This window comes from Hyperoodon ampullatus (genome assembly GCF_949752795.1).
Source record: "Hyperoodon ampullatus genome assembly, chromosome: 13".
NCBI lineage: Eukaryota > Metazoa > Chordata > Mammalia > Artiodactyla > Ziphiidae > Hyperoodon > Hyperoodon ampullatus.
In genome coordinates, this window is record NC_136926.1 from 24,765,897 (window position 1) to 24,835,767 (window position 69,871).

Consider the following 69,871-nt stretch of genomic DNA (forward strand, 5'->3'; position numbering starts at 1 on the left):
TCGCAGCCGCCTTGAAGCCCAGTGTCTCAGCTGGTTCCGAGGAGTTGGTTTGCTGGGCTCTCCGCCAGGTTTCCAACTTGTGAAATGTGCAGGAGATTAGTACCTCCCCTGCCATCTTATCCCGTCCATCACTGCCAGTCCAAGGATCCCTGCAGTTGCCTCTGGCAGCTGCAGCCTCTGAATCCTGTGCCAGCTGCTCTGGTACCTAGAAGAGCAGCTTTCCACCCAGAACCAGTATCCAGGGGCAGGAGTTGGAAGTACAGCCTCCATTGTGACCTCCCGCCTCCCAGTTCTGGGGGGTTTGGAGCCCTTTGAAGTTGGCCCTGAGGAGCCACACGCTTGGGTCTGATCGGCCAGCGGCTTCTCATGTCTGGTGGTTTCGCATCCTTCATGGTTCCTCCTGCGGTCTGGATTTATGGGGGTCAAGTGGACTCCACTTTGGAGGGGCCTCCACTTCAGGTCAGCACTGGGGGAGGCGGCCGCACCTCTTCCAGGGGGAGGCAGTTTTATGGCACTGAGAGGTCCTTACACTAGTTCCCCACACACCCACCCACCCACTGAGTCCTTTGTGAGGGGAGTAGGGGGGATGGAGAGCGCCTGCAGCCTCCTGCTCGCATTCCTAGACACCGACTCACTGCACCCGCCGCCGCTGGAACAGCAGAGCTGTGTGAAATGTCAAGAGGAGTTATGCTCATGGGCTCCCTGGCCCCGTCTCTTTGTGGCTTGCATTTTCTTCCATCTGCACTCTGTTCATCAGATGGAAATCAGAGGGTGCAATTAGAAGATAATTTGCTAGTTCCAGACTTAATTTGGGGCCCCCTTCTTGCCTGATCGAATTACAGGGGAACATAATAGATTTTTGGTGAGAAATAGTTGGCTCTGTTGCTGGAAGAAAGAGAGCTCCCAGCTCTCAGCTGGGCCGGCCTTTCGGTATACTGTGTGTTGTTCCCCCCACCCTTCCACTCTGCCCCACCTCCTCTGTGGCTCTTGTGTGGCCCCCAGGCAAGGATCCTGATCCCCTCAGGGCCAGCTCAAGAGGTTTAAACTCAACTTGAGACCCAAGGAAAACAAGGAGCCCTCTGCAACCTCATAGGGCTGAAAAACATTGAAGCTGGCAGCTATTTAGAGACCTCACCAAGGCCGAGACAGAGGCAGCGACTTGCTGAAGGCCACATAGCTAGCCCATAGTGGTAGTAACAATAGTCTTAATGATATTAGCAGCTAACATTTATCAACCCTTAATGTGTTCCAGACTCTGTGCCAAGGGCTTATGTGCAGTGCCTTGTCGTATTCAAACCCAGACAGTCTGGCTTCGGGCCCAGGCTGGGCTCCAGCATAGCAATGGTAGAGCTCAGGTTCGACAGCCTGGGTTCAGATCCTGGCTTCACCTCTCACGTGTACAACTGGGTGACCTCAGGCAAGGGATTTAAACTCTCTATACCTCTGTTCCTTCCTCTGTAAAAAGGGGGAGATCACAGGACTGCCAGCTGGTGTGGGTTAAAATTCACTTATGCTTGTAATTGCTGCATGTAGGGCTTGGGACAGGGTGAGTGAGGGTGAGCACTCATCCAGTGCTCACCGCCTGCTGGCTGCCTCTGGGGCTGGAGTGTGCGGCTGTGTGGCAGGAGATAGACGTGGCTGAGTTCTGCAATAATGCCAAAGGCTGGTCTTCATGATTAGAGGCCGGAAACGGTGTGGTTGAGTGTGCTGCCTGTGGAGCAGTGGTCAGCAGACTAGCCCACCGCCTGTTTTTGTATGGCCTGTGATTTTTACATTTTTAAGTGGTTGAGGGGGGAAAGCAAAAGAATATTTTGTGGCACGTGAAAGTAACATGAAATTCAAATTTCAGTGTCCATAAATAAAGTTTTATTGGAACAGAGCCACATCCGTTTGTTTACATTTTATATATGGCCACTTTCATGCTGCAGTGACAGAGTCTGTATTCGTGTAGGCCTGCAAAGCCTAAAATGTTTGCTGTCTGGCCCTTTACAGAAAAAGTGTCCCAACCCCGGCTCTTACTGGATTTGAAACCCAGGTCCCCCACTTACCAGCTGTTTGTCTTCAGGCTAGTGACACAACCATTCAAAACCTCAGTTCCATCATCTGTTAAATGGGGGTGATAACATCTACCCTGTAGATTGGCCATTTAAGTATGATAGATAACAGATGCAGAGCATTTAACACAGGGCCTGGAATGTCCTAAGTGCTTGATAAATGCTAGCTTATAACAGGGTGCAAACACCCTCTCATATCACACTATCCCTGTTCCCAGTCAGTAGAGGAATGGGAAAAGGCTCCCTTGACACCCAGCCACCACCTTCGCCACAGGCTTTCCTGTCACAGTGACAGGGTGACTTCAGTGGAGAGGAGTGTGTGCCTGGTGGGAAAGAGCTGGTGTCGCTCCCTCAAGTCCGGCAATGAGGTCTGGACGTGCCTACGTCTTCTGAGGGCTCTCCCAGTGGTGGACCCTCGTTTGGTCAGTCCTGCAGCTGGGGCTCTTCAGGCAGGCCCCACTTCAGATCCCTGAACAATCATCCCCACAGACACCGTGGGCCTTGTCCTCCATCGTGCCCTGTTTTTCAGTTTGAGAAGCCTGGTTACCATGGACACCGTGGAAGAAGCACCACTGCCTGCTGAGGCCGATGGCTGGCATTCTAGGAATTAATGAATGAAAGAAGGAAAGAAAGAGAGAGAGAGAGAGAGAGAGGGGACAGGTGACCTGGGATACAGGCTCTGTGCTCCTCCTACTTGCAGGAGGGCTTTGAAAGAGATCTTTCCCCTTGAAGAGGCAGAATGAAGCTCAGGGCTGAGACCTTCAGCTCTAGAGTCACATGAGTCTGCATTTAAATCCCAGCCCTGCCACTGACTAGTTTTTTGGCCTCGGGTAAGTTACCTAATCTCTCTGTACCTCACTTTCTTTGTGTATACTGTTGAGATAACTCCCATGTCAGAGAAATAAGAGAGTGTCATACGGTGGAGAAACAGCAGGCGTCAGTTAACACCCTGGGCCTTGTTTCCTCATCTGCAGTGCAGCTCTGCCCAGAAGTGGAGTGGCAGTCTCCAGGCCAGGCAGAGGGAAGGAATGAATGGGGACCCTAGTGCCAGCACCAAGTAGATGCCAGCCCAGAGCAGACAGCCCAGAGGGCAGCTCTCTGGACCTGGGTCTCTGGACCAACCTCTCCTGCCAGAGGGGCCCCCCTTTAGGAGGTGTGGCTTGGCCTGGAGCTGGTCTCCTGTGCTTTTCTTCACCTCTGAGCAGAGTTACCGCCCTTTGGGCAGCTCTTCAGGTTGGGGACACTTGGGGCAGATATGCTCACCCCATCTCCTGCCCTGCCCTTCCCCGAGCTCAGGGACGGACACCCAGCCAGTCCTGGTTATTGTCTGCGGCGCCAGCCTGCAGTCTCCCTCCAGCTCAGCTCCACCCCTTGCCTGCAAGGTCTGTTTCCTAATAGCTGCTCCAACCACACACCTCGTTCCGCGCGGAGCCCCTCCCCTTCCTCCCTCCTTCCCCCGGCAGGGGTGGGGCTGGAGAAGAAGGCTAACTTGACAGCAGCGCCTCTTTCCTGGCTAGTCACCGGCCCCTGCCCAAGAATCCTTGTGTGTGTGTAGCCTCCGCAGAGAGGTGCTTCTCCCGAGTCCTGAGGGGCCATCCAGCCTCCAAGAACTGGGGGGCTGCATCCCAGCCATGAGCCCCTGCGGGTCTCTGCTGGGGGGCAAGGGGCCCGGAGCGCTCACACCTCTCCGGCCCCTCCAGAGGGAGAGGTGAGCCGGGCAGCCAGCCCACAGCCAGCGGTGCCGGAGCCCCGGGCCTGTCATGGTGGCCGACTGCCGGCTAGAGGCCCTGCCAGACAGGTTTGCAGCTGAGCTTGTGTATCTGATGTGGGAAGAAGATGGGGAGTTACTTGTCCGTCCAGGCTTACTTCACCTCCAGAGACCCCTTCCGGTGAGTTGGGCCCCGAGTCCCCTTCCCATCTCCTCTTTGGGCCCCTTGTCCTGAGGGGAGGGCAGATGCCTCCCTGAATCTGCTTCTCAGATTTCACTTGTCCTTTGACCGTGTGTCAGGCAGAAGCCAGTGGAAGCTGCTTCCAAGCAGAACCAGGCTGGCGAAGGCTTCCCCCATGTGCTGGGAATGGGAGGTGAGGGGTGGGCCCCGAAGGCAGCTCCTGGGGAGCTCAGCCTCTCCTTCCTTCCCAGACACACCTGGAAGAGCCTCTGAAAGGTGCCGCCGACCCGGCCTGCTCTTGGTGTTACTGCTTCCAGGGGAAGAGCACAGCTAGGGTGCTGTTCTTCCAGCTCTCACACGTCTTACCTGCAGGCTGTGCCGCCTGCCCAGGAATTTGTCCCAACAAGCAGGATGGGCAGGTTTTGCCAAACAGCATGGAAGCTGGCGAGGCCTGGGTGTGGGCAGCCCAGTCCACGGTAGGCACTCTCATTATACACATTTGTTCTCTTAATGGCAGGCACTTTTGCCTCTGGCCTTTAAGGGCTCCTGTGCTCCCTATGAGTGCGGTTGCTGGGGAAAGGCCTGGGCAAGTGAGACTGGGGCAGCTGGCTTTGGAGTATCCTGAGCTGTGGGGCTGGCCCCCATGCCTGCCAGGTCCCCAGGCCTGAGCTGCTGTGGGGCTTTTCAGAGGGAGATGTGGAAACTTCCTCTCTACCTCTGACCTGCCTTTCTCTGCTCTCTGCCCTACCCGCCCTCAACAGAAACTCCCCAGGGGGGTTCTGGCCCTCTGGGTCCCTCCAGAATGGAGCCATTCCTGGCTGGGGTGGGGCTTGTTTTCATTCTTTGGGAGCAGCCTGTTGTTCCAAGGTCTGCCTCCCCCTCGCCCGTGGTCCTGGTCGACTTCTCCGTCTGGCTTCCCCAACCCAGTCCCTTGCCCCTAACTCGCTGCTGGGATACGTAGTCAGGTGGCTGTGCCCTGGGCAGAAAAGCAGAACACCATGCGGTTTCTGGGAATTACTGGACCCTGGTAGAGTGGTGGGAAACCCCTGGATTTGAGGGAGGGGGGAGGGAACTGGTCCTCAGGGCTGACTCTTCCAGGCATCCTGCTATGCACTTTATCCTTTGATCTCTCAACAGCCTCAAGACGTTTTGTATCCCCATTTTACAGATGTGGCAACTGGTTTCAACATAGTTAACTTGTGGGGTCTCTCTGGCCTGCCTCATCTGTCTTCCTGAGTTTCTTCTCTCATCCTCAGGAGGCTGCACCTCCCCCTGCACGTATCCCCCACAGGATCGTTCTCAGGTTTGCTTTCCTCTTGAAGCAGAGAGAGAGCAGAAAAAGGGTCCCCGTAGTGTGCCTGGCATATGAAGGGATGGCAGAGATTCTCCTCTGCAGAGCCAGTGGGAATTGATCTTGAGTTGTACCATGTGGAATCAAGATGCCAAGTGTTTGAAGTAGCCACTGGGTTAAGCCAGGGCCTCATTAATCCCTCTTACTCTTAATCCCGGATAGGCAGCTTGGGGGAGGGGTTGTTCCCTTAGAAGCAGGAACATGTGCCCCTTTTAATCTCCAGGGACAAGACACAACTTCTGAGGAGCTAGAGCAGATAATGAACTCTCATCCTGGACCTCTGAGGGCCAGGCCACTGAAACCACCCAGGTCTGCCTGTCCTTTATCTTTTTCTGCCCCAGCCCCTCTGGGCAACCTGACAGCCCTCCCCCCAACTCTGTTTGGCCAGCTGGAGTGGTGGTGGGGGGGCGACTGACTGACTGGCCATAGACCCTCTCTGCTGCCCCCTCCCCCAAATGGGAGGCCACACTCCTGAAGCCACTTCTGAAGAGCTAGCCACACACGGGGCTCTGTGCCCCACAGGAGGGACCACCCAGACCCTCCACTCTCCCAGGTAGCAGTCTCATCAATCACCACTGTCCCTGCCTGGTCAGAAAGATGCTTCTGCCATCAGCCCTCTCCTTTACTACAGGATGCCCTCATGGCAGCCCTCTGACGCCTCCCTGGGCCTCAGTTTCCTCCTCTGCAGAGCATAGGGACTGGACTTCCTGGGGTCCTGAACACGACCCTTGCCAGATTCATGGAACAAATTAAGTCCTTGACCCCAGGCCTTGAACACACAGGAGTTCTGGGGCTCTGGTTGCAAGGAGAGTGACGCAACCAGATTCCACGGGGACATGATCTGGTATGACAGTGCGCAGGGGAGGGAAGAGGGAGCTGGGGATGAAAGATGTGATTTCTGTGCCCCCAGCACCCCTGCCTGGCAGGTCGCACTCAGCAGAGGGCACTGTCTTCCGCTGCCGGTGCCACCAGCTTGGGGGGTGAGATGCAGTTACAAGTGGCCTCCCAAGTAAGAAAACACCTCAAATTGGAATTTACAAAAGAGGTAAATTAAGGAGTGACTTTTGTCTGACATCTTTAAAGGTTTTTTCTTTTTATAGCTTTTCCGTTTAATGCCCAACATTGATTTAATGGGTTTGGTTTACACATTGTCTCTTAAAGAAAACAAGTGCATCTTTGTATTCTAAAGCAACCCATGTTTAAAGGGAGAAACTATTCTTAACCCAGCCCAGCTTAGCAGTAACATTTGGCAGCCACCTTGGGACTCTTTTTCTCCTCATCTGAAAAATGAAGGACTTGGATGAGGTGAATGGTTCCCAGCTCTGCAACCTATGTACCTCCTCAGAGACACACAAGCTCTTTTCCATTATTTCCAAATACCGGAGGCTCTACCCTTAACTGCAGCACGACGGCACAAATTGCTTGAAACTATTACAGCCTTCCTGGCTTTTGGTTGGAACTGAATCAATGCACTCTGGCAGCACTTATTTCTTGCTGATCAGAGGCTCATTATGTGTTTGGTTAATTTTTTCAAACAGGATATCAACATATCCATAATAATTACAGCTTAATTGACAGCCTGTTTCAGTCTACAGGGTCTGCAGGAAGGAGGAGTAATAAAGGGGTCTGTGGTGGTAGAACGCTGGGCTCTGATGGACCGGAGTCTCTAGGCCCCTGTTCTCTCCACAGCCCCTGGGCCTGGGGGAGGCGTAGCATCCCCAGTGGTGACTTTCAGGCAGGGGCAGAGACCTGCCCGCTCTCCCATCCACTCCAGTCACAGCTCAGAGGCAGGGGCTGGAAGAAGCTTCTTCCCAACAGTTTCCTGCTCATTCAGAGGCTAAGGATGAGCGTCCAACCAGGCCCTCAACCAGGACATGGGAGGGCTTGTTCTTTAACCTGTGTAAATCCACTGTAATTGTGGCTGTGTGTGCTGCTTTTACCACATAAGGTTGAAATTTTACCTGTAAACATTTGGTCTGGAGAATTTGCATGTGACTGAGAGCCAGGCCTCTGTCTTATCTCACTTGGCTTCTCCCAGCACCTTGCCTATTTGGTCTTGCACACCCTAGATGCACAGTAACTATTTCCTAATTGTTAGGAATTGATTATAATCAATTGATTTCTAATGGGCTAGATGAATAATTCATTTTGGGACCGTCTCTATTTCCAGAAATCTGTTTGGTTCTGGGCCAAGAAACAGGTCCGTATTGCTTGGGCATGCCAGGGCAAGGGGTCTGTCTCCTTTTGCCCTTGGTGTTGTCAAATTAAAGACGGAGGTGGGAAAGTGAACTCTTCGTGGGCACCAGCTGTGGGCCAGGCTCGTGCTAGGCATTTGTTTCTCATCATCTCTAGGCATTTAATTCTCATCATCACTGGTGTGCAAATGAGGACACTGAGGCTCAAGAGTCATGAAGTAACTGGCTTTATGTGACACAGATAGTAAATGGCAAAGGAATATGGACCCAGATCTTGAAAAAAGTTATTTGTGAGACTCTTAAATATTATTTTTTTTAACCGGTGTGTTCCCTGCTGACTCAGAAGGCCTCAGCTTGGATCTGAGCTGCCCACTGAACTGACCATCAGGGTTTGGTCCACTTTGTACCCACCCAGGCTCTCCGTAGTGCTCGGGAAAAGTTCTGGAGGTTGTCAAGGCGTGTGGACTGGAAGGTTTCAGCTCCACTCACTGACTGGGAGAGTGTGGTGGCTGATGCCTCCACCCCAGGTCTGGGCTCCACCATCAACTCCACCACCTCTGAGATGGATGCCCTCTGGCCTGCAGCCAGGACAGATGTTAACTTTCACTTGAAACTTTAAAAAATTGAAAGCTGGGAAAAAGCCTTGGCTTTGGGGAGAGCATATTGTGGCCGTAGCCCCTGAGAACCTGAGGTGGGATTCTTTTGAGTCGCACCTTACTTTCCCAGAGTGTGTTTTGGATTCTTTTCTTAAAAGGCAGAGTCTGCTGGGGACCAGCCTGCTGGGGACTCAGCGGAGGAGGAGAGTCGCTGTGCCATTTAACTGTTGGGTCCTTTTGGCTTAAGGAGGAGTGTCAGCAGGTGTTAACACTAGAAGGAACGCGAGCTCTCAGGGCTCCAGCCTCCGTGTTTTCAAAGATGCAAACCCCGAGGCCCAGCTTAGTGGACGTGCTGCATCGTCAGGTGCAAGTGCACATTGGTTCAGATCCCAGCTCCGTCATGTGTGTACTGGGCAACTTTGCAGAAGTGACTTGACCCTGCTTTTCAGTCTCCTAGTCCGTGAAACAGGGATAATCCTATCACCTTGCAGGGTGTGGTCAGGGTTAGAGATCATGTAAGGCACCTCATAACAGCACCCAGAGTATGGTTAGCATTCCTGTAACAGGTCACCATAGCTGCTGTTAATGTCTAAGCTAGGACTCTAAGTCTACCCTGGCAACTTCCCCGGTGGCCTGGAACCACTTGTGTTCTGTAACAAAGCAGCATGGGGACCCACAACCAGTCCTCCTATCAGCTGTTCACCTTCCTGTTCTTCAGAGACACCTGTGGTGACTGACTTTGGCCATGCAGCTGGCTGTGCCCGTCAAAGGCATTCCTTGACACAGATGTGTGCATCGATGGTGTTGCTCTCTGGCCAGGTGTTCTTCCCAGGAGGCTGGCGTGGCTGTCTCCTGCGTGCCTGCACTCGCTTCTCTCCCTGCCTCCTCTCCTGGGCCTGGCCAGGGCTACTTGCAGCAAACAAAAGCAGGATATTGGCAATGGAGAGAAGGACGTGTTTGGTGCTCCTGTGCCCCGCGGCACACATACCATTGCGAGGGTGTGACAGGGCCCAGGCCTGCAGTTGGGTGCAAATTCGTCTGCACCAGCTTTTCTCCCCTGCATACAGGAGAGGGGTAGGGCCTGGTGACCGTGAGCCTTGGAACTCTTGTGCTCCCACCTGGACTGCTGGTTCTTGCCACTCCCCCCGTTTTCACTTTGGAAACATTTGCTAAGGGCTTACTCTGCCAGCCCTTTGCAAGGTGCTGAGCCTACCGGGAGTAAGTGGGACACTGTTCCTATCCAGTGAAGGAGGAAAGCAGATACCCAGAAACTTTACATCAGCAGGTGGCAGCAGGAAGGAAACCCCTGCTTCTGGTGCTGGCCCCGTGTGAGGCACCTCACAGCCGTCCAGAACCTAGTTTAATCCTCACTGTTACCCCGAAAGTAGGTGGTGATGTTGCCATTTCACAAATGAGGAGTAAAGCAGCTGGCCTAGGTCACTTAGGGGGAAAGTGGTGCTGAGACTTGAACCTTCGATCATCTAGGGAAAAGTCTAATCCCCTCATTTTACAGGTGGGGAAACTGAGCCCAGAGAGGGAAAGGGGCTTGTCCAAGGGCATGTAGTCTCTCCTCCCAATTCAGAGCTTATCCAGTGTGCATTTTTTTTTTTTTTTTTTTTTTTTTTTTGGCTGCGTTGGTTCTCCGTTGCTGCGCATGGGCTTTCTCTAGTTGTGGCGAGCGGGGGGGCTACTTGTTGCAGTGCGCGGGCTTCAGTAGTTGCGGCACGCGGGCTCTAGAGCGCAGGCTCAGTAGTTGTGGCGCACGGGCTTAGTTGCTCCGCGGCATGTGGGATCTTTCCGGGCCAGGGATCAAATCCGTGTCCCCGGCATTGGCAGGTGGATTCTTAACCACTGCGCCACCAGGGAAGTCCCCCAGCATGCCTTTTATGTTGAGAGGAGTTGGAGCTGCAAGCCCAGGACAGGGTCTTCTCCTCTACCTCCTATAATTTGTGGTCCTCACTGAGCCCTTCTGGGCACTTCATATTCTTACTCTTCACACCAGACCCAGCTCTCAGGACCCTGAAGTTCAGCATCCAAAGGACAAGTAGGAAATGCTAAAGGTGGGAATGGCTGGTGGCAGAAGCCCCCATCGTGGCCTCTCACCCTGCATTGTTAATCAAGTTTTGATTAGAATTTCTCTTCCCCAACTCATTATAAAGCTCTTGGAAAGCGGAGTAGGGAACCTTGTATATCTATCTTTTCTATCTACAGTGCTTGCCAATTTACTCCCAAGTTACTATAATAATACATTTGCCTTGCCCTTCACAGTTTGCAAAAGGCTTTCCTCTTGCATTAACTTATTTAGTCTTCATAGTGGGTCTTTGTAATAGATGCTGTGAGTCACGTTTTGTCAATGAGGAAAAGCTACTGAGAGAAGTTGTCCAAAAGCCACCCAGCTGATGGCAGTAAGGGGCCGATAATGTGAGCTTCCATTATCATCATCATCTTTAACAGCAGTGAACACTTACTGAGTTCCTACTGCACTAGACCTTTTATAGAAACTGTGTATACTTTATTTATTTATTTAATTAATTTTATTTTTGGCCCCGCCGCACAGCTTGCGGGATCCTAGTTCCCCACCGGGGATTGAACCCATGCCCCCTGCAGTGGAAGCACGGAGCCCCAACCACTGAACCTCCAGGGAAGTCCCAAACTGTTTACACTTCAATACAGATTATTTTATTTTCGCAGCAGTCTATTTTACAGATAAGGAAGCTGGGTCAGAGAAGTGAAGTCACTTGCCCAAGATGACATAACTAGTAAGCAGCAGGGTCAGGATTCAAACCAAGAGGCAGCTCCATCCTGCCTCTCAGAAAGCAAGGATGTGGCCAGTGTGGGTGGTGTGAAGCCTTGACGACAAGAACAGAGAGTCTGTTAACTAGGAAGAAAGAGGTGGGATGGGCTTGTCAGGCCGAGGGGCTCTTAGCACTGGGCGCCAGGATCAGACGTGAGGATGAGCATGTCTGTACAGACATGGCCCAAGAACACCCCCCCCAGCCTGACCGAAGGTGGAGCGTCACGGTGACTGGAGCAAAAAGGAGGCCTGGGGCTAACATGCATGTATTACACAGTGCCAATGGGGTTTTGGTTTTTTCCCCCAATATTTTATTTTGAAAATTCTCAAATATATAGAAAAGTTGAAAGAATAGTTCAAAGAACACTCATGTATCCATCACCTAGATTCATCATTTGCTAACTTTAAGCCACTTTGTACACACACACACACACACAGACACACACACACGTTTTATTTACTTATTTTTTACTTAATATTTAAAAGTCAGTTGAAGCTTCCCCTTAATTATTACTTTACTATTTTTTCTTCTACAAATTCTTCTATATAGCCAAAGTATCATTATCACATCTAAGAAAATTGACAGTAATTTTACAATATAATCTAATGTATAGTCCAAATTCAGATTTCCTCTATTGTTCCAAAAATGTCACTCTCGTCTGTTTTCTTTTTCCATCCAGATTGAAATACAAGGTTTAGGTATCGCATTTGGTTTCTATGTCTCTAGGCTTTTTTAATCCCTGGGCCTTAACTTTTTGGAAGAGTAAAGAGCAGTTGCCTTATAGAATGACCTCCCCTTTCTGGATTTGCCTGACTGTTTCTTTATGCTTAACATATTTTTCTCAAGCATGCTACATCATAAACTGTTATATATAGGATGGATAAACAACAAGGTCCTACTGCATAGCACAGGCAACTATATTCAATATCCCGTGACAAACCATCATGGAAAAGAATGTTTTTTTTTAAAATGTCTATATGTGTATAACTGAGTCACTTTGCTATACTGCAGAGATTGGCACAACATTGTAAATCAATTATACGTCAATTAAAAAAATTTTTTTAATTAAAAAAAGAATGCTACATCAGTGATGCTGTTGGTAATGGGTGGGTTTTTGAGCTTCTTTGATTCGTCGAGATAGCTGTCTAGACCAGAGGTTCTTAACAGGGGCCGTGAGTAGGCTTCAACCCTTGATACACATGTACCCCATACCTAAATTCTATGCACATTTTCCTCCTATGCGCATTTTTCCAGGAGAGGCTTCTTGGCTCTTATCAGATTCTCCAAGGGCTTCAAGACCCAGAAAGGTTGAGGTCCCCCAGCGGAGGCAGGTCATACAGAGCTGGTTTCTGGGGTCCTGTTCACTCAGACTGGCTTCCATTGGGAAGATACCAGCAAACTGTAACATTCCCTTGTCCTGGCTCTGGATCAAAGAGGTCCCTCCATTTTGTTCTTACACCTGGGAGCCAGGGGCGGCCCGTGTAGCGTAGTTCCAAGGATCCGGGAGAGTTTCTGTTCTCATCTTGCCTTTCAGATGTTCTGAATGCCAGGATTCCCTCACCAACTGGTACTACGAGAAGGATGGGAAGCTTTACTGCCACAAGGACTACTGGGGGAAGTTTGGGGAGTTCTGCCATGGATGCTCTCTGCTGATGACGGGGCCTGTCATGGTGCGTGAATTCCTCCATCTCTGCCCCTCTTGGTCATCAGAGTCCATTGTCAGTACCTCCAGTTCCCCGTGGCCATTCATCTTCTGGTCTTCCCATCAGCTGAGGCCTCTACCTTTATTTATTCAGTCATTTAACAGATTTTTTTTTAGTACCCATTAAGTGCCAGGTAAGGTCCTTCCCTCAAAGACTTAACAGTCCAGTGTTGGGGTGGGTGGGAAGGCAGGCAGGGAGGAGACACAGTACGATGGCATGAGGGCCTTAAAGGAGAGCATGAGCCTTTCTAGTGGGGATGATTACTTCTGGGAACCTGTTCTCATGGCTGAGACCGAAAGAGTTTTTTGCAATCTCAGAAATGACAGGGAGGCACCCATCTGACCCTTTCTCTGGAAGCGTGAGGGAGGGGAGTGCCAAGGTAGATTATGACTGGGGTCTGTAGATCCTTGATGGGAGGTCCTTCACCCACCCCTACCTTCACTCCAACAGCAGTGACAACTCACTTCCTCCCCATGTGTGTCTACCCTTTTCCCCACCTACTCACAGGTAGCCGGGGAGTTCAAGTACCACCCAGAGTGCTTTGCCTGTATGAGCTGCAAGGTGATCATTGAGGATGGGGATGCATACGCCCTGGTGCAGCACGCCACCCTCTACTGGTAAGATGATGGCCCCGTGTCCATCCTTCCCTACAAGAGTGGCCAAGAGAGAGGGACAAGTGGCACTGTGAGTTGGGCAGAAAGATTACAGGGGTATCAGCATGCTGGATTCCTATCACAACAATGCTCTTAAGCAGGTCTGAAAGCTGTGAGCAAGATGAGTAACGTCTCTGCCCTCTGTCCTTACCTACTGGGAGAATAACCACACTGCCCTGCAATCCTCCCAGAGGAAGAGAGTGCCTGGGAGGGCGCTCTCGGAGAAGGATCCCAGAACATTAAAGGCAAAGACCCCTTAGAACTCACACAGTCCAACTGCCTCTGTTGATAAAAAAAGTCAGCCTGAGGCCCAGTTCTTAACTTGAGGCAGAGGCAGAGTGAAGAGAGCCCAGGCCATCTCTCCCCCAGTCCCAGCCCACCCCAGAGAACCCAGGCTGCTTATTCTTGCCAGCTGGAATCAGGCAAGGGCAGTGAACATGGGGCTATGGATACTGTTACTTGAAGCCACGTGGGGGCTTCCAGGTGGGGCTGCAGGTTCTCAGCCCCCTTTCTGCTCCTCCCGCAGTGGGAAGTGCCACAACGAGGTGGTGCTGGCACCCATGTTTGAGAGGCTCTCCACAGAGTCTGTCCAGGACCAGCTGCCCTATTCCGTCACACACATCTCCATGCCGGCCACCACCGAGGGCAGGCGGGGCTTCTCTGTGTCCGTGGAGAGTGCCTGCTCCAACTACGCCACCACCGTGCAAGTAAAAGAGTGAGTGTCTGGGGCAGGGGTTCTTGAGCAGAGCCCACAGATGGGCCTTGAGGGGATCGGAACCCCAGAGTCTTAGCAGAGCTCCCCACATCTTCATCTCGTCTCTTCCTCCTGGGCTCACTGTGCTGTCACCGTGCCTGGGCCTTGGCACTGACTGTTCTCCCTGCCTAGGCTCCTCCCCACCGGATACTTAACGCCAGAATCGCTCACCTTTCACGTGTCAAGTTTCAGATCATGTTTGCTCTTTGAAATTATCTGGCTTGGTTATGTTTGTTTATCATGTGTCCTCCTCACGAGTTCCTTCTGGAACTTAGTCTTGTTCAATGCTGCGTGTCCAGGGCCTGGAACAGTGCCTGGCACATAGTGGGTGTGCATGGATTATTGTTTCGTTGGTTGAGTGAGTGAATGGAGGAAGGAGGAGAAAGAGGTTAAGACTCCATCCTAGGTCCAGGCCAGCGACCAGATGGGGGAAGAGCCTGTCTGCCTAATAACAGTAATGAGGCACTGTGGCTGCCAACCCTGCAGACGGTGACTGTGCACTTACTGTGTGCTGGGCACTGGGTGCTCACAGCAGAGGGGGGAGGTCCTGGGGTTGGGGGAGTGAGGTGAAGTCTGCTCTAAGCCTAGAACTGTGTTCAGGGCTGAGGTGGGAGTCTGTGGCTGTGTCTGGGGTAGATTGGGTGGTTGGGAGTAGCCAGAGGGGGTCTGTTAAGTCATGGAGGGCCTGGATTATGAAGACTTCAGCAGGTCTATTGAGGGATTTAAACAACTAGGTGACACAACCAGGTGACCATTTTAGAAGGATGGCTGCCGTGGAAGTGGGACGGGAGAGCAGCAGGCCTAGAGGTGCAGAGACCAGTTAGGAGGCTGATGCAAGATCCAGGCAAGGGATGTTGGTCACTGTGGTGATGGAGGATTTTTCAGGATGGTGAGGGTTGGGGGGCAGTGAGGGAACCCCACATGGGGAGGGTGCTGTCCAAGTTTCTGGCTTAGGCCTCTGGGTGAGTGGGGGTGCCCTTTACCGAGACAGGGCACCCTGTGAAAGGTGTGGCCTTTCCCTGTGAGTGGCCTGGGCCTTGGGGGCCAGTAGGGGCCTGGAGCCTGATGAGCCCTCCCTGCACAAGAGAAATTGGTCAGACACTTTTTAAAGCTGCCTTCACCCCGCCTCAACTCTTGTCTGGCCCAGGGTCAACCGGATGCACATCAGTCCCAACAACCGCAATGCCATCCACCCTGGGGACCGCATCCTGGAGATCAATGGGACCCCCGTCCGCACACTCCGAGTGGAAGAGGTACAGTGTGTCCTATGGGGATGGGACACGGAAAAGACCCTCCAGGAGATCAGGCCATGGCCTTTACCTTTTCCCACCCCCAGTCTATCTCTTTGTCTTGCCAGTGAGCCTGTGACCACTAGTGACCTCCTCTGTCAGCCTGGCACGTTACCAGGGCAGCAGGGATGGCCTGCCAGACTGTCAGAGGGCACTGTGTGGCTAGTGGCAGCTGGAGGCCACACTGGGTTTGGGTCATCTGGACTGATGGTGGGTGGCCTGCAATGGGACAGCCTGTGGAGCCAGCCTTACACTGCTCTTGGCCACAGGTAGAAGATGCAATTAGCCAGACGAGCCAGACGCTTCAGCTCTTGATTGAACATGACCCCGTCTCCCAGCGCCTGGACCAGCTGCGGCTGGATGCACGGCTCTCTCCCCACATGAAGAATGCCAGACACTCGGACACCCTCAGCCCCCTGGACACCAAGGAGAATCTGGAAGGGACACTGAGGAGACGCTCCCTGAGGTGCCACTTCCCGCCCCGGCTCTGCGCTGTCCCATGCCCGGCCCTCGGACGAGGTGGAGCCGGCTCTCAGAGGCCAGCAGAGTTAGGAAGGGAACCAGCTGGCCAGGGACGGGCTATGAGGATTGTGCTGACCCAGTTCCCCCGCCCCAGGGATCACAGTTCATAGCCGGGACCCAGCTGTCTGCCAGGTTTCCCTAGAAACCAGAGGGTCAGGCTCTGTCCACTGAACTGAGCTGGACAGGAGGCAGCAGTGCTGGACCCCGAAGGATAGCATGGCCTGTGGGGGAAGCGTGGGGCTCAGAGGCTGGAGAAGGGGCACAGATAGGGTTAATAAGTGTAAAGACGTTGAAAACTAGAAAGCAAGAGGTGAATTAAAGTTGTTTTAGGGGGCTTCCCTGGTGGCGCAGTGGTTGAGAATCTGCCTGCTAATGCAGGGGACACGGGTTCGAGCCCTGGTCTGGGAAGATCCCACATGCCGCGGAGCAACTAGTCCCGTGAACCACAATTACTGAGCCTGCGCATCTGGAGCCTGTGCTCTGCAACGAGAGGCCGTGATAGTGAGAGGCCCGCGCACCGCGATGAGGAGTGGCCCCCACTTGCCGCAACTAGGGAAAGCCCTCTCATAGAAACGAAGAGCCAACACAGCCATAAATAAATAAATAAATAAATAAAATTTAAAAATAAAAAAAAAATAAAGTTGTTTTAGGTTTTCAAGTAGGGACAGGGAATTTCCTGGCGGTCCAGCGGTTAGGACTCCGAGCTTTCACTGCTGAGGGCCCGGGTTCAATCCCTCATTGGTGAACTAAGATCCCACAAGCTGCGAGGCGTGGCCAAAAAAAAAAAAATGTCATAAACATAGTGGCTTTATTGCTCTAAAAATCACACACACTTATTATTTTAAAATTCGGGAAATGCAGACAGGTACTACAAAGATGTGCAAAATATCCGAAATCCCATTTGCTTGTTTGGGGTGGTACTAGGCTGTCGCTCTAAGCCAGTCAGGGCTTGAATCAGGCAGGCACAGAAGGTGGATTTCCATCAACAGTGCTGTCAGCTAGTAGAGTCTAGTCCATCGTTCCAGGTGAGAGATACTCAGGGTTCCCACTTTGAATGTGATTTTACCATGCTTAAATGGGCTGCAGATGTCTGCAGCCCCTAGATGACACATCTGTCTGATGTTAGAGTCCCCTCCCCCATCACAGCACCCTAACTACAGACATTGGAACAGACAGGGCGGACCTGAGGTTCCTGCTTCTAGGCTTTCCTGGCGGGTCTCTGAGGACTGCCCTGTCCCTACCCTCATCCTTCCTCATCATCAGGCGCAGTAACAGCATCTCCAAGTCCCCTGGCCCCAGCTCCCCAAAGGAGCCCCTTCTGCTCAGCCGTGACATCAGCCGCTCAGAATCCCTCCGCTGTTCCAGCAGCTACTCGCAGCAGATCTTCCGGCCGTGTGACCTGATCCACGGGGAGGTCCTGGGAAAGGGCTTCTTTGGGCAGGCAATCAAGGTGAGCACTGGTGGCAGCTGTACCACCTCTCTGCCCCCCAGCCCTCTCACCTTCTTTTGGGGATTTCTCATCACATGGCCTCCCTGATGCCCTGCAGGATACCAGACCTCACTCCTGGCTGCAGGTGATGGTGTGAGGGCCGCACCCCTGCCCTCCCAGGCCACCAAAGGGCAGCATTGCTGCTGAAGTGAGCTTGGTGGACCTGGAGCCCTGGGTGGGGACGAGCTCTCCCGTGGCCCTCCCGCCTCCAGTCAGTGGGTGTCTTTAGGTGCCCAGAGGCCTCGGTGCTGGGAGTGGCTCCTGCCTCCCTGCTGAACAGTCTTGGGGACTAACCTCTCTTTCTCTCCTCCTCCTCTGCTGAGAGCTGGGAGGGGGGGTCAGGTAAGCCATGTGTCTCAGCCTTCGGGGCAGTGGGGCTGGAGAGCTCACTCCCGACCCACCCAGCTCCCTGGTGCATGTCTGTGGCACTGACCCTCCTGCCCCCAGACTCCTTTTCCCCTAGGGGACACGCTTCTGTGTCAGGTGACCAGAGACCCTGCTTGGCTTGGCAGCAGCCCACCCCCACCGCCTCCTCCCTCATGTCCCTTTTCTGGATTCTTGCTTCTCCTCTGTGCATGCCCAGCTCTCCAGGGAGGAGGGTGTGCTCCCCTCTTAGTCCCCCGGGGCCCGTGCTGTGTGTTCTACACATGAGCTCTGTCAGTTTGATCCGGTTACTTCAGTGTGTCCTCCAGGGGATGGGAGGGCCAGTTACATCGATTTTCACACAGTTCCCCAGAACCACCTCTGGTCTCTGTACCAGTAACAGTCACCCTCCTTTTAGGTGACACACAAAGCCACTGGCAAAGTGATGGTCATGAAGGAGTTGATTCGGTGTGACGAGGAGACACAGAAGACTTTCCTGACTGAGGTAAGACGGGGAGTGTGAGGGTTAGGAGTTTGATGTCAGTGTTGGAAGACGGAAGTTGTTACTAAATAATGATTTCAATCCCGGCTTTTGGCACCAAAAAAAAAAAAAAAAAAAAAGATTTCAAGAGGAAACAGTTTAGAGTCACTTTCTTAAGGCAGAAAAAATCATTTAGAGGAACGTCCCTGCCCCCTCTAAATTACAGCATAATTATTTGTGCAACAAACACTAAAGACAGCATGAGCTGGGTACAGCGAGATGTGGTTCAGAGGAGCTCGTGGAGTGTGGGGTGATGGACATGAACACAGACCAGTTCAGTGCAGCTCGATGCTGTGACCCCACCTGAACGCCGTGCCGGGGGAGCCTGGCACCTTGAGTGTTGACACGGTTCTCCCACCTCTCTCCATTGCTCCACTGGGTGCTGCCCTCCAGGCCTTGGGTTCTCCTACTCCAGTTCCCCTGATGCAGCTCCTAGAAAGGAAGGGTCCCAGGGGTGAGGCCTGGGAGGCCATCCCCATCCACCTGGGGCCTTCTTCCACAGCACATGAGATAGGAGGTGGGAGATGCGGGTCACATTTGTCAAGCTGACTCCCTGGAGGGAAGGGGTGAGAAAGAAACCACCCCCCCTCCTTGGCCTCCCCTCCTGCAGGTGAAGGTGATGCGCAGCCTGGACCACCCCAACGTGCTCAAGTTCATCGGCGTGCTGTACAAGGACAAGAAGCTGAACCTGCTGACGGAGTACATCGAGGGGGGCACGCTGAAGGACTTTCTGCGCAGCGTGGTGAGCGTACCACCCCCAAAGTTCCCGAGAGCCTTGGTGGGTTGTCTGTGGGACACCTCTGTCACCACTACTCTGGAACCGTGATGGCCAGAGAGGCCCACTGCTTTGCCTACAAAGGGCTGTGCTGGGTGGGACTGGACACAGGCAGGGAGGGTTTGCTAGCAGATCATGTTGACCCATGGGGCCCGGACCACAAGTGGGACAGGGCCCAGAAGCCTCTGATGGGCATTCCTCCATCCTGTAGGACCCGTTCCCCTGGCAGCAGAAGGTCAGCTTTGCCAAAGGCATCGCCTCTGGAATGGTGAGTCCTGCCAACAGCCCTGCCAGCGGAGCAGGGGTATTGGGATTGGGGGGTCAGGAGAGGTGCAGGAATGGCGAGCAGGCACTGAAAGGCAGAGACCCTGTCCTGGGCAGCCTGCATGGACTGGGTCCTTCACCTGTTTATCAAGCTTCTCTCTGTGCCAGTGAAAATTGCCCACAGCTGGCTGTTCTCAGCTTACAACTCTACTCTCAAAGAATTCCCAGTCTTCAAGAGCAAACAGGGTATGGGCAAGGCGAACTGGAGAAGCAAACTAGCACGAGGCGGCCTGGCCCTGCTGTCACAGGGGCGTCCAGGTGCTGAGGGCCCTTAGAGAAAGCAGAGAACCTCACTGCCCAGGAATTCAGAGAAGCGGGAATTGTGTTCTAGTTGAGCCCTGAAGGACGGGTCAGAATTGCATGAAAGTTCCACTTGGCAGAGAGGCCCCGAGGTTGGGGTGATGAGAGCAGCAAAGAGCTGGGAGGAGAGAGGAGGAAATAGTCTGTTTCACTGGGAAAGAATGGTGCCAGTCACAGCGATGGGGACAGTGACAACTGCCGAGTGCTTTCTCCAAGCTGGGCACTGAGCTGAGGGACTAGCACCCCTCATGACAGCCCTGGTTCCAGATGAGAAGCTGAGCTACACAGGGATGGAACTAGGAGCTTGGGTCAGTTGGTCTGACCCCCCAAACCCGAGATTTTAATGGCTGCTGTTCCATGTGGGGTCCATGAAGACGGTATTAGACAGGGGGGACATTAAAATCCCTGCGTTTAAGCTAAGGAGTCCGGACTTTATTTAGGAAGCCAAAAAGACACACATACAAGATTTTTAAGCAAGAACATTTCGTGACCAGAGCTGTGCTGTTTTGAAGGTGACTCTGGTGTGGTCAAGTAGGTTGGCAGGGAGTTGGGAGAACTCAGGGCAGGGAGACCTGGGTCGGGAGTCATGAAACCTTTCAGGTTTCTGAATTACAGTGGGGCTGTGGGACCAGGAGACTGGGAGGCAGGGTGGAGTCAGAATGGAGACTGGTTGGTAGTGAGGGAGCAGGGGTGGGGGGAGGTGGGCCCGGGGCACCTTGAGGTGCCTAGAAGAACAGTGGTGTCCTTTACCAGACTGCCGGGGGCGGGGCGGGGGGCGGGAGTCATGGTCGGGAAACAGGTTTGGGAAGAGCTAGGATAGGCTAGGCATCTGCTGAGGCTGATGTGCTGGTGGTTCGTGGGGGTGAGCAGTGAAGAGAAGGTAGCTTTTGACATTGAGGAGGCCGGAAGGAATAGGCAGGCCTCTCAGGAGAGGCATGGGCAGCCTTGGAGGAGGGGTGGCAGGCAGGTCAGGAAGAGCTCCCTGGGCGTGTGAGCAGCTCCAGGAGCCCAGGGGCTGGAAGCAGTGCTGTGGGGGCTGCAGGGGGCTGGGGGGTGGCTCCTTCCACTCTTGCTGGAGAAGGGAAGGAAAAGGAAGTGGCTCCAGGGTGACAAGAGCCAGAGGCGGAGGCCTGGAGGGGGGAAATAGCAAGTAGAGACCAGCTTGGAAACGTTTGGATAGGAAGAGGGAGAGGTCAAAGTGAGAGCACCGAATCCTCACCACTAGACCACAGGGAGCGGGGAGGGTGCTGAGTCTCAGGGGAGGGGGATGTCGGGAGCACAGAGCCAGCTGGACCAGGAGGAGGCCACTTGCCCTTTCACAGTGGGAAGGATCCAGAGTGGCTGAAGCCAGAGACTGGGGTGAGGGTGGGGGTGTGAGGGGGCAGGAGCAATGCACCCAGGTGGGGCATCTAAGTAAAGTGGGTAGAGGGGATAGAGTCTTGCAAGGGCCAGGGCCCAGGGGAGTCGGAGACTTGAGGAGAGAGCATCCACTGGGTTGGGTCAGTGAACAGAGGATGGGCAGGAGATGGTGTCAGGGAGAGGGGAAGCCCCGGCGGCCTTTGGCTTTCTGTTGGCGTTGGGACAAGGGAGTGACAGCAGGAGGGCTCTGGAGTCCGGGTTGGTTCTGAAGCTGGGTGGGGATGACCTGGGAGAAGAGCAGGTTCTGTGGCCCCCAGTTTCAGAGTCACCATCTGGTTGATTAACTGCCCATTGGCCTCAGCTCATACTTCTGTTCCAGGCCTATTTGCATTCCATGTGTATCATCCACCGGGATCTGAACTCGCACAACTGCCTCATCAAGCTGGTATGTCCCACCACTCTGGGCCTCCCCATGGCAGTCCTCCTGGCCTCCTTGTCACCAGGGAGACTGTCTCCTATTGCTTTAGACCAGAGGTATCACCTAGGGCTCCTATCTTGCCCCTCCTGCTGTCTCCAATGCCCTCCTCTGTCTTCCACGGGCTTCCTAACACATGCAGACGAATCCCACCTCCTCCCAGTGGCAGCTTTGAAATCCTTTGGTTAGAAGGGACTTGAGAAGTTCCTTAACTGTACAGAGAGCCCTGTCGCTTTTCCTGGTTTTGCCCTGTGATGGTGAAAGCAATTCACTGATGACCCTGTTTTACAGCCTTGGCACCTAAAGCCTCAGCCCGAGGCCACAGAGCTAGTAAATTCACAGTGACTGGTTTGGGGCCAGCCTCCGTCCCCCTTGCTGGTCAGCTTTGGCTGTTACAATGTTACTACTCCTGTTGACTTCCAGTGTGGCTTCCTGGGTGTCCACTTACTGGCCCTGGCTGTGCCCTCTGGACTTACACCAAACAGTCTTAATCCCTTTTCCACATGACTGCCTTGTAGCTGTTTGAAGAGCTTATCTCGCCTACGTCCCCCCACTGAATGCCTCCACCTTGTCTTTTTCTGTCTTATCCTGATTCTAGCCAGGGCCTTAAATCTTTCTGGGAACAAGGCAGGATGAGAAAAACACAAAACAAAAGAAATCCTCTGTCCTGCCTCTGAGTTCCACTCTCTGGGTCCCAGAACCTTACCCCTCCAGGCTCCAGCGCCTCTGCTGAGAACACGGCCAGGCCTGGGGAGCCTGCTCTGTGCAGAGAGCAGACAGTGAAAAAACAAACGCCAAGCCCCGTTCGCTAAGACACCCCTTTGCTACACTCCTTTTCTCCCCTTCCCAGTGGCTGCTTTTGAGAATGTCCCCACCAAGTGCTAACCTGGCCCTTGTCCTCCCAGGACAAGACCGTGGTGGTGGCCGACTTTGGGCTGTCACGGCTCATAGTCGAGGAGAGGAAGAAGCCCCCAGTGGAGAAGGCCACCACCAAGAAGCGTACCTTGCGCAAGAGTGACCGCAAGAAACGCTACACGGTGGTGGGAAACCCCTACTGGATGGCCCCTGAGATGCTGAATGGTGAGTCCTGAGGCCCCAGAGGGGAGGCGGGGCCGCATCTCTCCTGGGGGCTTCAGGGGAGGCCTGTGAAGTGTAAGGCCAGGTACCCAGAGCTGAGGGCTAGATGGTTTTTATCCCCTGCCAGGCTGGACCTCATAAACTCCTCCCTCCCTGAGCTCAGGCCTGCGAGCTGGCCAGTGGCGCATCCTGGGCCCACGCTGAGGTCTGACTGTGGCTTTTGTGCCCCAAGGGTAGCTGAGAGCTCAGGCTGTTTATTGCCTTTTCTTCTCTCTCTGTGCTGAGAACTGAAGTGTGGCGCCCCCTTGTGGATAATGCTCAAACCAGCCAGAGATGCTCACTGGGATTCTTGAACGGCACAGGGCTGTGAGGCCTCAGAAATGGTCCAATACACCCTTTCTGGAGTCTGCAGCCCAGAGAGGTTCAGGAATCTGCCCAGGAGCACACAGCAGGCAGTGTCAGGGTCCATATGAACCCTGGTCCAATTCTCTTTCACTATCCAATGCAGTTTCATCCTGGGCAGTGTTGTTTCTCAAGATCTCTCTAAGGCAGCCCACCCAGGACTGAGGAAAGGTGATTTTCAGATGGTGTCTATCCAGGGCAGCCTTGGGGCATCCCCACAGAACCTATTCTAACCCTGTTTCTTGGCTATAGCCTGACCTGGCTCTAGACTCAGTGCAGAGCAGAGAAGGGACTAAACCTAATAGCCTGCTCTCCTGTGTTCCCCAAGGAAAGAGCTACGATGAGACCGTGGATGTCTTCTCTTTTGGGATCGTCCTCTGTGAGGTGAGCTCCGGCATGGAGGCCGGGCCTGAGGCAGCAGGCCCAGCAGCTCGGCCCCCTAGTCAGAACTGGGGCTCCTCCTCCTCCTAAGATGAGTAGCTTGCCATAAAATCAACACCAGTGGAGGGTTGTGTAGTTTATCACAGATCTGTTGACACTTTCGAGTCTCATTAGTGCCATGAGAAGGATTGGGCCGGGCTTATTCAGGTGAGGAAGCTGAGGCTCAGAAAGGGGCAGTGGCTTGCTCTTGGTCACACGGCCAGTAAGGGGGTGGGCGGGACACGAAACTTCACCAGGAAGGGCAGGAGGTTGTCCTTCTAGCTCTTGGGCCAGATGTAGCCTTTCCCTCTGTGCCACCTTCCCCAGGCACTCGTGCTGCCCCCACCCTCAGCCCAACAAGGAGAAGCAGCCACTCCAGGAAGTGCTGGCCCGTGTGGCACATCACTGGGCTCTGTGGGGTGCAGAGTGAGTCACGGAAAGAGTCCTGCCCTCAGGAGCTTAGCTCAGTCTGTCTTGAAGCACTGAGTCGAGTACATACATTCAAAGGCTTCTGTGCTTCCCACGGAGTGAGATGTGGTAGAGGAGACAAGAGGGACGGTTGGAATAATGAAGGAAGGTTTTTAAAAATATTGTTCTCTAACAGAGATCAGTAACAGAGATCACTTGAGCACCTACTGTGTACAAAGCACTGGTCTGGCGCCAAAGGGTTTCAGACTTGAATCAGACCCAGCGCCAACCTTCTCAGGGCCTAAACTCTGGCAGGGGACACAGACAGAAGGGGACAGAGCAGGGCAGGGTCGGGTGTGTAGAAGCTGCCCTTCCAGAGGCCAGTTGGGAATATTGTGCTTCTGCTGCAGTGAGGCCTCTTCCAAACCCTCCTCAGTAACCACACTCTCAGTCGAGAGACAAGTCTGGATTAGCAAGATTTGGAGAAACGGGGGAGGTGGAGCCCTCCAAGCTCGGTTTTTACCTCCCTCTTCTGACCATCCTTCCTGTCCTGTCCACACACCAGCATGGCCCTCCCCTGCCATGCGGCTGCACATCAGCAGCCCATTCCTGACCACTGTCTTCCCACCTGCAGATCATCGGGCAGGTGTATGCAGATCCTGATTGCCTGCCCCGAACACTGGACTTCGGCCTCAACGTGAAGCTCTTCTGGGAGAAGTTTGTCCCCACGGACTGCCCCCCAGCCTTCTTCCCCCTGGCCGCCATCTGCTGTAGACTGGAGCCCGAGAGCAGGTTGGTATCCGCTCCTGTCCCCCAACCTGCATGGTCCTGGGATGCTCGCCCCTGCCTTCAGCCATCCCCAAGCCCTTCCCAGGAACTGGGGTGGCAAAAGCCTTGAGTTCGAGGATGGCTGTCGACCACCAAAGCCGCCTGACAACCCTGACATGCCAGTCGAGGGGACGGGAGACGAGGGTATCATAGCAAGTGACCTGGATATAACCCAGAGACAGCTGTTAAAAGAAACTTTTAACAGCAGGAAATTCACCCAAACCTACACCATGCTAACAGCATAAGTGTCTCCATGTTTCCATATTCCCACGTCCATGTCCAAATACATATGTTTTGTACATTTATAATGTCAAACAGAGAAAAGTTTTACATTTTGCTCTGCATTTTGTCACTACCCAGTATTCCAGATTATCATTTTTGTTGACTGTGAAATTCACTATGAACACATAATATACATAATGTAGATGTTCAGGTTTTTCCAGTTTCTCCTTACAATAGGTGTTACTACTGTGAGCATCTTTATGCGTTTAGCCATTTTCTTCCTTTAAAGAAATCTTTTAAAATTACCTTTATCCTTCTCAGGTTATAGCTTTCATTATTACCAAAGTTATTCTGAGTCTTTTTAAGTTCATGCATTAGAAAACTAGAACCTTTGTGCTTCTGCTATCAAAAATTATGTTTCTTTTAAAAAACAAATTCAAACATTACCAAAATATATAGGACAGGAAGTATACGTTTTCTATAATCTCCTGAGCAGTGTGCCCCTCAGCACTCCCCACTCCCCAGCTCCATCCCCCCCGCAAGATAACCAGTTGGTACATAACCTTTATTTTTAAATGATTTCCGAAGGTCCACTTTAGACTTGGGATTTGCTGGTGGGAGGCTCTGAATCTTGTTCCTTCATGGACCAAAGAACCAAAATCCTTCAGTCACACCAGAACAAGAGGATGAGGAGAAAATGTTAAGCCACACAATATTCGTTTGCTAATATCCCTTCTCAGTCATTCTAAATGTCTGTCTTTAATTCAGACAATATTACTGAGTGCCCACCACGTGCCAGACGCTGTGCTCATAAGCTCTGGGATGCTGCAGTGAACAAAACCAAGGGGCCTGCCCTCCAGGGACTCACATTCTAACAAGGGGAAGTGATAAACAATAGATATGACAAACTGTGTTGCATATGAGGAAGTGACAGATGCTATGGAAAAAGGGGTCAAGCTGAGGAAAGAGGATTGTTTAGGGTGCAAGTTATAATTTTTAACACGGTGATAGAGTAGGCCTTGCCAAGAAGGTGACAAGATATCTAAGCAGAATCAAGGAGGAGGCGGGAGAGTAAGCCTGAGGTGTCGGGTTTCAGGGCAGCTGAGCTGTCTCCAGGGCACTAGGAGCCGGGAGTTCGCTTTACTCCTTGGGAAGGGCTACCAGAGTCTATGAAGTGCCCCTCCCCGGGCAGATCCATTGATGTGGAAACAGTCTGAGGACTGGAAAGGATCTTTAAAAGGGTACTTAGTCCAGTCCCACCTGTGATGGTTGCATTTTCTCCAAGACCTGGGATGGTCTTTTTTCCTCCTGGACTTGCTTTTTCTGAGCTGCCAGACCAGCCTTCTCCCAGTGTTATTATCTCTCACCTTTACAGCAACATCCTACGCAGTTACACGACCCCTGTTTCCCACAGAGGTACACCAAGGTTAAGGGGCTTGCCCAAGGTCAGACACCCAGGAAGCAGTGGAGCCGCAGGCCTGGGTGCCTTCTATGCCACCCTTTCTCTCCCCCCGCCACCACCCCCGTATCTCACCTGTCTCCAACTCCTTTTCTTTCTAGACCAGCATTCTCCAAACTGGAGGACTCCTTTGAGGCCCTCTCCCTGTACCTTGGGGACCTGGGCATCCCGCTGCCTGCAGAGCTGGAGGAGCTGGACCACACTGTGACCGTGCAATATGGCCTGACCCGGGACTCGCCCCCCTAGCCCCGGCCCAGCCCCCTGCGGGGGGGCGTTCCACAGCCAGCACTGCCCCCTCTGCGCCCCATCCCTGCTGTGGGCAGGGCCTTCCGTGCTTCCTGTGGATTGGCAGCTTGTTTAGAAGCAGAACCGGCCATCCCTACTACCTCCCCAGGAGGCGAGCGGGTGCAGCACCGGGGAAGCCACCTCCACAGGCTCTGGGGCCTGGTTACTGTCTGTAAATCCAACACTCGCCTGAAAGCTGTGAAGAAGAAAACAAACTAACAAACAAAAAAAAGCCTGGTCCCCGTGCCAGGAGGAATCTGTTACTCATGACCACGCGGGAACTCCCTGGCAGTGGATTCCGGGAGGCTCTTGCTTACACTAATCATTGCGACCTGGACCTGCTGGGCAGGATCCCAGGTGCTCTGAAGCCTCTGGTCCAGCTGGTGCAGAAGGACTTCTCATGGGAGCGTGGCAGAGTGAGCGGCCATCCAAGGATGTGAAGTGACAGTGGTGCTACCCCCTTCCACGCCACATCCCGCCCTCCCCTGGGCAGGGTCAAGGGAGTAGGTTTTGAAGGGTCCCTTAGTCGGTTTGTAGTGGGTCCGGCCAGGAGTCAGGGGAAGGGCTGGTTTCTGTTTACCTCCCGGGCCCAGGGGCCACATCAGCTTGAGGGGGAGCTTCCCCCTGTGTTCTCAAACTGAGCTGCTGGAGACTGGCTGGGAACTTCCTTTCTCCCTCCCACAAGCAGTCAGCCACAAGTGCAGGAAGAGGCTGGGGCTGGAAGGAAAGAGGCCCTGCCCGCTAGAAAGCTCTAGTATCCTGGCTGCTGTCACTCACACGCTGGTGGGCACCTCAGGAGCCTGGGATTTTGCTAGGTGGGTTCTGGAGGACAGTGTGGCTGGTCACAGGCCCAGAGTATGGGGCGGGGTGCTGGGAATCTCAGCAGTCTCCCGGCCCTGTCCTTGTGGCAGCCGATGCTCACCCCTCACTGTGCCTGATCCAGGCAGCAGCTTGGGTGGCAAGAGGTGGTGGCAGAGTCCCAGAGCGGAGGTGCTGGGGGGGACATCTCCCCGAGCCAGGCTCTCTGGCTTCTACCTCCTATGTTGGCTGGCCCAGCCCATGAGCTCCTGGCCCCAACCTCCTGAGCCACAGCTCACAGCTGTGGGTGCTGAAAAGCCCAGGGGACACCCTCTATCCTGGCTTCCAGAGCTGGGGTGGGGGTCTTGAACACAGGTAGATTTGCCTCCCCATAAGTGTGACCTTGCCCCATATTTAACAGATTAGGAGTGGGTTTGGGATCTTACTGCAATGGTGGTTATATTGGGGGTGGGGGGAGGAGGCGGGTGGGAGTGATGCAGGAGAACGGTTGCTGTTCAGACTATCTTGTTATATCTGTGGGGTGTTATGTGAAATGCTGTACATAGACCTGATGAGTTGTGGGACTAGATGTCACCTCTGGCCAGAGTTTCCTTGCTGTCTAGACCGTACTTAAGTGTGGAGTGTGCAGGTTCGCTGTAGGGTTGAGCCCTGGGCTCCCGGCAGCAGGAAGGCCAGCATTGTTTGGCTGGTGGTGCCTCAGTGGTCCCCACAAGTGTGTGTGGGGGGGTGGGCCCAAGTGGGGCCATCGAGCAGACCAAATAAATTAAGGAGTTAACATAACCGACGATGCTGAGAGTGAGAAAGTGACTTGTGGCCTGGTTCAGGGAGATGCACGTGGAGGGTGTGCTGGCCACTTTGACCCCACGGCAGGGACTTCTCGTGCCCCCCACCTCTGATTCCCCTCCTTACACAGACACCAGCCTGCTCCAGAGAACATGCACGACCCACCTGAGGCAGCCCCGGCCTTGCAGCAGGTCTGACTCTCACCTCCTGGCTAAGTCATCCCTTCAGGGCCATATGCCGCTGCCCTCTGAAATCTGTGTGCTCCCATAGCCAGGCTATCCTGGAGTCCTCTCTGCAGGGCTGGGTGCCACCTTCATTAAGGGAAGAAATGCATGCAAGTCACCCCCACCACTGGTGTTTCCCTGCAAATGCTCAAGGGGAGACCTGTTTCTCGCTTCTGCACATGGGGTCTGTCATGGAGGGTGACGGCTGGGCAAGATGTTGCGATCTGGCTTGTAGGATCCCGGGCACACTAGGCATCCACATTACCCAAAGGTGATTTCTCCAAAAGCTGGAGTCCAACTGAAGGGCAGGATCTGGTTCCTGGAAAAACTGATGCTCTAGGGTGCCCCTTGCTTCTAGAAGTATACAGCAGTGTCTGGGTATGGGCAGAGGTCACCCTAAGTGTTCCTAGAGGCTGAGAACCTACTGCTAAATCCCTGCTAAAAAGCCCAATGAACTCCCGTTGGTAGCTTCTTCTGGAGCCCTAGGAGTCACCCCCACAGGGACCCTCCACAGCCCAGAGCTGCTCCTGGGAGCCCGGAGACTCTTTTCCCATCTGCACACCTATCCCTCCTTCGGCTGCTACAGCACCACCACCCACCACCCCGTCTCCAGCCCCTGCCAGGGGCTGCCTGGATGTTCGTTTTAACTATCTCCACCTCGGAAAGAATGCTGACGGGGAGAGGATTTGCAGTGACCAGCATCCTTTGGGATGCCACACACCCTCTTTCCTGCAGCTTCGACCTGAAAAGCTCCTGATGGTGACACCCAAACACAGAGGCTGCAGTTCCCAACCATCCAGCTGCTGCCGCCTCCTAGATGCAGGGCCCGAGTGAAGGACAGAGAGCCAGAGCTTGCCATGCAGGTGTTGACAAGGTAACCAAAAACGTCCCAACTTTTGGGAGAAGGGTCCTGATACCTCACAAAAACTTGGCAATATGGAGTCGTCTTTTTTTTATTTTATTTTATAAGTCAAATGCAGAGCAATTTCCTGCACTTTATAGGCAGGTGTCAGAATGAGGTATATAAAACATGTACACAGAGAAATGCTTTTATAGAAAAGTAGAAACCAGTAATGTTCTCTTCTGCATCACTACCAACAAGGGACAACCTGAGGCCTAGGTCCCCTCAGCAAATCACTTCCAGGAACAGCCTGCCGGAGAGTCTGGGCCCCACTAACCCCTCTCCATGTGAGGCAGTGGCAGGGCTTTGGGAAGGAAGCTCTGTGGACGGGAAGCAGTGCTAAGGCCTCTGAGTGTGATATCAGGGCCTCAGGGCTGGCCGTGCTGGTAGCTTCCTCTGTGACCCTGAATGTCAGTTTCCACTTCTGGCCCCTGTCCCAAAGGCTTCGGGAACCCTAAGGTCCCTTCCAATGGTTCTATGATTATTTTACAAGTTAGAGGTTGTGGCCCTCACCCTATTGACCCCACAGGAAGGCGCTGGCCTGGAGGCTACAGAGCCACCTGCAGAATTTGGGCCTAGGCAGGTGCCAAGTCCTGAAGCCCCCTCCATCACCCTGCCTCCGAGTGGGTTTCCAGGTTAACCTCTCAGAAGCAGTTCACAAGGCCTCACCCACAGTGTCATTCCCGTAGGTTAGCTGGCTGCTGTCTCACCCCTGAAGAATGAAAGGTCACTGTCCACCCCGAAGAGAGACCGTCTGGGGCACCCCAGGTCCACTTGGGTCCTGTGGCCTGAGGCAGCTGCAGATCCTTCTTTACCCTCTTCCTAAGTGGAATGTTCAGTGCGATTCTTCCCTTCCTTTCCTTTCAAAACAGGAAGAGTCCCTGGGCCCAGCCCACGGTTGTCAAGGCACATCACTGCCAGCAGCCCCCCGCCTAGATCCCGTTCTCAACCCACAGTTCTGACTTTCGTACAGACTCATTTCCATTTCTCAGAGGTCTGCAGGGAATTGCATCCCAAATATTTAAAAAACTAAATATCTTTTTTAAACACCGCCTCTCGACCTACATGACCTGAACTGTGAATAACAGTGTGTACCACTCAAGCCCAAGGAGAACACATGGGGAGGCAGAGGCTGAGGCCATCTTGGACAATAAAGCACAGAGGAGCTGGGGGAGCTCCCTGTCCATCCCTGGTTCAGTTCCAGGGCACTGGAAGCCCCTGTTGGCAGCACTGCTGCGGGGACTGCCGCTGCCTCCATCCAGGGGCAAAATCCTGCTCCATGGGATGGAGAAACAGCATTGGTAGGACCCCACCCAGCCTCACCCTCAGCCCACAGTGCCACCTGCTTGTCTTAGGATTCACCAAAAACAAACCAAAAAAATAAGTGGGGGGTTTTTAACCACAACAAAAAGTGTAGATCCTCCCAGCTGTAGGTGGGTAGGCGGTCCTGCACCAGTGTCTGCATGGGCTCCTGCCCATCATGGGGGACTCAGGCGCCTGGAGTGCCCGCCTGGCCCATGAGGGGGGCACTGCCCTCTTGAAGGTCAACTGGAGTCTGGCTGGCGTGGACCACAATGGTCTTCTCATCCACGATCTCACAGGTGGGGTTGGTGAAGGCAGACAAGGGCAGGGTGATTCGTTGCATCTCCCTCTCACACACCTTCCGTTCATGCTGCTCTTTCAGGTCCTTGCCCCTGGCAGGAGAAGAGGGAAGCGTTCAGGCTGTGCCTCCTGCACGGCTCTGCTCCTAAGGTGGCATCTTGAGGCCCAGCAGGGGCAGGGGCTGGCCATGGTCACAGCCAGTCAGTGGCTCATGGCCTAGATTTCTGTTCTGCCAGACTGCCTTAACTCAGCAAGGAGCCCCTAAACCTCATCTGCATGAACCTCACACAGCTGCGGTGGGGCTCAATGAAGATACTGTGTAGGAAAGAGACTCTTAAAGCAAGGTGGAGTTTTGCTTTTTCAGCCCAAGGTGCCACAAGACCCAGAGAATTTTCAGCCCTCACCTATAAAATTGTCCAGAAAACTGACCTGACCAGCCTGTTCTGAGACATCTTATTCGAAATTTCCAGAAGCTGTGAGCCCTGGCTAGAAACAGGGATCATGCAGGGGCCAAAAAGGACTCTGAGGGCTGCTCAGGTCAATGGGAGACAATGACCATGGGACCCTGAGTTTTCACAAGCCTTCCAATTCTCATGGTGCTCAGTGACCCAATCAGGCCCTGGTATTGCCCCATTTCACTCACATGAAGTGCTCGCTCCATGCTAAGAGCTTTACGAGTGTTATCTCACTTCATTCTGAACCCTAACGATTGGGTATTATCATTCATTTTATAGATGAGGAAATAAGTCCAGATAAACTGAACTCTCCGAATGACATGGTGGGCTCAAACCCAAGTCTGTCAGACTCGGGCTGATGCTCAAGAGAAGTTCTGACCCGATCAGGGTCACCCCCAAAGAAACAGTGGGGCAGGGACTCACCCACCCAGTCTTCCATCTGCACATGTTCTGCCCACCCCATGGGACCAGGCCACCCCCACTGCAAGCCAAAGGGCTTGGTGTGTGCCTAGCACACTGCACACCAGAACCAGCCCCCAGCACACAGGTCAGCATCGTCTGACACAGCAACTAGACACGTGGGCTCAGCTGTCAGAGGAAATCTTCCCGGAAGGAGCCCACCCCAAAGAGGCCTTGAAACAAGTAGCCAATGGATGACTTGGTGCAGCAACACAGGCCTGTTTCAAACTCCCTGGGGAGACGGCCAAGATCAGATGGATTACACAGCCATCACCATGTGAGGTGTGATGACAAAAGTGTCCAGAGACTGGAGAGTAACACTGAGAAAACAGCAGGGGCTGGACAGGGAAGAGCTGGCACAGGTACCTCATAACTGTCTTTAAATAAACCAGTTGTCTGTACTTGGGGCAGCCCAGCCTTGGCTGTGTGACACTTGGCCTCGGGGAGCCCTGGTTTCCTCATCTGTGAAATGGGGATAATATCTGCCTCCAAATAAGATAATGGATGGGAAAGCATTTCAAAAACAGTGGAACTGCTGTAAAACTCATAGGAGGCTGTTATGATTTGCCCTGAATACGACTTGACTCACCAAGCAACGTTATCTTAATCTGGGTTCCCAAGGGAACTCTCCTACTGACCAGCCAAGGTGAGTATTATTTGTGTGACCTCAGCCACTCTCCTTCTCTTGGGGCCTTCATTTCATCATCTGTAAAACAGGGAGTTGGACCTGATAACCTCCACGGACCCTAACATTCTGTGAGATCCCACACATGAGATGTGCCCTGACTCCCTATTTCTCACTGTAAGGTCACAGAAGGCAAACCTGTAAGCTCATCTCCCTGACTCACCCTGGGTGGCCAAGTTTCTGAATGTGTAAGCCTGCAGCTCCTACGCATCCTCATCAGGCTCTGTACTGGACACCACCAACCCCCGCAGCAGAGGACCTCCCAGAGCACCCAGAGGGGCCATGGAGGGCCATGAGGACAGGGCGGTCTGGACCAAGTGCATCCCCACTCACAGCCTGAGATTCACTTTGCCCCTGGGCACTGCTCATTGGTTACAGCTGCGGCCGCATCAAAGAAAACACCTACCTCTGTAATAAAACAAAATGCTAGATTCTTCAAGTCTGCCCGTGTAGGGAGAAACTTGGAAGGTCTGGGTTTAATTTTATTAAGGGAGCCCCCGAGCCAGCAGAAGACCAAAAGGCCATTTACAAAAGAAGCAGAGTATGTGCCAAGAGTCTTGGGCCAGGCCTGAATTTCAAAATCTAAGGGGCTGGAGGAAGAGGGAAAGCAGGAACTCATGCTTCCTGAGGACCCACTAAGGTGCCAGGAAATGGCCTTCCCATCATCCAGCATGAGAAGAGCTGCCTATGCACCTACTGGATGCCACACACTTTATACATGTACCATCTTTTTTCAATTTCCACCCAACTTTGCAAGACTGCAAATATCACCCACATTTTATAGAAGAAAGTGAGGCTTTGGAGTCTGACTCCAAAGCCCTGTTTTCCTCAGCTACCTCCTTTATCAAGCATCCAGCTGTGGTCAGCCCAGCTGTTGATAATGGTCAGGCTGCATCATACACAAGTCTTTAGGGCAGGGGTGGGGTCCCCAACCCCCAGGCCGTGGACTGGTATGGTCTGTGGCCTGTTAGGAACCGGGCCACACAGCAGGAGCTGAGCGGCGGGCAAATGAGCGGAAGCTTCATCTGCCGCTCCCCATCGCTCGCATTACCGCCTGAACCATCGCCCCCCCTCCACCCCCGTCCGTGGGAAAACTGTCTTCCATGAAACCGGTCCCTGGTGCCAAAAAGGTTGGGTACTGCTGCTTTAGGGGGAAAAAATCAATTTGGATTAATGGGGCAGAGCCGGGCTGGAAGAGCAGCCAAGGGTAATGAAGGAAGCAGGTGCTGGGACTCATCTGGATGACAGTGTCTTCCATTTAGAAGCCTCAAAACACACCCAACCCCATGTGCCTCCTGTTAATGGTACTTTTGAGTCCTGGAGGTGCGGTGGCTGCCCCCAGCCCCTTCTGAGGTCTGAGAGAGGCCAGCAGGCCTGCTGCACTGACCACCAGGTGGCTCAGCCCCTTCTCACCACCTTTTAGGGGTAGGGGGGGCAGCCAGGCTGTTGTCTGGCAGCCAGGAAAGAACAAAAGACTTATTCACTGACTCAGCTCCTCTCTTAAGCAGGCAGAGTGGGGTTGACTTACAGTTTTTCCCTTGCCTTTGTATCAGAAAATAAATACTCCATCCAGAGCCAGAGCACAGACGCTGCAGGGGCAGTGGCAGGGGCAGGAAGCTGCAGACTGGACACCTGAACCTCGTGGCCCAGACAACCAGGACAAAGACCCGCCAGACTGAGCCCTCACCGCCCCCACCAGCCGCCCTGCCTCCCCTGAGAGGAAGCCTGGTACCTGCCTGCCCCTCCCGGCCAGGGGAAAGCTCTCTCCCTGGCCTTTGTGGGGAGGGGGATAGGGGCGCTCATGGCTTGCAGTAATTCTATCCTGACTGCTCTGGGGCCAGGACCAGGAGCTGGGCTGGCCAGAGAGAGCAGGTGTGGACGGAGCTGCTGCCTGTGTCTGACATCCTCTTCGAGGGGGTGATTGGAGGCACCCGAGACCTCCTTCAGGTAACACGGGTTCCTTCAAATTATTATGTAACTCTGAGCCACTGCTCCCTTCTCAGTCAGAAGCGGTGCTGTGCCACACTGCTGCTCAGGACAAGTTCCTCAAGGCAGCTAAGGTTAGGAACACCAACTGTCTGCCCAAACTACACTAATTTCATCCTCACAACAAACCTATGCGGCATCTATTAGGATCTCTGTTTCAGAGATGGGAAGGCAGATGCAGAGAAGTTTAATCATTTATTCAAGCAAATGGTGGATTTGGGATTTGAACCCAGTATTGCCTGCAGCCACCACCAGTAATATTGTCTTTTTTTAGGCAACGTTAGAGCTGAGAGTATCATCACTAACCTCCTGGCCCTATTTTACATATGAGGAAATCAGAGAAGGTAAATGACTTGTCCACTGTCACACCCAGAACTGGGTGTTCCAGAACTAGATCCTGGTTCTTTTAACTTTTAAACCCAGCTATTTTATTTTGAAAGTTCCAATTTTTCCTACTGTCCTATGCAATCCAATGCAAATTGGCATGAAGCTCCTGGGCCTCACTGGACTTTTGGGAGATACTGGCAATCCTTAGACACACGTTATTGGCTGTGTAGCTTGGACACAGCACTTAACTTCTCTGGCTCTCAGCTCCTCACTGTAAAACGGTGTAAAAGTGGTCCTTCTAGTATGGTCCTGAGGCTTGGGCGTGATCATCAGGGAAGGGCCTTCAGTGGGGCCTTGCTTATTAAGAAAGCATGCAATAAATGCTGGCAGCTAGTGGTTATTTAACCTGATTGGTGTTGTACTGTTTACACATAATACTTAACGGTAATCTGGGGTGGGCACGTGTGTGTGTGTGGAGTGGGGATACAGTCCCACTGAACAGACAAGAAACAAGAAACGGAGGTGCAGGGAAGTAGCAGGACCTGCGCTCAACAGCGCTTTCCAAAACACTCTGTTTTCTGACTCTGGGGAGAGATGGAGGCTGAGAGCTTGCCTCCAGCCCACATGCGGTTTCCTGTTGTACAGTCTGTGCTCAGAGCACTTTTGCCAAGGGAAGGGGTGGTCCGATGGTTAGTGACGGGGAGTCTGGTGACTTGGTGCCTCGCCCTGAGTTTACAGGAAAATAAATACAAGGCCTTGGGGCAATCCTGTGACAGCCTGAAGGAACAAATCTAGAAGAAAAAGGCTTGGCTTCCTCGTTGGGCCTGAGAACTAAGCTTGCAATTAAGGACGTTTAGCAGTCAGTTCACGCACCTGGAGGCCTGGACACTGTCACGGGATTGGAGGAGAGCCAACTGCTATCCAGTGGCTGAAGAAGGAGGAAATATTTCAACAGCTAGACTCAGCCAACACAGTTTGGGTCTGACTACGAACTGTAACCAGGGCCTCCCCATCATTTCCTCTGACTCTGTGAAATGACAAGCAGGTGCCCCTGGACCTGCCACATCAACCATCCCACTGAGGGCAGCAACCTTGCACTGGGAGTCAGGAGACACTCTCAGGTCAATACTTCCCCTCTCTGAACCTGTGCTTTCTGAATCACAGACGATCAGAGAAGCATTGGGGTCCGGAGAGTGCTAGTGCAGTACCCACGTATTACAGAAAAGAAAAATAGCTATGGTTTATGGGCCAGGCAGTCGCATGCCTCAGCTACAGCAGTGCCCTGGAGTAGCAAACAGAAGCAACTCGCCCAAAGTCACACAGATCGCTAGTTAGTGGTAGGGCTAAGACTTAACTCCACCAAATGCTAGGTGTGTGACCTCAAGCAAGGTACATATCCTCTCTTGCCTCAGTTTCCTAATCTGTAAACTGGGGGTAATAACAGCATTTACCTCATAAGGGGTGATTGCGAGGATTGAGTTAAAGTGTGCGTATCATTTGAAGCAGTGCCTGGCCTCTGGTAAATGTTCGCTACTGCTGCTATTGTTGTTATTATTCTTACCCAACACTTCCCCTTTTCCATCTGTAAAATGAGGAGGCTGACTACATTGCCCTAAAGACACCTCAGTTTATTTAATGCTGGGTGACCCACTGGGGCTGTGGGCTCAGACGTGGTCTTCACCACTGGAAAATGCAGGCCACCACATCACTTCCCTTATAGGAAGCCTTCCCAGACCATAGAAAAGAAACATCACACATACTCTGGACTAGAAGTCAAATCCCCTGATTTTTCCCAAGATTTTGTAAATAATTTTCCCAGAGTTAGCCAGTGCTGTAAAAATGGGCATAACTCTGGCTTATCATCATGCATCCGTCACTGGCTTTGAGAGCCTTTTCCACATGGCATCTCAGGGGACCTCTCAAAATAAGCATTCCTCCTTCTGCCGTCCCAGCCACAGGTCATGTCCCTGAGTTTCCCAGGTAGCCTCTCTGGCTTTCTCATATGTGGTGTGGAGTAGCTAACAGACTCCCTATCCTCTTACTCACTTCCTTCCTCCTGTCCTAAAGGAGATCCCACTGCTTACGGCTCAGGACATTCAAGCCCCAACTGCAAAAGCAGTGGCTGGGAACTTTTTCGTGTAGCAGAATTTTATAACTCACAGAAAGAATTCAATCTCAGGGTCCCTGCAATGAGGCCAGCCTGATTTCTGCAGGGCCACTCACTTCCACACCAGGCACGCTGGATTAGACAGCAGGGAATGTGGTGTCAAAAGAGCTGGGTTTGAATCCAGTCAGTCCCAGGCAGTATAACCTTGAGCAAGCTTACTTCACCTTTCTGATGAAGGCTTCCTCACCTGTAAAATGGGGAACAAGAGCCCCTACCTCAGGAGGCTTTTGGGTGAGGAGTAAAGGCACCAAAAGAAAGGGTTTGTCCAAGGTCACCTGGTAAAGACTAGAACCAAGTCTCTACATCTTGAGCTGGTTTTCCTCTTCCAACACCTCACTTCCTTTATGGGTAAGAATGCCACAAAGGAGTCTGCTTTGACTTTGTGGACCTTCCTCTCCTCTCTCAGAGAGCCCAGAAGAGAAGCTACTGACCTCTTGTAGGTGTAACCAAGGACGATGCCAGCTCCAATGCCGATGATGATCACCATCATGGTAAGGCCCAGCACATAGCCTGCCAAAGACAGGACACAAGGTATACCATTATCTCCACCCCAGATAATCAGCAAATATTTCTCAATAAATCCCACAAGAACAGGGGTGGGCAGTCATACCCAGGGTTCCCAGGTCCTTTTTCTCCTTGGAGTTCACCCGCACCCGCTGGCTGATCCCAATCACTGGCTGCACGGCAGCGGCCTCACTCTGGGCAGGCAGGGTGTTGGCAGGAGCAAACACCTGCACCTCATCTCCTCCTGGCACTTCAGACACCTCCTCGGTTTCTGTTGTAGAGGTTGGCAGGCCCTGGAAAGTGGTCTCTGGAGGTGAAGTGGGAAACAGCTCTCATCAGAAAGTGTCTTGAGTTTGGGGGGAGACGAGGGGGCCCACCTTAGAACGCACTTATTTCAAGACCTAGGGGCAAGACCAGGCCTAAGGGCTGCACCATAGCTGCGACGAGGCCAAGGTGAGGGGAAGGCTATGAGAAAGGGCCTCTCCTGCCTCCCACGTCTTCATATGCTCAAATCCTTGCCATCTTCCAAGGCCCAGCTCAGCTGCCACCTCCTCCAGGGGTCCCCCATCTATGCCAGGAAACAATCCATGACTCCTCTGAGCGGCTCAGGTTTGTTGAGCCCAAGCTTTATGCCAATCCCTATGTTATATGTTTACATATCCCATTTAATCCTAGAGAATCGTCTTGCTGCGCCGGGAGCCACAAGTCTGCACTATGGAGTCTAAGAAACTTGGATTCAAACCTGGACCCTGCCACTGCCTTTGGTAAATCGCTGAACTTCTCTTTGAGGCTCAGATCCCCCAAACTGGTTCTTAATGATGGGGGGGGTGCTGTGAGCAGAGTGCCTAGCACACAGCAGACGCTCCACTAGAGGTCAGTAAACGCCCAGGGTCTCACTAAGGGCGTGGACCCGAGACGCGCAACTCTGCGGCTCCCCAGGCCATGCAAGGGGCAGGGAGCTCGGCCGAGGGGCTGGGCCTCGCCGCCCACAGTTGTTTACTAGGCTCTCGCGGAGGATGAGCTCATTCCAGGCGGCGGCGCTGGCCAATGGGTTTCGGGCCCCGCGGCCTGGAGACAGCCCTGGCCAATCGGACGGCGCGGGGCGGGGCGGGGCCGGCCGGCGTCGCGCGGTCGCACGTGCGCGGCCGGCTCTCTGGCTCCCCCGCTGGGCGCGGGGTCCCAGGCGGGTACCTGGGCAGCGCAGGTCCTTGCAAAGCCGCTTCTCAGGAGCGCCGGCCTCGCCGCTGACGTAGCACCAGGGACCACGTGGGTCCTGGTCCGGGTTCCGGCAGTAGCTATGGTTGCCGGCGCCTGGGAGGGGAAAAAAGGCGCCATGGGCCGGGGCCGGGACGCAGCCGCCGCCCGCCCGCCCGCCCGAGGCCCGCCTCCCGGGATAGGCACTCACCCGACTCGGGGACAGATACCGGGCCGCTCTGCGCGTCCAGCCAGTTGAGACAGAGGAGGCCCGGTGCGGGAGAGGGCTGGTCAGCCCGGTACAGGTGGCCGTTGTCCCAGAAGCAGCCTGTGAGGAAGAGGAGTCCCCCGGACAGGACACTGAGTGGCGGGCAGGGGAGCCCGGGCCCATCCCAACTGGGAGACGCTACCCTCACGTGGAAAACCCCGCCTGCCTCGCAGGGTTGTGAGGGGCCGTCAAGAGAAGGGGGGGAGAGCGCGTGAAGAGCCCCCAGCCGGTGCCCGGCCCCCAACGCTCAGTATTAGCTTTTTTTCTTTTCTTTTCTTTCTCTTTCGTAAGCCGGAAAGCACTGCACAAGTGCAAGGGGTTGCTGCTCTGGAACTTGTGGCCAGTTTGCAGGAGGGTGCTGGGGAGCGCTGGGTTCAGGTCTCTCTGTGGAGACGGTGGGAGTTTTCGGTCGGTGGGCAGCCGGACCCGAAATCCATCCCTGTGTTGTCATTCCATGTTACATAAACTCTGGTGTTCCCTTCTCCGCGGATGTGGCCACACTTCCACAGGCAACACTCCCTCCCAAGAGAATTCTACAAAAGCCTTGATTCAGTCACGGAAAAGAGAGCCTCAGACAGAGGGAACCAGCCTCATCGCTGCCTGGATGTGACTCCAAACTCCCACTCCCCTCAGCAGGAGAGCCGCAGGAAGGGGCTGGGGGAGGAGGGCCTGCGCTCTGGTGACACCGTGCAAAGCCCCTGAAAAGAACAGTACTTAGGAGTAGGGGAGATGAACCCCCAAGTTCCATCCACTCATGAGCCACAGGCAAGGAAAAGGAAAGAGAAAGTGGCTACTTGCCTTTGTTCTTAATGGCAAAGATGGAGCTGCAAGCTCCTGGCAGGGAAAGGAGAAAGGGGAAGAAAAAAAAAAAGGCTTTCATGGGACAACAGGAACCTGCTAAAAGCTTCGTTTCCTGTCATCTTCCTTCCTGCTTGGGAAATAGGGAGCTCTACCCTTTCTGCTTCATTAAGCTGCAGACAGGAAAGATAGTAATCTCACCTCCAGATCCATAGGCTTTTGCCAGGAGCATGTTGCTGAAGACGAGGATTGTTTGCAGCCAGGCCAACAGCATCCTCACCTCCTTCGTCCTGCAGGTGACTGACCAAGCAGGGTCCAACCGGGGTCCCCTTGGCGGCGGCTCTGCCTCCCGTTCCCAGCCTTGAAGTCAGACCTGCCCTTGTTATGCTCTTCTGGTAAACAGCCTCTCTTTAGAACTGGGAGCTTCCCAGCCAGCTTGCTGCAGCGAGGTGGTGTGTTTTTTTTTTTTTTTTTTTCTCGGCTGAAAGGCGCCCCCTGGGTCCTAAGCCTCCTATGCCAGGCTCATCACTCTACCCTGAGTCAGGAGAGGAACTCAGCCAACCGAAGAGAGGCAGAAAAGTTCAGCTTGTGCTTAGCAGTGGTTCAGCTTGAGACCTGCACTGTCTGCATCCCCGGGGCCTTTCATCTCTTCTGTTTCCATTTGTGTGAGTACAGAAAGAATCATTTTGTCAAGAGGCATCACTGGCGGGGGGTGGGGGGCGGGCAGGGAGTTTAGAATCACAGTGACTAAGGCAGAACCACTTAGGGAGAGCATGCTAGCTACACAACCAGGAGGAACTTGAGACTGTGGATGGGGCACAAATCAGAGCATCCAGGTGGAAGCAGCTCTTTATACCCATTCTTGAAAAAAAAGGGCCTTTGTAGCTTATACATGTTTATAAACACTGACTCTTTTTTTTTTTTTTAAACAGTGTAACTTTGCCAGGGTCAGATCAGTCACATACCTTTGCTTATATTTGGGGTTTGGGGTGTCATATATAGTAGGAATAAGTAGGAATACAGAAGGGGTCTCTTTAGTTGGAAACACATGTCTTGCAGACACATTGGGATATCTGCTCAGCTATATTTAATAGTCTGGCCTTCCTACCAGCCCTGAGTTCCTATAGAGGAAGTTAAGTAAAATGTTTGCCTTTCCCCCGCCACCCCCACCCTGTGGGAATTCCATCTGCAGCCGTTTATATCCGTCATTAAACCTCACCACATCCATAGGACTGAGACCTTCTGGAGTTAGGCAACACAGCTCTCTTCCTGTTTGGCTGACAGCTCCAGTTCCCAGGCAGCCTCAGTAAACTGAGAGAGCAGAGTGATTTGCCAAGATTACCTTGTGACTCAGGCAAATCTCAAAATAGAAATGGGAGACTGTTTGGATCTGAGGGCTTGCATCTTGCAGGCAGTAATTTAGGGAGGAGGGAAAAGAAGAAAACTTTACTACATAAATGTCAAAAGTTTTCTCAAGGAAGAAAGCTAATGTCAAACCAACTAATCTGAAGTGAATTTGGATTCACTACACTCAGATTTCAGACATGGAAAGGACAGAAGGATACATTTAGTTTACTCTTTGGAGATGTTCGCTGACGATGTTTGATTCCTTCCATCCATTAAATAAGACTTGCTGCTTTGTTTTTGCAGTCACTCTCCTAACTCCCCACACAAGCTTGTGATCCTCTGACTCCTGACTTGGTGTCCACTGGGAATCACACCATATGGAGTCTGTAAATTTACTCTCACACCCACACATATATACACAGATACGCCAAAATCTTATAACTTAATAATTCTAACATAATATTCAGGTGTCTTTTTAACGCTTTTATTAATTTTACAAAAAAAGAACCTCCTACAACTACATGCTAGATATAGTTCTTTTTTTCCTTTTAATTTATTTTATTTATTTATTTTTGGCTGCATTGGGTCTTCGTTCTGCGTGTGGGCTTTCTCTAGTTGTGGCGAGCAGGGGCTACTCTGTTGTGGTACGCGGCCTTCTCATTGTGGTGGCTTCTCGTTGTGGAGCACGGGCTCTAGGCACGCGGGCTTCAGTAGTTGTAGCATTCAGCCTCAGTAGTTGTGGCTCGCAGGCTCTAGAGCACAGGCTCAGTAGTTGTGGCGCATGGGCTTAGTTGCTCCGTGGCATGTGGGATCTTCCCGGACCAGGACTCGAACCCATGTCCCCTGCATTGGCAAGCAGATTCTTAACCACTGCACCACCAGGGAAGCCCTAGATATAGTTCTGGATACTGAGATACTGAGAATATATCTGCGAACAAAATATTTTGAAATCTCTGCCTTCATGAAGCTTACATTGTAGTTGAGAAAGACAGATGACAAATCTATAAAATGTCAAGTGGTCTTAAGTGTTATGAAAAAAAGTGAAACAGGGTAAGAGGGAGAGAGTAACAGGGTGGTATTTCACTTGCTAAAGAAAGCTTACACTATTTTCAGGGAACCAGTAGGATATTTCTACAGGGGAAAGACTGAAGGGGAAGGTTCTTTGCACAGTTTTCCTTGCAGATCCTGAATACTCTTACACCACTGCAAGAGATCTATGATGCATTTTTTTTTTTTTTTTTTTTTTTTTTTTTGTGGTACGCGGGCCTCTCACCGCTGCGGCCTCTCCCGCCGCGGAGCACAGGCTCCGGATGCGCAGGCCCAGCAGCCATGGCCCACGGGCCCAGCCGCTCCGCGGCATACGGGATCCCCCCAGACCGGGGCACGAACCCGTATCCCCTGCATCGGCAGGCGGACTCTCAACCACTGCGCCACCAGGGAGGCCCTATGATGCATATTTTGTTTCATTACATAAAATACATTGGCTTGAAAAAATGAGAATGCAGTTCTAATTTCAGAGAAGCAGGGGGTTCTTTTGGATCCCTCAGCACCTAATCTGTTGCCTTTGTATGCAGTGAGTGCTCAATTATTGTCTGATGAAATGCTCCTCCTTAGACTTTGAATGGCTACTTCCGCTGGATTGTAATACTCTTCCTTCTGATTACAATAGAGACAGGCTGTACTCAGACCAGCACTTGTACCATTTTCAGTTTATCTACTGTGCCTATGTACGGGTACCAGGACTTCCTCCTCAGAAGCCCAAAGCTTCTTTACCCGTTGCTGTTATCATCTAATTTTTCTGTTTAAAAAACTGCTATCTCCCCTAACTTACACACTTTGATATAACAGCAAAACCATATTTTGTGCCGTGTGTCTTTTGAGGAACAGCACTGCCTGGAAGAGATATAAGACAGGCCAGAGGAGATTTTTATCAGCTTAGTCATCTCTGCTTTTTCTCCGTTATAACTAAGACATTTATCAGGATGATTTGATTTTTTTTGAGAATGACGGACTTGTTGCTCAGTCCTTCAAAGACATATTCTGTTATAACCAGTTCAGTACCTTCCTTCCTCAAGGAAATCAGATCAAGTTCAGAGATGTGCCTGTCATCATCATTGGTGATGTTTTGGTCTTTTTCTTAGAATACAAATTTGAACTTTGCTTCATGTGTTAGTGCAATATGTCCATATTTTATGGCCTATAGTTATTCTAAACCTCAGATTTCTTCTGAAAATATTACTACAATAATAATGTGATACAGCACTACCCAAATAGTCACTTTGGATTGTTTATATCCTGAAGACAACGTTGTGAAATATAATCATATTTTACTATTTCAGAGATGTTTAGCTGTTGGTTTCATATTAAATCAGTGCTAATCCAGAGAGACAAAGCTGTACAGTTAACTCAGGAAAGAGCCTCCAGAGCATTTCCCAAGAAAGCTGGACAGTTCATTTTGAACTTAGAAGAGCTCTAAGGAAGCCATAACGCTGTTAAAAGGCTTAAGAATCCTTTTGTCAGGAAAAGGGCCAAGGTGTTGGTAAAAATTCTTCGTGGTAAGATCTAATGAGTTGACTCCCGATATTCTCTCCATATTATGCGCTGTGGAAGTGGCCACTGAGATTTTGCTGAGAGATATTTGGGTGTACAATTGCAAACTGGGCAGGAGATGGTTTTATGAAGTTTGTTAAGGAAATCATAGTCCAGCCAAAAGATCTAAACTTCAAGGCCATTTCTAAAGTATGGCCTTCAGTGAGTTAGATTATGTCCATATTGGTACATAGTTAAGTGTTTAATAAACGTTTGCAATAAAGGGAAAAAGCAGAGTATGTGAGGAAAAGAGTCTAAGCCAACAGAGAATAGTAATTTTTTAAGGGTAAGCAATAAAACAGCCAAGAAGGCTTGTGGATCACAGGCTACTTTCAGAAGCAAGACATTCCATGTTGGGGAGATGGGGGGCCACAAGAGCAGGGAACTTGGGAACATCAACCACATCACTGGTTTTGGGAAATAAAGGGAAGAGTAAATTCCTGAATGAGAGCTGATTTTGAGTTAGAGGCCAGTCTTAGAAAACATGGCTTTCACATTGAGGAAAACAGCCTTCAGCGTTGAAGGGAGAGAAGTAGAGACCATAAACTTAATTGGCTGGTAAGACTAGGCTGGCGATGTTTAAGGTAAATTAACTTGGTAAGCTACAATTGTGCTTCTTTTGTTTTTTTTTTTTTAATTTATTTATCTTATTTTATTTTTGGCTGCATTGGGTCTTCATTGCTGCTGCACGCGGTGCTTTCTCTAGTTGCAGTGAGAGGGGACTACTCTTCCCTGCCATGCCCCGGGTTGCAGAGAACAGACTCTAGGTGCACAGTCTTCAGTAGCTGTGGCTCGCAGGCTCTGGAGCGCAGACTCAGTAGTTGTGGCACGCGGGCACAGCAGTTGTGGCTCACGGGCTCCAGAGCGCAGGCTCAGTAGTCGTGGCACGTGGGCTCAGCTGCTCCGCAGCATGTGGGATCCTCCCGGACCAGGGCTCGAACCCGTGTCCCCTGCATTGGCAGGCGGATTCTCAACCACTGAGCCACCAGGGAAGCCCTGTGCTTCTTTTGGAAGGGAATTTAATGTTCTCCAATCTCAGTAAACTGGATCTGCAGCTTTCAAAATATCAACACCCAGTATGAGCTTTAGCACGGTTATTTAAGCAAAAGAAGCAGTGTAATTAAGAGTGCAGGCTTTGGGAAGACCTGGGTCCCAGTCCCAGCACTACAGTATGACCTTGGGTAAATTACTTAACATCTGTAATTCCAAGTTTCCTTAGCCTCTGATTATAGGGGTTGAGAATACAGGCACAAATGTCAGGATTCAAATCCCAGCTCTGTCGCTTACTAGCTGTGTCATCTTAGGGAAGCTACTAAACTCCCTGACTCAGTTTCCTCATACGGAGGGAGAGAGAGAGAAAAATAGTACGTACATCTTTGGATTGTTGACATTCATTGAGCCCTGAATAATTGTTAGGTTTTTTTTTTGTTTTTTTTTTTTGCGGTACGCGGGCCTCTCACTGCTGTGGCCTCTCCCGTTGCGGAGCACAGGCTCCGGACGCGCAGGCTCAGCGGCCATGGCTCACGGGCCCAGCCGCTCCGCGGCACGCGGGATCCTCCCGGACCGGGGCACAAACCCGTGTCCCCTGCAGGCGGACTCTCAACCACTGTGCCACCAGGGAAGCCCATGTTAGTTTTTAATAATGTGTCAGTTTTTGTGTCAGTAACCTCTGACTTAGAAGTACTGAGCACATTTGCTATCTTCCAGAAACTTGCAATCTGGTTATAAAGATCAGGCTAACACGTATGAAAATAAAAGCAATATAGGGCATTTATAAGTAGGTGTTAAAGAGTATGACACAAACAATAAAGGTTTATTGATTCACTGATTATTTATTAAATGCTGTGCACAGGCAGGCACTAAGCCGAGTACTGAGGATATAACAGTGACCCTAACCAGGTCCTTGTTCTTGAGAAGTTCACAGTCTTGTGTTAGAGCAGGTACCAGTGGACAGGCAAAACAACACAGAGAAATCAGTGCTACAGTAGGGATTACCATCGGGGGCTACAGGGGCTCACAGGAGGGGCATATGGCCTAGTTTCAGGAGGTCAGAAAAGGCTTATCAGAAAAAGTAAAATCTGAAGGGCAAAGAGTTAAGTGTTCTTTTTCTTTGTTTTTTGGCTGCGTTGGGTCTTCATTGCTGCACTCAGGCTTTTTCTAGTTGTGGCGAGCAGGAGCTACTCTTTGTTGTGGTGCGCGGGCTTCTCATTGCGGTGGCTTTTCTTGTTGCAGAGCACGGGCTCTAGGTACGCGGGCTTCAGTAGTTGCAGCACGTGGGCTCTAGAGCAGTGGCTCAGTAGTTGTGGTGCACGGGCTTAGTTGCTCCGCGTCATGTGGGGTCTTCCCGAACCAGGGATCAAACCCGTGTTCCCTGCCTTGGCAGGTGGATTCTTAACCACTGCACCACCAGGGAAGTCTGGAGTTAGTGTTCTTGGCAGGTCAGACGATGTGCAGAAGCCTGGCAGTGGAAGCTGTCACCGTGGCTAGTGGAGCTTTCAGGGTGGTGATTAAAGTGAGGCCAAGGAACAAACGCATGAAGCCAAAGAGGGAAACACTTGCTGACCAGGTTACGGAGGTCCCTGAATGTGGACTTATCCTGAAGGCCATGCAGATCTAGTAGAGAGTCAGACTGTTGTCTTAGTGAGTTGAGTCAGGCCACAGTGTGGAGGATTAGAGGAAGCCAAGTCAGAGCCAGAAGACCGCAAGGAGACCGCTGCAGTGATCTAGGTGAGAGAACAGTGGGCCTGGACCCAGAATTGAGTCAGGTCACCTGGGTTTGAATCCTGCTCTGCCACTTAGTAGCTGTGTGACCTCATGCAAGTTACTTAACCACCCTGTGTCTCTGTTTCCTAATCTGAAATGGGAGATGATAATAAAATTTACCTTAGAGACTTGTTGTGAGGATTAAAGCACTTAGAACACACCTGTCCAGCTCATAGTCTGTGCTCCGTAAATGTAGGCAGTGAGGCTGAGGAGAGGCAACGCATTGATGAAGAAGAATGAGCAGGACTCTGTGACCGAGGGGGTGTCGGGAACAAGCAGGAAGACCTAAGGAGGCTGGCTTTGGTGTGGGAGCTCGTCAGGTGGTGGTGCCACTCGCTGAGATCAGGAACCGGAAGAAAAGCAGGCTGGGGGAAGGCTGAGAAAATGTGGCCAAAGGTGCGTAACTGGCAACCAGGAGAGTGTGGGTTCGGGAAGCTGTTTCAGGAAGGAGGGAGGGGCCCACATCGCTAAACGCTGCCAGGAGGGTCAAGTAAGAGAAGAGCTAAAAAGAATACATTGGGGACTTCCCTGGTGGTCCTGTGGCTAAGACTTCCCTGGTGGTCCAGTGGCTAAGACTCCATGCTCCCAATGCAGGGGACCCCGGTTTGATCCCTGGTCAGGGAACTAGATCCCACATGCTGTAACTAAGAGTTCTCATGCCGCAACTAAATATTCCCCCATGCTGCAATGAAGATCCTGCGTGCCGCAACTAAGACCAGGCGCACCCAAACAAATAAAAAAAATTTTTTTTTAAAGAAGAAGAAGAATACATTGGTTGTAGCAGCAAGAAGGCCATCGGTGACTTTGTCAGGAAGGATTTGGGGGCTTGGGGGCTGGGGCTAAATGAATGGATTATGGAAGGAAAAGGAGATGATGAAGGGAGATGTGAGAACAGACAGCTCCTTCAGGAAGTTGAGTGAGGAGGACCGGGGGTGGCTGGAAGGGTCATGGGCAAGGCAGACGCTGGACCCAGTGAACTGTCAGGCGGGTTTCCAAGTGGTGGTGCATCCATTCTGTCAGTAGCCGTGCCAGGGAGGTTTAGAAGGGGAGCTGATTTGGGGATGTGTCATGGGTCTGGCCTCTGTGGTTTTGAATTTGACATAGGGGCAAGGGGTGCGTGTGGAAGTGCCCAGCAAGCAGTTTGATATGGGACCTGTGTTGGCTGACTGGACAGGAAAAACCTGAGTAGGACCCAGGCGAGGGGGGATGAACTAGGAAGCTACTAGAACAAAGGCAGGCTGGCAAGAAGGCACGAAGGAGCTTTGGGTGCAGCCTTAGAATTCATGAGCATGGTGAGGGTGTGTGAACTCCATGAGGCCAGGTGCTGGAGGTAAGGAACCAGGCCTCAAATCCAGACTTCAGAGCTTATCAAGAGCATTCGCCGTGAACAGGGGAGATCAGAGGTGGAGCCCAGGAGCTGTAAGCTGTCAGGGAGAGGGAGCGGGAAAGGAAAGGCCTGGGTTTGGAGCTGGAGCCAGTGACCTTGGCCAGTTGCTAGGCATAATCTAGGCAGTCATATGGAGTGATGGGCTCTGTGGGCTGACTTTAGGGAGGCAGCACTTTTGCCGTAACCTTTACTGTGTCTTCAAAATGTAAAAACATTCATCTGTCTATTTCAGGTGTGCCAAGCCCTGATCGTGGTGTTTGCCATGAATTACTTTTAATTTATATGTGATTGTAGTTAGCATTACGATATGTAAATCAGGTATTTATCTGTTAAATCTATCTTCGATGTGGGAATAACAAGGTAGCTGGGAAAATATCAAAATTCAAAAGGTGGGGCACTTCCCTGGTGGTCCAGTGGCTAAGACTCCACGCTCCCAATGCAGAGGGCCCAGGTTTGATCTCTGATCAGGGAACTGGATCCCGCATGCCGCAACTAAAGATCACGCGTGCCGCAATTAAGCCCCGGTGCAGCCAAATAAATAAATAAATTTTTTTTTAAAAAGACAAAATGAAGATACTACATTTAAAAAAAAATTCAGGGCTTTCCTGGTGGCGCAGTGGTTGAGAGTCCGCCTGCCGATGCAGGGGACGCGGGTTCATGCCCCGGTCCGGGAAGATCCCACATGCCGCGGAGCAGCTGGGCCCGTGAGCCATGGCCGCTGAGCCTGTGCGTCCGGAGCCTGTGCTCTGCAACCGGAGAGGCCACAGCGGTGAGGCCCGCGTACCGCAAAAAAAAAAAAAAAAAATCAAAAAGTAGAACAATTTGAATCCTGGTATTTCACTCCACTGTTGCCGCTCATTCTCTCAGTCAGCAAACAGTTGTTGAGCAGCTTCTGTGTCAGGGGCCGCTCTTCCTTTTACCCTCAGTTCCCTCCTCTCCCTCTCCCGTTCTACACCATCATATGCACTGTTCTCTTCACCCACCTTTTCCCACAGGTAACTCTATCCCATCTCCTCTTAAGAAATATCCTTTAAAGAATTTTTATGTCCGGAAATATTAAAAAAAAAAGTTGTAATATATAATCTTCAGACTCTTACAGTAAAATGAGCCAAGAAGAAGAAAAAATCCCAAGCGCGATCGTAGAGTGACTGTGGCTGGAAGGAAACGCAAGGATGAGGGGAATGAACATCTTACTACGGTGAAGCCCAGATAACAGAACCGTGCGTGTTAGGGGGGAGTCGAAAGTGGACTCGGTTTGGCCCCATCATGGCAAGACCCTGACTTCAACGATAGGAGGTTAAGTACCAGCTTCAAACACTCAATGTGTTCTGTGAGTTTCCAGTGATATTTCTACCTGGCGCTTTCTTCTACATTTACCTTAATGGCTCAGCTGGAACTCAGCCATCACCACTTAATGATCTTGAGTTTTATGCAGTATTGGCAGCAGCTCCTTATTGTCCTGATATTAGAAGTAGAAATTCCACCCAGTTGCAGCCAGGCTGTTGCTGCCCAGGCAGTGGAGGGGCATTTCCACTTTCTAGGAGCTTGTCCTTTTCAACACTGAGAGGCCTTTTGTCACCTTCACAAGTCATCAGATTTATGAGAAACCTTCCCATTCCCAGAGTGGCTCTGCCATCAGCCATTTTACTCTGCTTTTTACTCTGACTTTCTTCTCTCTTGGCTATAGTAGGAAAATCTGCTCCAATAAACATGACGTTGTTAATATATGTAAAGCATTTAGAAGAATGCTTCATATGTATTAAGAGCTATTATCATTAATATTATTGTTGTTACTGCCACCATCTTGGATTAGAAGCTGAAGCCCAGCCGAGCCTCTGATTTTTCTCTGGTTATGCTGGGTGGCTTAAGAAAATCCAAATTATCTAGAAATGGGGTAGAAAATACTTGGTTTCCTCTCCATTTTGTGGCCATGGTCAGCCCAAAGAGCCTTAAAAAGATCAAAGTATTATCACTGTAGTATATTTTCTTGCTGGAGCTTTAACATCCCCTGTCTGGATTCCTGACTTGGCAGTGGGATGGATAACCCAGAAATCTCTGCATAGAATGATGCACAGCCATCCAGTGTTTACCAAACAGTAGCTCGATGTGGGACAGTAATAAACATCATAACTCACATTATTGAGCACTTTAGTATGTGCCAAATAGTGTTCTAAGTGCTTTTATATATACTATTTCATCTATTCGTCATAAAAATCCTGTGTGTAGGACTATTATCCTCATTTTATAAATGAAGAAACAATCATAAAGAGGTTAGGTAACTTGCCTAAAGCCACAAAGATAAGTGGAAGAGCCAGGCTATGTACCCAGGCAGTCTGATCCCATAGCCTTTGCTAATAACCACCTCACTGTGCTGATAAGGAGAACCCTGGATCTGAGATGGTCCAGTTCTCATCTCAGCTCCTCAACTCCATCCTTTAACAAGTCTAATGATCTTGGGGAAACTACTCAACCTTTCTGAACCTGTCTACTCATCTGTAAGATAGGGATGGTACACTACACTGGTGCTCAAGATGGAAGAGGAAAATTGTGCCTCCTTGGGGTCCTAGTCTGGGGTGGAGAAGAGGACTAACATGGGACCAAACCATTACAATATAATATAAGAAATGCCACTGTAGAGGAATGTACAGAGAAAGGAACATCTTCCGAGCTGGGGCAGGGTGAAGTCAGAGGAGCTTCAAGCTGCCAGTAACGTTTGTGTTTGGTATTGAAAGACAAGATGGGGGAGTTCCTTGGCAGTCCAGTGGTTAGGACTTGGCGCTGTCACTGCCAGGGGCTCGGGTGCTATCCTTGGTCAGGGAACTAGGATCCCACAAGCCGCTCAGTGCGGCCAAAAAAATAAAAGAAAGACAAGATGGGATTGAATGAGGTGGACAGAGGGAACAAGTTTCCAGGCAGAAGGAATAGCATGAGTACAGGTGCTGGAGCCTGGAAGAGCTTGGCAGTCTGTGTTCAGGTAACGGCTAGAGGATCGGTTTGCAGCTGGAGATTGAGGATGAGGTAGGAACTGATGGTGGAGAATACATTGCAGAGCGGGGCACACAAGCCTTCAGATGTCAGTATGTCCTGCGCCATCAAGACGGACACTTTTTTTTTTTTTTTTTTTTTTGCGGTACGCGGGCCTCTCACTGTTGTGGCCTCTCCCGTTGTGGAGCACAGGCTCCAGACGCGCAGGCTCAGCGGCCATGGCTCACAGGCCCAGCCGCTCCGCGGCATGTGGGATCTTCCTGGACCAGGGCACAAACCCATGTCCCCTGCATCAGCAGGCGGACTCTCAACCACTGCGCCACCAGGGAAGCCCCAAGACAGACACATTTAAAAACAAAACTTAATGAAATTAAGTAAATTTAACAAAAAAATGCTCTACTTTTTAAATTGAATGATAATCCAGGTACCATAAAATTCACCATTTTACAGTGTACAATTCGGCAGTTTTTAGTGTGTTCACAAGGTTGTACACCTCTCTCTAATTCCAGAACATCTTCATCACTCAAAAAAGAAGCCTACTACCTGCTAGCAGTCACCACCCCCCCATCCTCCCCGGTCCTCATCCTCTGGCAACCCCTGCTCTACTTTCTGTCTCTATGGATTTGCCTATTCTGGACATTTCATATCAATCACACTAAGTTTGACCTTTTGTTTCTGGCTTCTTTTACTAGGCATAATGTTTTCGAGATTCATCTATGTTGTAGAGTGTACCAGTATTTCATTCCTTTTTACGGCTGAATAACCTCCTTTTGCATGGTTATACCGCATTCTGTTTATCCATTCATCAGTTGGTGGACATTTGGGTCGTTTCCACCTTTTGGCTGTTATGGATAATGCTGCTATGAACATTCATGTGCAGGTTTTTGTTTGATACCTGTTTTAAGTTCTTTGGGAGTGTATACCTGGGAGTGGAATTGTGGGTAACTCTGAGTTTAACCATTTGAGGAACCTACCAGACTGTTTCCACAGTGGCTGCACCTCTGCATCCCACCAGCAGCACGAGTTCCAACTTCTCCACATCCTTGCTAACACTTGTTATCCCCCCACCCCTTTTTAAAATTATTGCCATTCTAGTGGGGAAAAGTGACATCTCATTGTGGTTTTGATTTGCATTTTCCTAATGACTAATGAAAAGATGTTGAACATCTTTTCATGTGCTTTTTGGCCATTTGTTTACCTTCTTTGGAGAAACGTTTATTGGCAGTCCTTTGCCCATTTTTTAATTGGTTTGTTTGTATTGTAATAGTTCTTTATATATTCTGGATAATAGACTTTTATCAGATATCTGAGATATTTTCTTCCCATCTGTGAGTTGTGTTTTCACTTTCTTGATAGTCCTTTGATGCACGAAAGTTTTTAATTTTGATGAAGTCTAGTTAATCTGTTTTTTCTTTGGTTGCTTGTGCTTTTAGTGTTATATTTTGTGGGGTTTTTTTTTTTTTTTTTGGTGTTATATTTTGCATGTGTATATCTAGCTGTCCCAGCACCATTTGTTGAAAGAATATCCTTTCCCCACTGAATGGTCTTGGTACCCCTGTCAAAAATCAAATGACCATAGATATATGAATTTACTTCTGGACTCTCAATTCTGTTCCAGTGATATATATGTTTATCATTATGCCAGCACCATATTATTTTTATTAATATAACTTTGTGAATGCTCTCCTTTTATTACCCTAGATGTGCTTCTTTTTTTTTTTTTTTTTTTTTGTGGTACGCGGGCCTCTCACTGTTGTGGCCTCTCCCGTTGCGGAGCACAGGCTCCGGATGCACAGGCTCAGCGGCCATGGCTCACGGGCCCAGCCGCTCCGCGGCATGTGGGATCTTCCCGGACCGGGGCACGAACCCATGTCCCCTGCATCGGCAGGTGGACTCTCAACCACTGCACCACCAGGCAAGCCCTAGATGTGCTTCTGATATGTAGTACATTTGTGTATTGTGATTAGTATTTTGTATTTTCATTTTTTTTTGGAGCATGTACTTCTGTGTGGATCATTTATATAATTAGTACCCTTGTCATTTAAAATAATTATGAAGTGTTTGTTTTATTGCCTTACTCTGCTGGCTTGCTTTTGTCAAACTCTTATGTCACCTGTTTTCTGGGTTGGTTTTTACTCTTTTAGATAGCCTTGTTTGCACTGTTTTTTCTGGACCCAGACTCATTAGCTATCAAGCCTCACCCCCTGGATGTCAGGGAATGCTGGCTGCGTTTTTTAATTCATGCTCACAGAAACTTGGACCACTCCCACCTGCCTCAGCCCAGACCCAGTACTTCCTGCCAGTTGTGAATTGAATTTCTGACCTCTTTTTTGAACCAGAGCTCTCCAGAGGTCAGGAGTGGCACCAGCCTTAGGATCTGCTTTATACTTTTTTGTAAATTACTGTCCCTGAGATGTCATACTGATGAGGAGACACATGGGAAAAAACTATCTTTTGAACTTCTCTCATGCTGCCAAAACAAGCACCTACAGGTGCTGTTTCCATATGTAATATGTCCCTGTCTTTAGAAAGGAGGAGCTCCCAGAGAATAGAACTTGTTCAGGTTGCCCAGTGACCACACAGTGCTACTAGGAACAGAATTCGTCCCTCACTCCCATGGATTCTCATCTCATCATCCTAACCAAACACTCCTTTCCTATTGGGCAACAGAAGATAGAATTTACATCTCAGTAGTTTCCCCAGGGGAGATCTTGAGTTTCTTCTTCCCTGCTCTTGTGAATAACCAGGTAAGGAGACCCAGTGAAATGACTTGCACGCATTGTGCTGCTCTTTAACAGATCAAGATCATTGGCTCTGGCAGCAGACCTGTGAGAGGAGGAGCCGGAAAGTCCACAGCTTCAGGGTATCCTGAGCTCTTTAGGGATTTTGGATGAGCAGAGATGCCCAGTTTTCTCCCATAACAAATAGGGTATCTTCTGTGAAACTTGGCTCTAGCGGTTATTGACCAACTTGTTGGTATATATAAACTTTTCCTATGGGAATTTTCAAACAGATGCAAAAGTCTAGAGGATAATGTAATGAATTACCAGGTACCTGTCACCCAGCTTGTGGAATTATCAATACATGGCCAATCGTGTTTCATCTCTACCCCCTTTCCCTCCCTCTCCCCACTGGATTATTTTAAACCAAAATTAGTATATTGATCAAGTTTTCAGTTTCTACTTATTCTTGAAGCGGTTTCCCTCAGATGTTAGGATGTGAGCTCTCATTTAGATTGCTTTTAGCAGCTTCATTGGGCCTGTCGTTCTCTCTCTGGCAGTGTTGTTGTACTGGCAGAATCACAGGAATTTTTTGGCCTCAAACTCTGTTCTTTTGTGCCTCCCACTCCCGGTGTCCTGGGAACCTGTCATGCCTCTTCCCTGTGATCCCAGTGCCTGGACCTCCTCTCATCAGCTCTCCCAGGTCGTCCACCCTTATGTTGGAGGCTAAGAATTTCTCTGTATGAGGGTCTAGGCTGGCATGTAGAAGGTGCTTAATAACGAGTTGTTGATGACTGACTGGATGTATTCTGTTTGGCTTTCCACTCACCTGAACCTCACACTCAGCTGTTTTAACAGTGCACTTGGTTTTTGTATCTTAAATGAGGAGGAACTTACCTGAGCCTCACCACCGCTTCTGTCCAGCTGCAGAGTCTGGATTTTCCTGGCTCCCCCTGCTGGCCACTCCTGGGCAGCTGCATGTAGGTGCCTCTGGTGGCATAAGACTGGAGCCAGAGCCAGGTTCTGCCAAGGGAAAGTAGAACATTGTTGTGAAGTGCCCAGGCTAGTCCAGGCAGGTCTCAGGAGGAGAAGAGCAGCCTGAGAACCGTTCTGGGAAGGGCAGCTTTCTGGGTAAGGGACAGGGAAGGTGGGCCACTGCCCACGAAGTCAGGAGGGCAGGGTTGAGGCCTCAGCACTGGAAGACCACATGGGCCCGTAAATGAGCTGGTCGTTGTGTGGGGATTGGGGCCTATACTGACAATAGAGATGGGCTCCTTCTCCCCTTAAGACAAAGCAGCCTGGGGTCAGACATGGTCACCAGGCAAGCAGAGGGGCTACAGAGTTTTATCTCAGCCTCCGTGAAAATTGAGGCCAGGAGGGTGGTGAACGTAGGTGGGAGCATCCCCAGAGTTCACGGTCTCATGTGGGATACATGACCCCACCTCCTAGCTCTTAAGACAAGTAATGACTCTGTGGAACTCTGGGTGCATGTTTCTGTGGGGGCTCCTCCCTCCACTGTCCGTAAATATAATAAATTCCCCACACCTGTCCACCCCTTCCATCACATTTCTTGGTTATTTACATGTATTTGTCTTTTCCACAGCACAACTTCCCAGAAAGTGGGCTGTGGCAGAACGCATCTCGCCTGACTCCAGCCAGCTGCAGGTGTCTGGAAGAGGGTTGAAGATGGTCAGATGCTAAGGGCGGAGCCCCTCTTCTTCTCTCCACCCGCAAGCCCCAAGTGCCAGGGTAATTGCACGCTGAGCTGAACATGGAAAATAGGCTTTTGTTCCCTTTCAGGGTATAGCGTTTCCCCAATACACAAGGAAGGGAACCCAATCCAGAAGAACCCCAGGGCATGAAAATTGCCATTGGACTTGGGCAGGTATAACTATGAAGCAGTCCTTATAATGAAATGTTTGGAAGGAATTAATTTCTGTGCAGGGTGGTGGGGATGGAGCGGTGGACAATGTACTGCATTCTAATGGGGAAAGGCAGACCATACACTTATATAAGTATACAGTATGTCGGGGTGCTAGGTACTAAGAAGGAAAAAGTATCAGGAGAAAGAGATAAGGTAGGAGTATGTCGTTTTAAATTTGGTGGTCAGGGGGGCTTCCCTGGTGGCGCAGTGGTTGGGAGTCCGCCTGACACTGCGGGGGACATGGGTTCATGCCCCGGTCTGGGAAGATCCCACATGCCGTGGAGCGGCTGGGCCCGTGAGCCATGGCCGCTGAGCCCGTGCGTCCGGAGCCTGTGCTCCGCAACGGGAGAGGCCACAACAGTGAGAGGCCCGCGTACGGCAAAAAAATTAAAAAAAAAAAAAAAAAAAAAACAAATAAATTTGGTGGTCAGGGAGAACAGCCCTGCTGAAATGAGGCAGCAAGCCCTGTGGCTACCTGGAGAAAAAATATTCCAGGCAGGGGACAGCAAGTGCAGAGGCCCCGAGGCAGGCACGTGCTTGCTTGTGAGAGGAACAGCGAGGAGACCAGTGTGTCTGGAGCCAGGCGAGGGAGGGAGGGTCAGAGAGAGAACCAGGGGCCAGGTCATGAGGGACCTTGTACCCCTCGGTGAGGGATTTGGATTCGCTCTGACTGAGACGGAAAGCCGTCAGATGGAGCCCAGAGTAACATGAACCAACTGATGTCTAAAAAGACTCACTCTGGCTGCTGAGACTGATCATGGGGAGGCAAAGGCAGGGAAGAGGGACCAACTGGAGGACAGAGAGAAGTGAGGTGGCCTGGATGGGGTAGTAGCAGAAGTGAAGGAGCACTTGACTCGCAGATACGGTTGAATGGACAGCCAGCAGGGCCTGCAGGTGGAGCGAATGTTGGGTGTGAGAGGAGGAGAGAGCCCGGGCTGCCTGCAGAAGCCTGGCCTGCATCCCCAGGAGTACGTGCTACCCTTTACTGAGGTGAGGGGGCTGGAGAACAGTAGGTCTGAGGGAAAATTCACCAGTTCTGTTTTTACGTTCTGCGAGTGAAGGTATCCACTTCAAATAACAGTAGATGTTTCAAAGAATAGGCTCCTCAAAGGAATAATAATAACTAATGACATTTACATTGTGCTTTACAGTTGACAGTGTTCCCAGTCATGTTATCTTACTCTGTTTTCACGTCACCCACATAAGGGAGTGCATTTTCTTTCCATTTTGCAGGTAAGAAAGCTGAGATTCAGAAGGGTTCTGCACAAGAGAGCCAATTTTTGGATGCTACCACACAGAGAGAGACAACAGCCACTCAGTCTTGAAGAGCAGCAGCCAACCAACAGAGAGATGGCCACTTCCCCATGGCCTCCCAGTCCCTGGCCACAGCCCCGCCGCAGACAGGAGCAGGGGGGAAGTGGCAGAGGACAGACCGCCTTCCACTACCCTCCACTCAGGCCACCAGGGCCATGGCCACATCTAGCTTCCCTGGGAGTGGAGGCCGAGAGCTTTGAAGGAGAGCTTGACCTGGACTTTTTTTTTTTTTTTTTTGCGGTACGCGGGCCTCTCAATGCTGTGGCCCCTCCCGCCGCGGAGCACAGGCTCCGGATGCGCAGGCCCAGCGGCCATGGCCCACGGGCCCATGGGCCCATGTGGCACGCGGGATCCTCCCGGACCGGGGCATGAACCCGCACCCCCTGCACTGGCAGGCGGACCCCCAACCACTGCTCCACCAGGGACCTGGACATTTTTGAGCTTTTTTTTTTTTTTGCGGTACGTGGGCCTCTCACTGTTGTGGCCTCTCCCATTGCGGAGCACAAGCTCCGGATGCGCAGGCTCAGCGGCCATGGCTTACGGGCCTAGCCGCTCCGCGGCATGTGGGATCTTCCCGGACCGGGGCACGAACCTGCGTCCCCTGCATCGGCAGGTGGACTCTCAACCACTGTGCCACCAGGGAAGCCCGACCTGGACATTTTTAAGTGAGTATTTTAATTCATATAAACATTTTAAATGAATCTGAAAAGCCAGAAGGAGACTATTCTAATTTCTGAAAGTAGTTGAGAATCTATGGTGTCCGTCATTAAGCTACCCAGTGAGAAAGAGGGCTTAGACATGGTGTTACTAAGGGCAGTTACTGAAAGATATAAAAAAGGATTCGCATTTATACAGGATGAGATACTCCAATAAACCAGTTGCAAGTGCATTTTCTTCCACTCTTTTTCCATGCATCTTTTTAACATTGTTCAGATCTTACCACCTAGGCAATTTTATTCTCTCATAACCTGCTGTTTTCTCATAACCACTTTTAATATAAACATTTCCCTCTGTGATATTGAACATTGTTGTAATCATTTTTAAGTGGCTGTATATTAACCAGCTATTTAGGCTGCTTTCACATTTTACGTACATCTTTGTGTCTTAAGCTCTTTAGTATCACTTTGTTAGATAGCTTCCTACAAGTAGAATTACTGGTTTAAAGGATATGAACATTTTTAGACTCTTGATAAATTCTAACAAATTATTTTCCAAAAAAGTTCTGCTATCAGTACAGGAAAGTAAGAGTGAGCCCTGGAGCCAAGACCTGCTGACTCTAAATCTCAGGCTTTTTATTCTGGGCTAGATATATGAACCTTGATTTTCTTATCTGTGAAATGGGGACGACTGCCCCAGTCACAGTCATGAGAATCAGAAAAACCGTGTGCTGAATAAATGGGAAGGAGTTACTATTTTAATGAGAGAAGATTTGTTATTTAAAGCTGGCTACAGGGACTTCCCTGGTGGCGCAGTGCTTAAGAATCCACCTGCCAATGCAGGGGACATGGGTTTGAGTCCTAGTCCAGGAAGATCCCACATGCCACGGAGCAACTAAGCCCATGCACCACAACTACTGAGCCTGCGCTCTAGAGCCCACAAGCCACAGCTACTGAAGCCCATGTGCCTAGAGCCCATGCACCGCAATGAAGAGTAGTCCCTGCTCGCCACAACTAGAGAAAACCCGCGTGCAGCTACGAAGACCCAGCGCAGCCAAAAATAAAATTAATTAATTAATTAAAAAATAAAAGCTGGCTACAGTAGTCCTCTTAGGAAAATGTCTTTGTTCAGACATTGGAGCATGGTCTGCCCCGACCAGCTCTTCTTCACTGTCTGATTGCTGGCTGACTTTTTCTAGCAGCTCCTACACAGTCTGAAATGGCCCTTTTCTCCCTTGATGACATAAGGCACTTGTCACTTTGTCAGCTGGTATTTGGACTTCAAGGGCAAGCTCGCCCACCTCCTCCCTTCTCTGAGCAACCCCCCGCCAGTTTCCTCCACACCCATCCCTACATCTCCGAGTCCTAAGCATGCTCCAGGGTCCTGCTCTAATGCCACCACCTTCTCAGACCTTCTCCAAACCATCATAGCATTTACTTTCCCTCCCCTCTCATATCACGTTCTCTCTTGTGGTTCAGACATTTGTTTATGTGTATGTCCCATGTCCTGTCCTGCTTTGTGTGTTTAAGCTCCTTGAGAGCAAGAATTCAGTCCTTCCTGGCACAGTCGCCCACTCAGAACATCTGTCAAATAAATCAGCAGCTGCTAAGTGCCAAGCACTATTCAAGGTTTTGGGAATACAGAGACGAATTATCTTTGCACGAACCCCGTTTGCCGCGAAACCTGGCCTCATATGGGGAGATCCATAAAGCATGATGTAAAAGTAATATGTGCAGAACAGGGAGCTGGCACAGAGGAGATGGCACACAGTGATGGGGCCCTGGGACCCACAGTCAGACAGTTCAGGATTCGGGTCTTAATTCTGCCACTGCACAGCTGTGTGACATGGGCAATTACTTGGCCTCTCTGGGCCTCAGTGAGATTAAACAGTACCTACTCCACAGAGTTCTTGATGTACGTGAGGCCCCGGCACAGTTCGTGGCACAAAGCAATGATGTGAGGATGAAAGTTGCCTCCTCCTGCAGTGGGCGGGGAAAACTTTGTAGACAAGGGGCCACTTGAGCTGAATAAGATGAATAAGAGTTCTTCAGGGAGACAGGAGATAAGGACTTTACAGGTGGAGGAAAGGACATGAAAAAGCAAATAGTTTATCATCATCCAGAGAAAAGCTTAAAAAAAAATAAACACAGGCCCTGCCACGTGTGGAGTTTGTGCTTCTCAATGTGGACACCAGGACATCCAGCAGGCTCAGGGCACAGATTCAGATTCGGAAGAGGAGAGAATCAGAAGAGAACGAATGCCCTTGAAGAAGGGAGAGGTGAGGACAGTCTCGCAGGTCCATCCTGAGAGCCACAGGCCTCGGCCTCTGCCCAGTGTGGACTGGCCCCGGGTGGGGCACCAGGCTGAGTGCAGGCCACAGGCTTTTCCTGAAGCAAAAGTCAGTGATTTTCCTGTTGTGGCATCCACAGCGATACAAAAAGCTTTATTCAGAGGTGCCTACCTCCGCACTGCCTTGTCTTCAAAAGAGTCGTGTTTTCTTAGGACAGATTCATCTCTTAGATGAATGTTTGGCGTTTCCTTTCACATGGTTTAGCGAGAGATGCAGGTCCAGAGAGACATTCTGCCCCCCTCACTCGCCCCAGTGAGCCTCAGGGTCCAACAGGCACCTCGGGAGATCCCAGAAGGGTCAGGCTGGTGGCCACGAAGAGAAGGGCAGAGGTGGGGTGTGTAAAGACTGGAGTCCTGGAGGCCTGCTGCCAAGTGCTGGGCAGCTGGCATGGTTATGGGAACTGGAGGGAACTGGCGGGGCTCTGGGGATAACTTTAGGGCGAGTCTGGCCTCACCACTCAACATAAGAGAGGGCACGCCTGTGGAATTTCTTCCTGCAAGGCACTCAAGAAAACTGAAATTCTGAGGTCACTGCCAAAACTGGCAGCTCTCACTTCACCCCTGGTGCCTCTGAGCACAAGCCTTCGGGGAAAGCCAGGAAGAACGAGAGCAGACAAGAACAGGACTCAGTCACTGACCTCATTCCCCACTTCTCCCACTCCCACACCTGCCAGCTCCCCACCTACCCTCTTCCCTCTGTCCTGCCTCCTCTGCCTCTGAACCCAAAAGAGACATGAATGAAAACAAAATGACCAGAAAACTGGGCAGGCAGTTCTTGTTCTGGGCGCACTAGGCTCTCCTTTGTGTGGGCTCTGTAGTTCCTTAGAACGACCTTGTTTGGGGGACATGGCATTGCACTCTGCAGGGATCAATGGATTGATCGGCAGACCAAGAAATCACAAGCTCTGGGTGTCGGATCCATTTTACTCACATAAACCGTGAGCTTATGTCCCATAGGCTGGGACCCGAATCTGGGGGAAATCTGAGCTCTGAAGCGAGGAGAGGCCCGCCCGGAGAAGCAGAAAGAGAAGCTGGTCTTGAGTGGTGGTTGTCAGACTCGGGCTCTACAGGAGCCAGCCTGCACCTGGTTTTGTACAGCCGCTGAGCCTTATATTTTTAAATGGTTGGGAAAAAACTCAAAGGAAGAATATTTTGTAACACATAAAAAGTATATGACGTTCAAATTTCAGTGTCCATCAATGAAGGTTTGTTGGAACCGAGCCGTGTCTCTGCCTGGCTACTCCTGTACAGCAGAGTGGAACAGCTGTGACAGTGGCCACATGGCTCACAAAGCTGATGTTCACCCTCTAGCTCTTTACAGAAGAAGTTTGCCTGTCCCTGCTCTTGTGCATTTTTGTGCGGGTGTAGTCTGGTGGAGGAGATAATAATGTGGGCAAACTAAAAGGGAGCTTTCTGAGTGTTTCCTAATTTGCTTTACAGGTACCAGCCTGTGTAATCCTCACAGCAGCTGCGAGAAGAAGAGCTGCACCTGCCAGAGCCCACCCAGTTAGAAAGAGGTGGTGCTGGGATCTGCACCCGCTGGCCATCTCTGGAGACCACCATGAGACAGGGCCCCTGGTGACGGCCCGGGGAAGGGGCAGGTGCGGCGCCGTGGAAGGTTGGAGGAGGGCAGAGGCAAAGAAGGCCATGGAAACAGTAAGGCTCAGATGCACAGGGCTGTGAAGGAAGAGCCTTCCAGGTGGAGGGTGTTCCAGGGTAAAGGCTCAGGGCTGGGGCCAGGTGGGACTTGCTGAGAAGGGGAGGGTCTGAGTGTGGAGCCGAGAAGCAAGGACATGCCCCAGTGCAGGGTCGCAATGAAGACGCAGCTCTGGGCCTGGGTTCAGATCCTTACCGTACCACTCAAAGCCATGTGTTTGGGGCAAGTTGCTTAATTGTAATAACAGCACGTACCTCTTTGGGAGATTGGAGGGCAAACAGATATATAAGTGTAAAGTGTTTAGAAGGGTGCCTGGCACTTAGTACCATTGTTATTATGCTTATTGTTGTTAAGCACAGGATGTGACTGCAGGTTGGCCCAAACAAAGGCCTGATATTTGAAAAACAAGAGCACAAGTGGGGGCTTGTGCTTGGGGCATCCCTAGTAGAAAGTGTGGGATTGGAGCAGGGGAATCCAGAGGAGGCAAGCTGCTGTGGAGAGTTTGTTTTGGGGACCCCCACAAGGCTCTGGAGAGAGAAAGGCAGAGACTAGAAACAGGGGGCCAGGGAAGGGGCCAGGGTTCCCTCACACCCAGAGGATGCACCGGATGTGTGTGATTCAGCCTTGTTACAACCTTGCAAGTCTGTGCTGTCGTCCCCACTTCACAGAGGGGAGGCCAAGGCTTGGAGAGTCGCCACAGCTGTAAAAGTATCTCAGAAGCACCTCCTGAGACTGGCCACAGGCCCACAGGCCCCGCCCACTCCCAGCTGTCAGTGGTCATGTTTCTTTGTAACCATATGTTCCGGGGTCCCTTGGTGCCACGGGGCCTCCCTGTGGGTAATCACTGCCCTGGGGAGGTGAGGCCAGTGCTCCTGACTTGGCCCAGGCCATGGGGCAGTGGCTGGACAGGCTTCCTGGTGTGACAGGTCTGCCCAGAGCAAGTCGACCAGGCTGCTGGTGGTGCCAGGAACACCTTCATTCAGTGGGGGCCTAGGGTGGCTCTGGAGCCCAGAGGGTCAGTCTCAGGATGAAGAGTGTGTTCACTCACTCAGCTCTCTGGGCACTCCCTCTGGCACTGACCCTGACTTCCTCTGTGGCTTTTTTCTGCTGCCCTGTGCTGGCCCCTGTCCTGGGGGACTGGGAGAGTAGAGAGCCTGCTCTGTGCCAGCCACAGTAGTGGGCATTTTCATGGGTATAGAGACACTGTTACTGGAACTTGGGAACAGAGGTTCTGGAGTCAGAGGACAGACCTGAGTTTGAATCCTGGCTCTACCCGTTCCTATGTGATGGGGGTGGGAGTCGGGTGTGGTAGGGCTGGGGTAGGGTGAGGGTGGGGGCAGGGCAGGGATGCTTCCACCTCTCAGCCTGTTTGCTCATCTGCAGGAGGGGGAGTAATGGAACCCACCTCACAGGCTGTGCTGAGAATTAGGCAGAGCTTAGCTCAGGCCTTAGTCTTCACAGCCTGTTTTCCCAGTGAGGAAACCGAGGCTCAGAAATTTGCCCAGGGTTGGGGGTGGGCAGATGGTGGGGGCTGGACAGCCAGAGCTTAGGGCCTTCACCTTTGACCAGGACAAGAGGAGCCACCCCGCCGTTATGCACCACGTTCTGCACAGCCTTTCTCCCCACGGCCCGAGGAGCCCGAGGAGACGCCAGGCAGGGGGCCAGGGGCCTCTGCTTGCTGCCCAGGCCTCAGTGAGTAGTGCTTGCTCTGTCGTCCCACTCCTGCCAGGTGACAGATACTGTGGATAGGTGCCTGCCTGTCCATAGACGTGACCGGGGCTTTTGTTGGGGCAGGACCGAGAATATCTCCAATGAAGACCTTGGTTCAAGGCCTGGTTCTCTGCTTTAATGCCCGCTGGGTGTCCCCAGCTGGCAGATTCTGTAGTGGTCACAAGGCTGCCCGTCCATGGGGCCTCAGCATTCTGGGCCTGCCCTTTCCTCTGACACTCACCCCAAGGGGCCCAAAGCCTCCATCCCACACGCTCCACAGAGCCCAGCAACTTACCCAAGATTTCATGTAGATGCTTAGGGTTTAAAAAAAAAAAAAATCCAGCTGGGAGAAGTGTGGAAGGCGGGGGCAAAATAGCTGAAGGGGATTAAGAGGTAGAAACCTCCAGTTATAAAACAAGCCACAGGGATGTAATATACAGCGCAAGAAATATGGTCAATAATGTTGTGATAACTTTTTATGGGGACAGGTGGTTATTAGACTTATCCTGGTGATAGTTTTTTTTTTTTAAGATTTTTAAAATTATTTATTTATTTATTTATTTTTGGCTGTGTTGGGTCTTCATTGCTGCATGCAGATTTCTCTAGTTGCAGTGAGCGGGGGCTGCTCTTTGTTGCAGTGCGCGGGCTTCTCATTGTGGTGGCTTCTCTTGTTGCGGAGCGCGGGCTCTAGGAGCATGGGCTTCAGTAGTTGTGGTGTGTGGGCTCAGCAGTTGTGGCTCGCGGGCTCTAGAGCGCAGGCTCAGTAGTTGTGGTGCATGGGCTTAGTTGCTCCGCGGCATGTGGGATCTTTCTGGACCAGGGCTCGAACCCACGTCCCCTGCATTGGCAGGCGGATTCTTAACCACTGTACCACCAGGGAAGCCCTGGTGATGGTTTCTTAATGTAGGCAAACCTCAAATTATGCAGTACACCTGAAACTGACATAATGTATGTCAACTATATTTCAATTAAAAAAAAGACATCCGGGCTTCCCTGGTGGTGCAGTGGTTGAGAGTCCGCCTGCCGATGCAGGGGACACGGGTTCGTGTCCCGGTCTGGGAAGATCCCACATGCCGCGGAGTGGCTGGGTCCGTGAGCCATGGCCGCTGAGCCTTGTGCGTCCGGAGCCTGTGCTCCGCAACGGGAGAGGCCACAACAGTGAGAGGCCCGCGTACCACAAAAAAAAAAAAAAAAAAAAAAAAGACATCCAGCTCAGTCTTTGCCTTTAAGCCAGAACAATGTTATTACTAATATTAATGTGGGTCTAAATCATTTTGTGCTTTGTTTGCTCCTCCCGGTCTGTTTATTTTTCTCCCCTTTGTCACTTTTTTCTTTTCTACCTGTTTGGAGCTTAAATGCTGTCTCTGTTAGTTCGGGATTTCCCTCGACACCCAGGCTGCCAACAGTCTGCCCGAGCCCTCGTGCTCTGACTCTTGCTCCCATTAGTTCTCCATTGTGCTTACTTCTTGTCTATTTGCTGTTCTCTTTCCCCTTCTCCTCGTACATTCACACAAAGGGTACAGCAGCCTTTTACTTAACCCCTGGGTAACAGGGTTAGGGGGGACTCAAGTTGCTGAGCTACTTAGAGCCGCCCTGAGAGTTTTCTCCCTGCCCCATCCCCCATTAGGTCCTAGCTTCTTTGGTCCTCTCTGGCTCCAGGTCTCCCTCCCAGAGTCCCACCCCCGCCTCTCACCAGCCTGGACCACCTACCTGCTCTCCCGCCATCACTATCCCTCCCTTGCCTGTTTCTCTCCTTGGATGTCTCCCTATCTGAACTCTGTGGTTAAATTTGCTTACTGGTTCCCTCTCTCCCTTTAAGCTCCACAAGGGTGTCCCATGCACCACTGTACCCCAGGGTCTGGGGCACAGAGCAGTGAAGACCAGGAGAGAGCGGGTGGGTGGATGGTGGCAGCTGAGTCTGCAGGGGAAGCACCCACCTGTCAATCCCAGTGGGACTGGTGCAGTGAAGAGGAAGAGAGGTCTCCTGGGATCCCACCTCACCTAGGTGCAGGGGCACAGACTGCCCACCCTCGGGGTCCCAGAGAAAAAACCAGACTCAGGGGAGCAGGCAGAGTAACGTACTAACATTTTTAATACAGTCTGATCAGATCAACTCACATCACAGGGTCAGCCTCGGCTTGCTCACATGTGATACAACCGAGGTGTATGATGTCCCCACCTGCCAGCTCTCCTGCCTTCCAACAGCACTGAAACCTCCTCCCTCCCTGACCAGACTGGCATTTTTAAAATTTTGCATAAAACTATTTCTTCCATAGACTCCAAACAATCAACTAGCCAAGTTAATTATGGTACATCTAAACAAAGTTTAATCCTAAACCCTAACGTGTGACTGCGGTTTACAAAGAGCTCTGTATCACCTGGGATAGCTTTCAGTAGCAATTCACTACAACTGGTCCTAAAAAATAATAACAATAATAATAATAATTAGAGAATTAAAACCCAACAGCAAGTTGAATGGTTAAAATCACCTAAGAACTGAAATTTGGGGTAGGAGTGTCCTCGATTGCTAAGCTTGTCCTAGTGGCAAAATGTTAGCCTTTAAGCGGGGCTCAGAAAGGTCTGGGGCCCTCCAGGTCAAAGGTCAAGCTCAGAGGGCTCTCAGAGGACACTCACCCCATGGTCCACGGGATGCTGTAGACTTCCAGCTTCCTTAAAAACAGTTGGGCATCAGCATTGTGTAAGTGGGCGGAGACCCTATTGTGGTATCTTTTGAGGGAGATGAGAAGGGGGAATGAGGGATTAGAGAAGGGGCAGGGGACCAAAATCACCGAGGTCCCAGAATGCTGTCAGGTGCAGGTGTGGAACTGGGGTCACTAAGACTGAGCACCAGGAGCTCCAGCTTCCGCCCGTTAGAGAAACCAGCCCTGGTGTTGCCTTGGAGGCCCGTGTAGTGTTTTCTGCCCTCATCCCATACCAGATCTCGCAGATATTTCTGCCGAGTATCAGATGAGAATCTATTTCTAAAGACCATTGGGGGTTAGGGGTGGGTGACAGGGCTGGAGGGGGAGTTAAAAACGAATAAAAATCTCTCAGCTACAGAACCCAAAGACACCACTTCCCTCCGCATTCACAGCATTTCTCAGTGGTCCCCGGTGGCCGTTTCTGCGGGGACGCAGCATCTGCCTCACTTGCCCTCAGGCCCCATGGGCTGCTGGTCGACCTCGGGATCTACCAGAGATGATGCAAACGCCGACTGAACAATCTGAAACCCAAAGGACTCGAGGAGAGACATGTTCTGCTGGGGAGAGAAAGGTGAGCCAAGGGCAGGGCCCAGGTCCCCCAGGGGGCCCCCGAGGGCCCGGACATGCACCTTCTGGATGTGTTTGTTCAAGTAGGACTTGGAGCGGAAGAAGCTCCCGCACTCGGGGCAGGGGTACTTCTTCTCCCCGTCAGACTCCATCTTGTTTTTGGGGACTGCCATGTCACAGGAGAAGGATCCATTGGTGCTCTGTTTCTCGGGCGTCTTCAGGTCGCTGGCATCCGAGAGGTCACCGTAGGAGTCGGAGCTCTCAATCGGATCCTGATGTGAGCATTTCTGGCCTTCTAGGAGGAAACAGAACACAGAGGAGCGGTGAGGCCAGGCTATGGGGATGCCCCCTCGGAGGGGTCGCCAGGGGCCAGCTCACAGGCTCGTGGAGGGTAGCCGATGGCCAGCCACCGCCCAGCAGAACCCACAGAGGTTCAGCTGGTCAGTCAGGGAGCCTGGCGTGCCTACAGGGGTGAGACAGCAGGGCCTGGGGCTGCCAGCCTCCCTCGCCGCGGACTCTTCATGCAGGCGCACGTGTACTGCTCACCACCATCTCGGCCTGCTTCAAGGAAGGGTATGGAGAGGGGACCTCCTCTGTCTCCACCCAGGACAACCCAAGACCCCCAGCTCCTAGGCGCTCTCTTGGGTGCCTCTGAGGGTAAAACAGCTGTTGTGATGATGCTGAGCAGGTACGTCAGTGGCCTCACCTCTGCACCAGACTGGCTGCACCCTAGCAAGGCAGAACCAGAGCCGTGGGCTCCTCAACCCAGGCAGACCCTATCGACGGCTGAGTCAGAGCCAGTCCTTTACCCAACGCTGCAAACACAAGCCCTGCCCTCACTGCCTCTGCCTGCCAGAAGCCTTCCAGGCCAAGTTGCCAAAGCACACAGCTTAGAAGGAACTAAACAACTCAAGTCGGCCAGCTGTCCCTACGCAGGGCCGAGAACAAGCTGGTCCTCGAGACAGCCCTCACTGATCTGCCTTGCCCGGCCCACACGTGAATCCTCCACAATGAGCTCCTTCCTGCCTGGGTTCAGAGCGCCATGCCAGAAAGGGAAGTCTGTGATGGGAGCGTGGAGCATGCCATCTCTGCCATCTGCCAAGCCCCTGGCATCATCCCCAAGGCAACAACAACTTGAAAAACCACAGAACAACCCGAATCAACAAGTGGAGGTGGGGCCTAGGGAGCTCTAGGCAAACCAACTCGGAGTCGGCACCATGCATCTCACAAACGCGGCCAGAGGCTCTCCGGAAAGGGCTGGTCACAGCAACCAACCACCCCTACCGAGGGGGAAGCCAGACCTTGGCTCCACCTGCCCACAGGGTCAAAGGAGAAGAAAGCATTCAGCCACAGCTCCACACCATCCTTAAAGGGCCACAGGCAATGGACAGGCCCAGAGGCTCATCATGCAGGGCTCCTCTTCCTGCCCTGGGCCCGGGGCGTCCCTGCAGGGCTCTGGACGTGGGGGCTGGCCAGGAGCGAGGAGGGTGCTGGGGAAGAGGAGGCGGGGGCTGGATCTCGGCAGGGCCCTAAAGCCTCACTCACCGCCCTGGAGTGAGATTCCCCACTGTAACTTTTGTCCTGGAGGCCACTGCCACTCAGATCTCGAGCCTCCTTGAGGCGGCCAGCAAGCCGGCAGCCTTCACGCCTCCCCACGCCCGGCCCAGCGCCCCCACAACACAGCCTGCGCAGAGAAGCAAAGTGCAGAGCAAGGGGTCGCTTGCCTTTGTTGCCATAGGTCCTGGCGCAGTGGAACGCTGCTCCCCCATTCGGGATGGGCTCCTGGTGCCTGGAGACCTGGGGAAGGGGAACACCGTGGTGGGTTTTAACATGGACCTTTAAGTAGGAGGCAGAGGAGAAACCTAAACAAGACAAAAGGAGATGAGATCCCGCAGCCGGCACACAGACACCTCTCTGCTTCCCCCACGCCTCTCCTCTGGCCGCACTGGCTAGCACTCCTAGAAGGGGCCCCTCCTTGGCTCAAAGGCGCTGCAACCACAGGAGCCACCTGGCTCAGGAGGGAGGGTGGCACTGTCCTCGAGTCGGCTTCTCTGCAGAGCCCGCTCTGCAAGGCTGTGGAGGCTGCCTGGAGGGATGGCCTGAGATCCCACTCCGGCCAGGGCCAGAGGCCAACTGCCTCGGCTCGCTTGGCACCTCAGTAACAAGTGGTCTGAACGGATGGTCCACAGCCCCAGACCAGCTGCAGGGGCCACGGCTAGAAATGCTGTCAGGAAAGTACATGGGGCTCCAGGGCAGCCACGGGACTCCAGCCGGCAGAATGCTGCTGAACATGTGTGAAGGCAAACCATCTGCACAAGAAGCCAGACGGAGGCAAGATGAAATCCCAAAGAAATGCCTCCGGGAGTCCCCCTTCTTCTACCTGTTAAGACATGCTCTATTTTGCAAACTTTCTCACCTTCAGAATAACTGGGTTTAGTAACTGTTCAGACCTTTTGAAGAACAATGAAAATAGGAAGTTATGTTAAAGGGGGTGTGCAGTCATCTCTTATTCACGGTGGTCTTCTTGGTTCGGTTTTGGAGGATCCAACAGGTTCACTTAAGGAAGAAGAAATAGGCACAATCCTTGTCTTTATTTTGGGGGAGGGGCAATCCAACCTTCTGGGATCTGCTCCAGACCCACCCAGATGCTCCAGTCAGTTTGAGCCTCGAGATGCCTTGGGCTGGGAAGAGTGATCTCAGGCCAATTTCCACAGCAGCCACGAGTCCAAGGAGATGGAACCAGGTGGGCCAGTCAAAGGATTTCCACTTGGGTTTCCGCAGGAAGGAGCTGGGACATCAAATCCTCCCACAGTCAAGGATCCGAAAGTGCCTTCGGCAGGAACCAAAACTTTTCGGCAAAAGGCCCACTTGGGGCGCTATGCCTAGATGGTGTCCCTTTAGTCCACTCCAGATGCAGCTGACACATCCTCGGGTACTTTCATTCCCTCGTTAAATTACAGTCACGGGGTAGCAGTGGGATCTAGTACTAATGGGCTAGAGGCTGGAGAGTACTGTGTAATGTCTGCACAAGACTTGTTTGAAAAAAGTCTGAATTGGCCTGGGCTTTCAAATGCTACTGGAACTACAATAAAGGTCACCTTCAGAGAGTGACAGAGGTGTGCAGGCCCAGCGCACTGCATGCATCGCTCTGTGCTTTGCAGCCACATGTACAGCTGCTAAATGGCAGAGCCTGGACTCTAACCCCAGGACCACGTGCCACCATGTGGTCCTTCACCACTGGGCAGACTCTCTAATAGTCTCTGTGTCTTGGTCCTGGCCCTAGAAACATCCTTTCAACTTTTGCAGTAGGCTCCATTATCACCATTTACATTCCTGTATTTCTCGGCCATGTTGGTGGATTAGAATGAAAGCTGCTGGTAGACAGGCTGACCTGTGGGAATCTTATTCAACAAACATCCCCCCGATGGTAGCAGCTGGTGGTTCTGGAGGGAAATGGGGGGCTGGGTGAATCTTCCTTCTTTTCCTGACAAAGAAGACCC

At 51.7% G+C, this 69,871-nt stretch overlaps 3 protein-coding genes across 6 annotated transcripts in view; 1 reads left to right on the top strand and 2 right to left on the bottom strand.

Annotated features, from left to right (window-relative positions):
* Positions 1-3,890: 3,890 nt before the first annotated feature.
* LIMK2 (LIM domain kinase 2) lies at positions 3,891-28,131 on the top strand (the record flags this gene model as incomplete). 2 transcript variants are annotated; one of them, XM_079717906.1, is made up of 15 exons in its annotated part: positions 3,891-3,943; positions 12,415-12,550; positions 13,091-13,200; positions 13,763-13,951; positions 15,138-15,243; positions 15,549-15,745; positions 17,065-17,269; positions 18,072-18,158; positions 18,805-18,936; positions 19,181-19,237; positions 21,332-21,397; positions 22,333-22,507; positions 23,235-23,290; positions 24,369-24,526; positions 26,345-28,131. In XM_079717906.1, 15 exons carry the CDS (start codon positions 3,891-3,893, stop codon positions 26,487-26,489), a joined length of 1,872 nt encoding a protein of 623 aa, XP_079574032.1. In that variant the 3' UTR covers positions 26,490-28,131. The 2 variants fall into 2 exon arrangements, with proteins under 2 accessions (XP_079574032.1, XP_079574031.1); XM_079717905.1 differs by having other exon boundaries at positions 17,065-17,251.
* Positions 28,132-30,744: 2,613 nt separating this feature from the next.
* On the bottom strand, positions 30,745-40,165 carry PIK3IP1 (phosphoinositide-3-kinase interacting protein 1; the record flags this gene model as incomplete). Its single annotated transcript, XM_079718085.1, has 6 exons — positions 39,902-40,165; positions 38,846-38,962; positions 38,632-38,751; positions 37,547-37,747; positions 37,368-37,446; positions 30,745-30,949 (listed from the first exon to the last, which is right to left on the bottom strand). The coding sequence occupies exons 1-6, from the start codon at positions 39,972-39,974 to the stop codon at positions 30,745-30,747; spliced, it is 795 nt and encodes a 264-aa protein (XP_079574211.1). The 5' UTR covers positions 39,975-40,165.
* Positions 40,166-66,247: 26,082 nt separating this feature from the next.
* Positions 66,248-69,871, bottom strand: part of PATZ1 (POZ/BTB and AT hook containing zinc finger 1) — a gene marked incomplete at both ends in the record, with an annotated part of 17,171 nt that continues 13,547 nt past the window's right edge. The window contains 2 exons of one of the 3 annotated variants that reach the window (XM_079717187.1): positions 66,248-66,666; positions 68,096-68,233. In XM_079717187.1, coding sequence (XP_079573313.1) covers positions 66,248-66,666; positions 68,096-68,233 — 557 coding nt within the window. The remainder of the gene's footprint in view (positions 66,667-68,095; positions 68,234-69,871) is intronic. The other 2 variants (XM_079717189.1, XM_079717188.1) reach the window with 2 other exon arrangements.